This window comes from Cajanus cajan, chromosome 11 (assembly GCF_000230855.2).
Source record: "Cajanus cajan strain Asha chromosome 11, NIPB_CcT2T_4, whole genome shotgun sequence".
NCBI lineage: Eukaryota > Viridiplantae > Streptophyta > Magnoliopsida > Fabales > Fabaceae > Cajanus > Cajanus cajan.
In genome coordinates, this window is record NC_138527.1 from 13,027,973 (window position 1) to 13,100,061 (window position 72,089).

Consider the following 72,089-nt stretch of genomic DNA (forward strand, 5'->3'; position numbering starts at 1 on the left):
AAAGGTTAGACAAAGAGAGGTTTATGGTGGAGAAAGGAAGATAGGCGTGAAAAGGTGGTGTTTGGGCGGAAGTGTATGGTGTATGGTTTAGGGTTGCTCAAGGTTGGCTCACTCCAAGTGTAGGTGGAGGCCACTCTAGGGTTTCACTCTCCAAGGGTGGAGAATGAAGGGGGCTAGCCGAACTAACCTAGGGACTAAGGATAGGATTTGAGGCAAAGAAATGCTCTCTCAAATTCATATAATCCAAAGTATTTACAAGGTGTGGGGTGTTGAGTATTTATAGGAGGGGAGGCATCTAGGGTTGCATTTGGAGTAGGCAAATGCATTCCAAATGAAATGCAAATGAACCCTAGATGCAACTTGGTGGCCAAGGATGGAATCTTTGGGTTTAGATTGGCTATATCTAGGTGCATGATAAGACCATGCAACCTTTGCCCTCCACTTGGGCCTAAGTCTTTCTAACACCAAAAATAGACCCAAAAACACCAAAAACATGCGTCACCCTCTAATTAACACCCTAGCCCAAAATTAAAACCCTAATCATCTAAAGCACCCCATAATACAAGGGTAAAATGGGAAATACAAGAGAAAATAAATTTTAAGTCCTAAACACCCCAAAATACAAGGGTAAAATTGGAAAATAAAATAAACCCTATACTAATGAGGCTTAGGAGAGAACTAATACTCTATGATTATGAGGAGAATGTCTCTTGGTGTGTGAACACCCTCCTCCTCTTCAATTCTCCTAGCCATGGACCTAGTGATGGGGCCCACATGTGTCTTCAAGGATGGTCCTCCATCATCCCCTCCTTCTTGAGAAGCATCTGTCCTCAGATTAGAATCTTCATCCAAATCCTCAGCTCCTAAAAATGGTGTGAGATCACATACATTAAAAGATGAGCTAGTGCCATAATTAGAAGGAAGGTCTAGTTTATATGCATTGTCATTTATTTTATGAAGGACTTGGAATGGTCCATCTCCCCTAGGGCTTAGTTTTGATTTCCTTTGAGTGGGAAATCTATCCTTCCTCAAATGAAGCCAAACCCAATCCCCAACTTCAAAAGTGAGTTTCTTTCTTCCTTTGTTGTTGTATGTGGCATATTTTTGAGTTTGTTTTTCAATTTGACTCTTGATCTTTTCAGGGTATTTGATGGAGTTTTTCCTTCCATGGAAGAAGACAATGGTTGAAAGGAGACTCCTTTCCCTTGATCTAGGTTCACCAAGGGGTAGACAAAGGAAGGTTTTTGTGGGACAAAGGGAGATGGGCGTGAAAAGGAGGTGTTGGGCGGAAGTGTTTATGGAATGGTGTTTGATGCTCACAAGGTTGGCTCACTCCAAAAGTGAATGGAGGCCACTCTAGGGTTCTCACTCTCCAATGGGGGAGATAGGAGAAGGTTAGCCAAAGTAACCTAGTGACTAAGGAGAAGATGTTGAGGCATGAAATGCTCACTCAAAATCTATATATTCCAAAGTATTTACAAGTGGTAGGGTGTTGGGTATTTATAGGAGGGGAGACATCTAGGGTTTCATTTGGGACATGCATGGCCGAAATTCATAAGGCAAATGCACTCCAAATGAAATGCCAAATAACCCTAGATGCAACTTGGTGACCAAGGATGGAATCTATGGGTCTAGATTGGCTACAACTAGGTGCATGATAAGACCATGCAACCTTTGCCCTCCACTTGGGCCTAAGCCTTTCTATCACCAAAAATAGATCCAAAGCTCACCAAAAAATAGGCGTCACCCCTCTAATGCACACCCTAGCCCAAAATTTAAACCTAATCATCTAAAGCACCCCATAATACAAGGGTAAAATGGGAAATACAAGGAAAATAAATCCTATGACTAAAATACCCAAAATACAAGGGTAAAATTGGCAAATAAAATAAACCCTATACTAATGAGACTTAGGAGAGTACTAATACCCTATGATCATGAGGAAAACATCTCTTGGTGTGTGAACACCCTCCTCTTCTTCAACTCTCCTAGCCATGGACCTAGTGATGGGGCCCACATGTGTCTTCAAGGATGGTCCTCCATCAGTATTTCTTAATAAAATCTGCCCTAGATACTCCTTCTTTGTGAAACAAGGAGGGGGTATTAGGAAGGGGTAATAGATCAAGAGGATTTATTGGGTTAAAGCCATAGACAACTTCAAAGGGTGAAAGATTAGTAGTCTTATGGACTACTCTATTGTATGCAAATTCTAAATGGGGGAGACAATCATCCCAAGTTTTCTTATTCCCTTTGAGGAGTACCCTTAACAAAGTGGATAGGGATCTATTTACTACTTCGGTTTGGCCATCGGTTTGAGGATGACAAGTAGTAGAATAGAGGAGCTTTGTTCCTAGTTTTTCCCATAGTACTTTCCAAAAATGACTAAGGAACTTAGCATCCCTATCGGACACAATTTTTTTGGGTAGACCATGCAAACGGACCACTTCCCTAAGGAAAAGTTTGGTTATATAGCTAGCATCATCCACTTTGTGGCATGGTATAAAATGAGCCATTTTGCTAAAACGGTCCACTACCACAAAGATGGAGTCAAATCCTCTTTGAGTCCTTGGAAGCCCAAGCACAAAGTCCATACTAATATCTATCCAAGGGAAGCTAGCTATAGGAAGGGGGGTATAGAGACCATAAGGCATTACTCTTGATTTAGCTTTCAAACAAGTAATGCATTTGGAGCAATGCCTTTGGACATCTATTCTCATGTGTGGCCAATAAAATTTAGCTTTTAAGAAACTTAGGGTTTTGTCAACCCCAAAATGGCCCATGAGACCTCCTTCATGACTTTCTTTGACCAAAAGCTTTCTAATGGATCCTTGGGGTATGCAAAGTTTGCCCATTCTAAAAAGATACCCCTCAAGAAGATAGAATCCATCAAAAGGCTTTTGGAGACATTTGGCATAAGTGGCTTGGAAGTCTAAGTCAAGCTCATACAATTCCTTTACATCATCAAAGCCAAGTATTTGAGTTCCTAAGGTGGAGAGCAAGGTGTGCCTCCTTGAAAGAGCATCGGCTACCACATTGGTCTTTCCCTTTTTATATTTGATGATGTAGGGAAATTGTTCAAGATATTCCACCCACTTTGCATGCCTTTTATTCAACTTCCCTTGCCCTCTAAGATACTTAAGTGACTCATGGTCGGTGTGTATAACAAATTCTTTAGTCACTAAGTAGTGCTCCCAAACTTGTAGAGCTCTTATGAGGGCATAGAGTTCCTTGTCATAGGTGGGATAATTCAAGGTGGCCCCATGGAGTTTTTCACTAAAGTAAGCAATGGGGTGACCTCCTTGAAGTAACACAGCACCTATTCCTAGACCGGATGCATCACATTCTAGCTCAAAGGTTTGGTCAAAATTTGGTAGAGCTAGAATGGGTGCATTGGTAAGTTTCTCTTTTAGGTTTTTGAAAGCTTTTTCTTGGGCTTCACCCCAAAGGAATGGTACATCCTTCTTAACAAGCTCATTAAGAGGGGATGCAAGTGTGGAGAAGTCTTTTACAAACCTTCTATAGAAGCTAGCTAAGCCATGAAAACTTCTAACTTCTCCAACACTTTTTGGGGTGGGCCATTCTTGGATAGCCTTTATTTTCTCGGAGTCAACTTGTACTCCCTCCTTGCCAACAATGAAGCCCAAAAATTTTACTTGTTATTGAAAAAAAGTACATTTTTCAAGGTTGGCATAGAGGTGGTTGACTCTAAGAATTATTAGGACTTGCCTTAGATGTCCAAGATGTTTATCTAAGGTCTTACTATACACAAGGATGTCATCAAAGTAGACAACCACAAATTTTCCTATGCAATCCCTAAGAATATGATTCATTAGGCGTATGAAAGTACTAGGGGCATTAGTGAGGCCAAAAGGCATCACTAACCACTCATATAAACCAAATTTGGTCTTAAAAGCGGTTTTCCACTCATCACCTTCTTTGATTCGAATTTGGTGATAACCACTTTTAAGGTCAATCTTGGAAAATATGATGGCCCCATGCAATTCATCTAACATATCATCTAGCCTAGGGATTGGGTGCCTATATTTTATTCTTATGTTATTGATGGCTCTACAATCAGTGCACAACTTCCATTTGCCATCTTTCTTAGGCACCAAGAGAACCGGGACGGCACAAGGGCTAAGGCTCTTTTGAACCCAACCCTTCTTCAACAAGTTATCAACTTGAGCTTCTATCTCTTTGGTTTCTTGAGGGTTAGTCCTATAGGCGGGCCTATTAGGAAGACTAGAACCCGGTATGAGGTCTATTTGATGTTCTATTCCTCTTAAGGGTGGAAGTCCACTTGGAACTTCTTGAGGAAATAGATCATCAAACTCCTTTAAGATTTTTTGAACCTCTTGAGGTAGAGTCTCAAGTTCATGACTAGTGGCAGCAAGTGTCTCTTTGAAATAAAGGTTGTTCAATCAAAAGTGTTTCTTTGATGTCATTTTTAAGAGATAGAACACTTTTGTGGACAACTTCTTTAGAGGGGACACTTGCCTCTAAACTTGGCACCTTCTCTTCCCCTTCTTTATTTTTAAGGGAAAGGTCTTTTTTTTCTTTCTTTTGTTTTCTACTTTTTTTTTCTTCTCCCTCTCTTTTGCCCTTCATTTTGAGTTGGTCCTCACACACTTGAGAAGGTGATAGAGGACACAACACAACCTTTTTACCTAAGTGATGAAAACTTATTTTGTTGGTTAGGCCATCATGAATAGTTTTTTTATCAAATTGCCAAGGCCTTCCAAGTAGAATATGACTAGCATCCAATGGCACTATATCACATAAAACTTCATCTTGGTATTTGCCAATGGAGATAGGTATATTCACTTGTTGATTAACTACAATACCTCCCTCCTCATTGATCCATTGTAATTTGTAAGGTTTTGGGTGAGGTATAGTAGTTAAGGCTAGCTTATCCACTAATCTAATGCTACAACAATTGCAACTAGATGCACTATCCACAATGAGAGAACAAGTATTTTTTAAAACTTTGCACCTTGTATGAAACAAGTTCTCTCTTTGGGATTGGTCTAGGTTACTAGATTGGTTTCCAAGAAGCCTTCTGACCATTAACAAGTCTTCTTCACAAGGGTAAATTTCTTCCTCGGATTCTAAGATTTCTTCTTCATCACTTGAAGAAGAAGAAGTAGCTTCATCAAGGCTACTATAGTGGACTTGGCCCTTTAAAATCATGGTTTTCTTTGTTGGGCATTGAGAGGCAATGTGCCCTCGACCAAGGCACTTGAAGCACTTGATGTCACTTGTCTAAGTTTCTTTGGAAGATGTCTTTTGAGAGGTTTCTTTTTCTTTTTCTTTAGGAAAAGGATTGGAAGAGGGGCCCTCCTTCTTGAAACTCTTGGAATAAGATGGAGTGGAATCTTTTCTAAAAGTCTTCCTTTTGAGTTGGTGCTCCACTCTAGAACAAAGTTGAACAAGTTCATTTAAATCTCTATATGGTAAGAGTTCAACTTTGTCTCTTATTTCAAGGTTAAGACCACTTTGGAATCATGAGATAGTGGTCCTCTCTTCTTCCCTTATCCCAGCCCTCATCATGAGTAACTCCATAGATTGCCTATATTCTTCCACACTAGATGACCCTTGTTTCAATCTTTGTAGCTTGTCCACAAGCTCACGGTCATAGTATGGAGGAATATGCCTCCTTCTCAAGGCACTACGGAGCTCATTCCAATATTGAATTGGAGGCTCATGGTTTATTCCTTTTTCTTTTTCTAAGGAGGTCCACCAATACATGGCATGCCCTTGGAAGCTAAGGGTTGCCAAAGAAACCTTTCTCTCTTCACTCACTCCATGGCAAGAAAATAGTTGTTCTACTTTCATTTCCCAATCCAAATAAGTTTCAACATTGTCTTTGCCATGAAATGGGGGAAGAGGGATGTGGGGTTCCCTATTGGAGGACTCCCTGTGTCTATGGTGCCTTGGGGGTCTTTGATAGTAATCATCATTGTGATGACTACTAAAGAAGATATCACTTGGAGGTTGGGTATGATGCCCTTCCTCCTCATGAACACTTGAATACATATTCCCTTTTCCTCTTGAGGGTTGAGGAGAAGTGACTCTTGGTTTTGAACCACTAGCCTCTCCTCCCATAACTAGCCTAGCAAGCAATCTTTTTATTTCCTCATTATTTTTTTCAAACTCTTTTTCTTTTCTTCTCAATTCTTCCTCTCTTTTTATGTTTTCCTCTTCTTTTTTTCTTAGGTAATCTTTGAGTTGCCTAAGTTGATCCCTAACACTAGACCTAGTACTACAAGAATTTTGACCATGTACACTAGAATGATCACTCATCTTTGATCAAGAAAAGGTTTTAACAAAGTGTTTTCAAAAAGGTTTGAAAAAGTTTTCACAAAGAGTGAGTGATAAAAGGGTTTTCACAAAAAGGATTTTCAAAGTGCAAGATAGGTAGGAAAGGCCTAAGTGTACAAAGTGAACTTTCAAAGGGAGGTGGACTACAAAGAATCACTTAATAACCAAGCCTTATCAAGTAAAAATCACTAAGCCTTTTCCACTTTTCTCACAAAACAAGTTGGCACAACAATAAGGTGTGTGTGTGCACGTTACCCCTAGTAGGCAAAAACAAGCCTTCTAAACGTAATTGGAGCAAAGATAAAACCCTAGCAATTATACTACCAAAAACTATAAAACATGCAAAAGGAAAGCACTTAAAACATACTCTAGTCGAAGTCCTAGGTGAAGGTTTTCAAATCACCTTCAACTACACGAACTAAAACCAAAGTGAAGAGGTTTAGAAATGGCCAAATTACAAACCCAAAATGAATGAAACAAGGCCAAAAACACAAGAGGCCGAAAAGGAAAATCAAGCAAAATTATGAAAAAAATTCAAAAAAAAATTTAGGTCTTCAAGCTCCTCCACTTGGGTTCCTTCACAAAGAGCAAACTTGTTAGTCCTCTCCAAGTGTTTAATCACTCCTTTTGTGTGGTGGAAATCCCTCCAAAGGCTAGGTTTGGATTCGGTTCACTCCTCCACTCAAATCCACCAAAGGTGTGCTAGTTTGCTAGATAGGTTCTTCACCTACAAACAAAATGAAACCAACCCAAAGAGGAAGAGTCCAAGAAATAAAACTGAAAAGCACAATTAGGAAAGGCTAAACTCAGAGAGAATTAATTGATACAAAACAAAAGAGGTCAAAGAAAAGACAAACTAAAATTAAGACTCAATAAAAAAAAATGAAGCACACAAAGAGTATTCCTAGAAAGGCACTAGAATGGATTAGTGTTTAAGCCCACTTGATTTAAGTCTTTTATGAATTTGGTCCAGCCATCTTTAAGGTCTCAAAATAGGTCAATAATGGTCTTAAGTCCAACTCCAAAAAGCATAGGTATTGGTCCAAGTCCACAAGTCTAGCAACAAGTCCTTTTTGGTCCAAAATTTTTTTTTTGATACTTTTTTTTTTGTTCTATTTTCACGTCAATTTTTTTTTATGTTTCTTGGGTCCAATTTATTTTCTTTAATGTTCAGTCCATTGTTGCTTAGGTTTTGCACTTGTGGGTGGGAAAAATTAGGTCAAATTTAGGAGAAAGAGAAAGGAGACAAGTGGCAAGTTTTTAGAGGTGTTTTAGGGAATCTTTTGAGTGGAATTAGATTTGTACTATCTAGTACAAGTTGTTTGCACAAAAATTTTGAGCACACCTCTTAGATTCTTTTAGGGTTTCTTTAAGCATAGAAAGAAGACTAAATCAAGTGAGAATGCAAGGAAAGTGGGCAGTAATTTATATGCATGTGCAAGGAAGCATTTTACACATGGAAACTCAAAAAATTTCAAGGAACATGCTAGAACTAAGTAGCATGCATGAATGACTCCTAGAATGGTAGCTATATGTCACGCCCACTATATCATGCAATATGCTTTTTTTTTTGTTCATGTATTCATGCAAAGTGTTTGGCACATACATGGAATTTTTGTAGACAAAATATAGGAAACATAAAGTGACAAAACTTAGGTGGATTCAAAAAATCAAAAACATGTTCATATGAGACTCAACATAAAAAAATAGAAAAGCATGGCAACAACCTAACAATGGAAACCTAAAATGTTAAGGAAGGTTCACAAGGAACAAGAACATGAACCACAAGTATTCGGTCATACAAAGAAAGGCAAAAAGAGAGACAAAGACCGAATGGAAAGAAAGGCAAGAAGACAAGGAAGACAACGTTTTACCCTTGATGATGCTTGACTCTAGATACCACTTGATGGAGTCCCTCCTTCCATGGTTGATGATAGTGTTTTGAAGGGGGAGACCTTGCCCTTGATCTAGGGTCACCAAAGGTTAGACAAAGAGAGGTTTATGGTGGAGAAAGGAAGATAGGCGTGAAAAGGTGGTGTTTGGGCGGAAGTGTATGGTGTATGGTTTAGGGTTGCTCAAGGTTGGCTCACTCCAAGTGTAGGTGGAGGCCACTCTAGGGTTTCACTCTCCAAGGGTGGAGAATGAAGGGGGCTAGCCGAACTAACCTAGGGACTAAGGATAGGATTTGAGGCAAATAAATGCTCTCTCAAATTCATATAATCCAAAGTATTTACAAGGTGTGGGGTATTTATAGGAGGGGAGGCATCTAGGGTTGCATTTGGAGTAGGAAAATGCATTCCAAATGAAATGCAAATGAACCCTAGATGCAACTTGGTGGCCAAGGATGGAATCTTTGGGTTTAGATTGGCTATATCTAGGTGCATGATAAGACCATGCAACCTTTGCCCTCCACTTGGGCCTAAGCCTTTCTAACACCAAAAATAGACCCAAAAACACCAAAATCATGCGTCACCCTCTAATTAACACCCTAGCCCAAAATTAAAACCCTAATCATCTAAAGCACCCCATAATACAAGGGTAAAATTGGAAAATAAAATAAACCCTATACTAATGAGGCTTAGGAGAGAACTAATACTCTATGATTATGAGGAGAATGTCTCTTGGTGTGTGAACACCCTCCTCCTCTTCAATTCTCCTAGCCATGGACCTAGTGATGGGGCCCACATGTGTCTTCAAGGATGGTCCTCCATCACTTTTGTTTTGTCTCAATCAATTCTCTCTAAGTTTAGCCTTTCCCTAATTGTGCATTTTTAGTTTTTATTTTCTTGGACTCTTGCTCTTGGGTTGGTTTCATTTTGAATGTAGGTGAAGAACCTATCTAGCCAACTAGAAAAATTTTGGTGGATTTGAGTGGAGGAGTGAACCGAATCCAAACCTAGTCTTTAGAGGGATTTCCACTACACAAAAGGAGTGTTTAAACACTTGGAGAGGATTGTAGACACCCAATTTCGTCCGGGGGCACACAAACAAGGAAATGGACCTCTGTTATGAAAGGAAGGAGCTTCCAAAGCAGGCAAACAACAAGACAAGACATCAGAAAGCCTAAAGGCCAAATAAGGTGGTTTTAGTAGCCCGGAACAGGCTGTTCCAAAATCGGAACGGGCCGTTCCAATATCAGAACGGGTCATTCCGAACCCCGCAACGGGCTGTTCCAATATCATAACTGGCCATTCCAACATCACTAAAACACCTAAAGAGTGCAGACTGGAACGGGTCGTTCCAATACCAGAATGGGTCGTTCCAAAACAAGTCAAATTTGGAATGGGCCGTTCTGGAAAGGGAAACTTTGTGTTAATTTCCACTCTGGAACGGGCCGTTCTGTTTTCAGAACGGGCCGTTCCACGGTGCATAATTTGCACATAATGACTGACCCAGAACAGGCCATTCTGGCCCCCTTCTAATTCCTATAAATAGAAGACTCGGGCACAGTTCTCAGGGCGACCAGAGAAATTTCGAATAAGACTCCTTTGAGCACGAAAATTCTCTATATCTCTCTCCTCCATTGTATTTCTTGAGATTTGTGTCACATCTCTATCTTCTCTCTCCCTCCTATTGTATTTCTTGATATTTGTGAGGCATACTGTAGTGTGAAAGGTCGCCACAAAGCACTTTCTCCATATTTGAAGATTCAATAGAGCTCGTTCAAGAGGTATTTCAATCAATCTTCTTTTATATCTTTTATTTCTCATCTTTATCTCTATCTTTTATTTATAACAAACGCAATCACGTAGATATTTTAGGGTTAGTCGTATAATTTAAATTTTAAATATGTAAATAAATATCAATAAAGGGGATTCAATATTTAATTTATTAATTCCTATCATGTTAACTTCATCATAAGGTACCGATTGAAGGCGCTGTAGGGGTGCTTAATACCTTCCCTACACGTAAATGACCCCTGAATCCAATTCTGGTTATCAATGCCATTGTTGGATCTTTAAAAACCTTTTCTTTTTCCAATGTTTTGAGTAAAATATTGGTGGCGACTCCATGAACCTATTTTAAAAACCATTAATTAAGAATTAGTCTGGTGTCCGGGCATTCCTTAATTAATGAGACTTTTTAAAAGGATGTATAAACCATAGGTCACGAGATCGGAAATTTTCGGGTTGCGACAGATGGCAACTCTGCTGGGGAAGTTTTAAGAGGGTCAGGCCCATTTAATTGATGAAGTTAATAAAATAAAAATATTAATTTAAATATTTTTTCCCTTTACTTTGTTTGCTTTATTTGTTTGGCTTTAATATCTGTTTTCCTGTTTAAATTCCACATATGTTTGAAATAAATTGCACACAAACCTTTGCACACAACAGATCCCCCTACACCCGGGGGCATGAGGGTATTAAACATAGGGAGTGGTTGACGTACGACCGGCCCAAGTTTGGCCTTGGAGCCTGCGAGCCTTGTCGGAAATCACACTCAAGGTGATAACCGGTTACTCTAGCCCGAAATATTGCGACAGACCTTAGAGTTTGCCAGGTGATGGTGACAGAGATACTGGGTCCCTATAATGTGGGCACCTTGGGGGCCTTAAGACCAGTGAGATTAGAACTGTCCTATACAATGCACTTTTCTTGCAGGGACCACAAACCAAGGATTTAAACATGACTGTTCGCGGGTGTATGTTGATTGAGCATGTGTGTGTTCATTTGTTTGCATTATTTGTTCTAATAAGAGTGGATTATTTTTTTAAAACAAGCAAACTGATAATAAAAATATAAAAAAATAGAGAAATTTATACCCCTTTTGTACATCCTTAGGTCATCATATCATAGCATCATATAAGTAGTTTCCTTTCCAAAAAAAAATATATGTATAATACCTGTAAAAAAATATATGTATCATGCATCATATCTCATAGTTAACCAAAACATGATAAAGTTTAGGCAAAAACAAAAATGGCATGCATTCTAGGTTAAGATTAGGTATTAGCAACATATAGAGAAAGTTAAGAAAAGTGAATGTTCTAATATATGACAAAGTCCAAATCAAATTTATAAAACAAAAAAAAAATACTATGGTTGGGCCTTTGCTTTGATATGTTAATACTGTCAAAATCTATTTGAGCATTCACAAATAAACAAATCAATGAGACTGATATTTATTATTCTCAACTTTCTCTTCATTCTGCATTGCATTCATTTAGAACATATCATTCTTGAAAAAAAAGAATAAATGAGAATAAAAAGAGAAATCAACCTATGTGCGTTAGTCAGAAGTAATGGAAAGTGAGCCATGTATAAAGAGTTTAGGACAAAGAAATCCACAATCATCAAGATGCTAACTCTTGCCCTAAAAGGATAAAGCCGTGTCGTACAACCGTGAAATCCAAGCGGAATAGAACTTGAGGAGGACGAATCCCTCAAACACTGAGTCAAAATGAATAGAGCTTTCTTGAAAGATGATTTTAACAAGAGAGAAGCATTGCTTGTTAAGAAGCTGCTAGAATGAAAACTCGCAAAGGGCATTCTAGGCAAAAAAAAAATCGAGAAGCAATGTTTGTTCGAGCTGAAAATCGAGAGACCGCTTGAATGTTCCTCTTGAGAAGCAAGACTCCATGGAAACTCTATCATCACTTCTACCCATTCCTACTTATTAGGAAAGGCTCAGGATATGGGTTGAAAATACCTTTATGAGAGAAGAAGCCAAAGGACCTCCCTCTACACGAGATCTTCTGAAGCGCCCTCCCTCTACACGAGATCTTCTGAAGCGCCACATCCATGCAAGTGAAGGAATAGCTCTACGGTTAGATGACTTAGGCCTTTCTAAGGGGCAACCTCCTTCTTTTTCTTTGTGTACGAATCACGAACTTGGGGCATGTCCAGGCCCTCAAGCTACATTAAATGGGCACGTGTAGATTGAAAATTCTATTTTAATGCCATACACTTTTCTACTTCATTTATCTTCTCCCTTTTATCTACTCTAAGCCTCGTCAACAAACCTTAAATGAACAAGTACATTTGAAATAAGGACGTAATTAGAAACAATGGCTTAATACGCAATAAAAAACACATAATGATCAATCAAATTAGGCATGACTTGTGGATAAAAGTCTAAATGAAATCAGTGCAAGGGGCATCCCCCTTTAATGAAGGAATGAAAGATGATCACAAATGCTGCAAAGACAAAAGCCTGGAAGGAAACCCACTAAGGGGGCTGCGCAAAAATTAGGGCAAGGTCCGCTAGGAGACCCACAAACAAAAAAGGTAGCCTAGGAAAAAGTGAGGATCAAAGAAAAAAGAAAACGTCTATTAGGGAACACATCTCAAGTATCCTAGGAAAAAGTTAGGACAAAGCAGCATCCCGAGATGAAAACCGAAAGGCGGCTCGAGAAGATCATTTAATCAATATGCAATCCCAAGTCATCACTTAACTTTGAAGGAAATAATAAGCTAATGCGGAAAATGATTTCCTCACTTTGAATGTGCTTGTTCATCAGCCTAAACCACTAGCCTACCCCGGCCAACCATTCTTCTATAAACCATTTTTTAAAAAATCCTTTCTAACAAAACTTTTTCAAAAAAAAAATATATGTATATATCCCCTTCCTCTCATTCCTCTTGACCTACATGGCATTAAGATAAATTTGAGAGATACACGGAATATGCATAGTGAACACTCAGAAGGAAAAGATGGAGGTGTCCTAGAATAGAGTCTAGGTACACCTAATCTAAGGGCTAACATATCATATTCGGTACAAGCGAGAGGGTCGAACTACACAAGCCTCAGGTTCAAAAAAGCAACACTAAATTCGACACGGCTAAAAGGCTAATAATCCATGTCATTGATCAATGCGCATAGATTAATTTCTTGAAAGTAAAATCAATCTGCATTTAAGCATTAGCATAAAGGCATCATTGCATAGCATGCATAGGGCACAAGTGTGCACAAAAGGGTATAACTTCACTTTATAAAAAAAATTAATAAAAAAATATAATTAAAAAATCCAATTCATTCCTGTCTTGCATTTTCATGTGCATCGATGCATCCATACTCACCATGGGGCATCCACAACCATCCATCAACAATCAAACAATCAATCATCAATGAATCAAAAGGACTCCACAACAAGCGCCTAGAGAGGCATCACAATACTCACGTGGCAGGGGCAACATTGGAATCCCTGCTAGCCATCCACTTCTCTGCCCACCAACATAGGGGCACATCAAACATCTCCTGCCCATCCACTTAGGGACAGTCTTTCATCCCACAACACCAACAAGAAAAGCAAAAAAGGAAATTAAAGGCATCACGACACACCTCCTGCCCAACATCCTTGGGGCAATATCTATCATAAGTCAAGCAAACCAATGAGGGCACCGACAGTTTCCTCAAAATACAATAAAGGTCTGGAGAGACTATACTCACATCCCAATCCGGTATACGACAAAGTCGTGAGGGAAAGGTCTGGAGAGACTGTACTCGCATCCCAATCCGGTATACGACAAAGCCGTGAGGGAAAGGTATGGAGAGACTGTACTCACCTCCCAATCCGGTATATGACAAAGCTGTGAGGGAAAGTTCTGGAGAGACTGTACTCAAATCCCAAACCGGTATACGACAAAGCCGTGAGGGAAAGGTCTGGAGAGGCAGTACTCGCATCCCAATCCGGTATACGACATAGCCGTGAGGGAAAGGTATGGAGAGACTGTACTCACCTCCCAATCCGGTGTACGACAAAGCTGTGAGGAAAAGGTCTGGAGAGACTGTACTCACCTCTCAATCTGGTATATGACAAAGTCGTGAGGGAAAGGTCTGGAGAGATTGTACTCACCTCCCAATCCGGTATACGACAAAGTCGTGAGAGAAAGGTTTGGAGAGACTGTACTCATCTCCCAATCCAGTATACGACAAAGTCGTGAGGGAAGTTGAGCTACGAAAATACTCCCTCTTCAACAAGCTACAAATAAAAGAACACACTATCACAAGAGAAAAAATGGAGCATCTACTTGAAGATCGAAGATCAGGTATACAGTTCGTCAGCCTTGTTACCCAATAGAGTATGCAACCAACACTCAACTGCTCTAAATGGCAAGGACACGAGAAAATACACCTATCCAAGAGAAGGAACGTAGAAGCGCCAACACCAAAGAGACGAGGAGGAGACCCGGACGAAATGTCTACGTCTTTACTAGCCTTTAGAAAAGCAACATATAACTACTCCAAAGGACAAGTAAAGAGGGGCAGCTGTAGACACCCAATTTCGTCTGGGGGCACACAAACAAGGAAATGGACCTCTATTATGAAGGGAAGGAGCTTTTGAAGCAGGCAAACAACAAGACAGGACATCAGAAGGCCTAAAGGCCAAATAAGGTGGTTTTAGTAGCCCGAAACGGGATATTCCAAAATCGGAACGAGCCATTCTGAACCCCGAAACGGGCCCTTCCAATATCAAAACGAGCCGTTCCGAACCCCGGAACGGGCCGTTCCAATATTAGAACAGGTCGTTCCAACGTGACTAAAACACCTAAAGAGTGCAAGCTAGAACGGGTCGTTCCAATACCAGAATGGGCCGTTCCAAAACAAGTCAAATTTGGAACGGGCCATTCCAAAAAAAAAAATTTGGAACGGGCCGTTCTGTAATGGGTAACTTTGTGTTAATTTCCACTCTGGAACGAGCCATTCTGTTTTTAGAACGGCCCGTTCCAGGGTGTGTAATTTGCACATAACGACTGGCCCAGAATGGGCCGTTTTGAATCTGGAACGGGTCGTTCTGGCCCCCTTCTGATTCCTATAAATAGAAGACTCGGGCACAATTCTCAGGACGGGGAGAGAAATTTTGAATAAGACTCGTTTGAGCACGAAAATTCTCTATATCTCTCCCCTCTATTGTATTTCTTGAGATTTATGTCACATCTCTATCTTATCTCTCCCTCCTATTGTATTTCTTGAGATTTGTGAGGCATAGTGTAGTGTGAAAGGTCGCCACAAAGCACCTTCTCCATATTTGAAGATTCAATAGAGCTCGTTCAAGAGGTATTTCAATCAATCTTCTTCTATATCTTTTATTTCTCATCTTTATCTCTATCTTTTATTTATAACAAATGCAATCATGTAGATATTTTAGGGTTAGTCGTATAATTTAAATTTTAAATATGTAAATAAATATCAATAAAGGGGATTCAATATTTAATTTATTAAAATCATATTAACTTCATCATAAGGTACCGATTGAGGGCGCTGTAGGGGTGCTTAATACCTTCCCTACACGTAACCGACCCCCGAACCCAATTTTGGTTATCAAGGCCATTGTTGGATCTTTAAAAACCTTTTCTTTTTCCAATGTTTTGAGTAAAATATTGGTGGCGACTCTATGAACCTATTTTCAAAACCATTAATTAAGAATTAGTCTGGTGTCCGAGCATTCCTTAATTAATGAGACTTTTTAAAAGGATGTATAAACCATAGGTCGCGAGATCGGAAATTTTGGGATTGTGACAAGGACTAACCAAAGTTTGCTCATTTGGAAGGAACCCAATTGGAGAAGTTGAAGACCTAAAATTTTGTCTTTTCATTTTTGCTTGATTTCTTTTGGGCCACTTGTATTTGGGCCTTATTTCTTTATCTTGGTTTGTAATTGGCCATTTTTAAACCTCTTCATTTTGGTTTTAGTTCGTGTAGTTGAAGGTGATTTGAAAACCTTCACCTAGGACTTCGACTAGTATATGCTTTAAGTGCTTTCATTTTGCATGTTTTAAAGCGTTTGGTAGTATAATTTCTTAGGATTTTATCTTTTGTCTCGAATTCCATTTAGAAGGCTTACTTTTGCCTACTAGGGGGAACGTGCACACACACATTGAATCCTTGTGCCAATTTGTTTTGTGAGAAAAGTGGAAAAGGCTTAGTGATTTTTACTTGATAAGGCTTGGTTATTAAGTGATTCCTAGTAGTCCACCTTCCTTTGATAGTTCACTTTGTACACTTAGGCCTTTCATACCAATCTTGCACCTTGAAAACCTTTTATCACTCACTCTTTGTGAAAACCTTTTTCAACCTTTTTGAAAACAACTTTGTGAAAACCTTTTTGATCAAAGATGAGTGATCATTCTAGTGTTCATGGTCATAACTCATGTAGTTCTAAGTCTAGTGTTAGGGATGAACTTAGGCAATTAAAAGAGTACCTAAGAAAAAAAGAAGAGGAAAATATAAAAAGAGAGGAAGAATTAAGAAAAAGAGAAAAAGAATTTGAGAAAAATAATGAAGAGATAAAAAGGTTGCTTGTTAGGTTAGTTGTGGGGGGGAGGCTAATGGTTCAAGACCAAGAGTCACTTCCCCTAAATCGTCAAAAGGCAAGGGGCATATGGTACCCTCCATTGTTCATGAGGAGGAAGGGCATCATACCCAACCTCTAAGTGATATCTTCTATAGTAGTCATCACAATGATGATTACTCTCAAAGACCCCCAAGACCCCATAGACATAGGGAGTCCTCCAATAAGGAACCTAACATCACTCTTCCCTCATTTCATGGAAAGGATAATGTTGAAAATTATTTAGATTGGAAAATGAAAGTTGAACAACTTTTCTCTTGCCATGGAGTGAGTGAAGATAGGAAGGTTTCTTTAGCAACCCTTAGCTTCCAAGGGCATGCTATGTATTGGTGGACCTCCTTAGAAAAAGAAAGGAGAATAAATCATGAGCCCCCAATCCAATATTGGAATGAGCTCCGTAGTGCCTTAAGAAGGAGGCATATTCCTCCATACTATTACCGAGAGTTTATGGATAAGCTTCAAAGATTGAAACAAGGGTCCTCTAGTGTGGATGAATATAGGCTATCTATGGAGTTGCTAATGATGAGGGTTGGGATTAGGGAGGAAGAGAGGACCACAATCTCTAGATTTCAAAGTGGTCAAAACCTTGAGATAAGAGACAAAGTTGAACTTTTGCCTTATAGAGATTTGAATGAACTTGTTCAACTTTGCTCAAGAGTGGAACATCAACTTACAAGAAAATCTTTTCGAAAAGACTCCACGCCCTCTTATCCCAAGAGTTTTAAGAAGGAGGGTCATTCTTCCCAACCTTCTCCCAAGGAAGAAAAAGAAAAAGAAAAAGAAAAACTATCTTTTAAGGCATCTTCCAAAGACACTAAAACAAGTGACATCAAGTGTTTCAAGTGTCGTGGCCGTGGGCACATTGCTTCACAATGTCCCACCAAGAAAACCATGCTTTTAAAGGGCCAAGATCACTATAGTAGCCTTGATGAAGCTACTTCCTCATCTTCAAGTGATGAAGAAGAACTTTTAGAATCCGAGGAAGAAATCTTACCTTGTGAAGGAGACTTATTGTTGGTTAGAAGGCTCCTTAAAAATCAATCTAGTGAAATTGACCAATCACAAAGAGAGAACTTGTTTCAAACAAAATGCAAGGTCTTAGAAGCACTTGTTCTCTCATTGTCGATAGTGGGTCTACTTCTAATTGTTGTAGTACTAGATTGGTTGATAAGATGGCCTTAACTACAAAACCTCATCCTAAACCTTACAAAATGCAATGGATCAATGAGGAAAGAGGTGTTGTAGTTAACTAACAAGCAAGCATACCAATCTCTATTGTCAAGTATAAAGAAGAAGTTTTATGTGACATAATACCATTAGAGGTTAGTCATGTCTTGCTTGGGAGGCCATGGAAATTTAACAAGAAAAAAATCCATGATGGCCTCACAAATAAAATAAGTTTCCAACACTTAGGTAAGAAGTTTGTGTGGATTCCACTATCACCCTCTCAAGTGAATGAGGACCAACTCAAACTAAAAGCTAAGAAAGATGAAGAAGAGAAAAGCAAAAACAAAAACAAAAACAAAAAAAAAATTCCTTTGAAGAAAAAGGGCTAGGTTCAAGAGAACCTTAACCCTTGTGCCATCTTCATTCTTTTGGTACCAAAGAAAGATGGCAATAGAGGATGTGCACCAATTTAGAAAGCCATCAATAAAGTCTAGGCACCCAATCCCTAAGATAGATGATTTGATGAATGAATTACATGGGGTCACCAAAACTTTTGAAAATTTTTTTATATGGTTATGCCTTTTGGCTTACTCAATGACCCTAATATTTTCATTCAACAAATTATGTACTTAAGGATTGCATAGCTAAAGTTTTAAGTAATATCTTTCCCTAATTGTGGTCTCAAACCTCTTGAAGGTACCAATGGAATAATTGAGCTTGAAGATTTGTGGTCAAATCCTTCTCAAGAAGGAGGGGATGATGGAGGACCATCCATGGAGCTTCATGTGGGACCCATCACTAAGCCAATGGCTAGGAGATTGGAAGAGGATAGGGAAGTCAAAACCCTAGAAGACATGCTTCTCAAGATTAAATACACTAATCACTCTCCTAAGCTTTGGAAGCCTAGAATTTATTTTTATGCCTAATTTGCGCTTGTCTTTGATTTTCCATTTTTACCCTTGTATTTTGGGGTATCTTAGACATAGGATCTATTTTACTTGTATTTCCAATTTTACCCTTGTATTTTGGGGTATTTTAGTCATAGGATTTATTTTATTTTGTATTTCCCATTTTATCCTTGTATTATGGGGTGCTTTAGATCATAGGTTTTTAATTTTGGGCTAGGGTTTTAAATTAGGAGGTGACACATTTTTTCGTGTTCTTGGACCTATTTTTGGTGTTAGAAAGGCTTAGGCCCAAGTGGAGGGCAAAGGTTGCATGGTCTTATCATGCACCTAAATGTAGCCTAACTAAACCCAAAGATTTCATCCTTGGTCACCAAGTTGCATCTAGGTTTAATTTGCATTTCATTTGGAGTGCATTTGGCTTGTGAATTTCGGCCATGCATTCTCCAAATGCAACCCTAGATGCCTCCCACTCCTATAAATACCCTAGGCTATGCATCATGTAAATACTTTGGATTATATGAATTTGAGAGAGCATTTCTATGCCTCAAATCCTATCCTTAGTCCCTAGGTTAACTTCGGCTAACCACCTTCATTCTCCACCCTTGGAGAGTGAAACCCTAGAGTGGCCTCCACCTTTCACTTGGACTGAGCCAACCTACTTGAGCATCCATACACCTCACCTACACGCTTCATCATCTTTACGTCCAAAACCATTCTTCACCCTAACGTCCACATTTCTTTTCCCCTTTGGAGAGCCTAGATCATGGGCAAGGTGACCCTCTTCAACACACCATTATCAACCATGGAAGGGAGGTCTCCATCAACTATTGTTTTTATTTTGATAATTTCAATTTATTTGGGCCTGACCCTCTTTAAACTTCCCCACTGAAGTCGCCACCTATCATAACCCGAAAAATTTCAATCTCACGACCAATGGTTTAGACTACCTTTTTGAAAAATCTCATCAATTAGGGAATTCCCAGAGACCAAACTAATCCTTAATTAATGGTTTTAAAAATGAGTTCATGGAGTCGCCACCAATGTTTTACTCAAAACATTGGAAAAAGAAAACATTTTCAAAAAAATACAATAATAGCCTTAACAACCAAAATGGGGTTCAGGGATCGGTTACGCGTAGGCATTCGTTCTCGTCACTCAACTTATTCCTTATATAAACAAGAGATTCAAGACATTCCCCGCTTATCTTGTACCCGGATGCGATTTGAGCTAATTCATTCGCAATTTCATTCTCGTTATGAGAGATATGTTCTAATTGGACCTCATCGAATGAATTTAACAAAGCTGTAGCTCGAGACTTGCATTCGAGTAACTTTTCATTCATGCATTTATATTCTCGAGTTAACTGTTTAATTACAAGTTGCGAGTCACCTCGAATGATTATGTTCCTTGCCCCCAAATCCTTAAGCAATTTTAGCCCAGTAATCAATGCTTCATATTCAGTTTCATTATTCGAGCATTCGGATTTCGTTCTCAGTGAGAATTTGGTGGGGATCCCACCCGGGGAAATAATCAGTAATCCGATTCCTGCTCCTAACTCATGTTTCGATCCATAAAAATATAGTTCCCATGATTTCGTGGTTCAATAATTAACTTGTTCTGTTAAATTCGAGTGATCCACGAGAAAATTAGCGATTACTTGTCCTTTTGTGGCTTTGAGAGGCACAAACATTAACGAATACTCGGTCAGTGCAAGTGCCCATTTTCCAATTCGAGAATGAAGGATAGGTTTTGATAACATATATTTAATCACATTATTTCGAATGAATAAGAATACATCGTAAGGTTTAATATAATGTTTCAGCTTTATACAAGCATAATACAAACTCACACATAACTTCTCTAAAGGAGTGTATCTGATTTCTGCCTCGACTAACATTCTACTGATGTAATAAATGGCCCTTTCGATACCATTCTCATCATCTTACGACAGCATGCCCGCAATAGTCGAATCATTGGCCGAGACATACAATTTTAGCCTTCTTCCTTCATAGGGTGGCACCATCACCGGAGGATTGATCAAATAAATCTTGATCTCCTCGAATGTCGTTTGATGATCTTCGTCCCATTGAAATTCTTCCTCCTAACAAAGATTGTAACTCCTTCTTATTCGAAGGAGGCTTAGTTTCCATGATTTCCCGAGTCTTGTTCTTATCTACCTCAATGCCTTTTCGGTATACGACAAACCCTAGGAAATCCCCTGCTGAAACACCGAAAGCATATTTCAATGGATTCATTTTCAGCCCATGTTCCCTCATTCTCTCAAAAGAAATTTTAGGTGTTGTATGTGATCTACTTTTCGTTTCAATCTGATCACTATGTCATCAATATAAACCTGCATGAATTTTCTGATCAGGTCATGAAAAATTAAGTTCATTTCTCTTTGATATGTTTCCCCATCATTTTTCAAGCCAAAAGGCATTAATACCCATTCGTAAGTTCCCAGAGCACCTGGGCACCTAAAAGCAGTTTTTGACACATCATTTTTAGCAATATAAATCTGGTTGTACCCAAATATCCATCTAATAAACTCAAAATTTAATTACCTGCGACGGCATCAATCATTGTTTTCGCAATAGGCATGGGATATGCATCCTTAGGCGTGGCTGCATTCAAATCTCGAAAATCGATGCATACCCTCATTTTTCCATTCTTTTTATAACAGGCACAATGTTTGATACCCAATCGGTGTATCTCGAGGTACAAATGAATTTGGCCTTCAGTAGCCTCTCGATCTCTTCTTTGATTTTTTCGATCACTTGCGGAGCAAACCTTCGTGGGTTCTGTTTCACTGGTTTCTTCCCCAAGATCATGGGTAGCCTATGTTCTACTAAATTTTGATCCAAACCAGGCATTTCTTTGTAATCCCAAGTGAAGAAATCTTTCTATCGTGCAAGACTTGCACGATTTGCTCTTTAAAACTCTCCTTCGCTAGTTTGCTAATATAGGTGATCCTCCTCTTTTCAATTGTACCCAGATTAACTTCCTCCAGAGGATCCTGAGATTCCACTTTAAGCCCATCATTTTCCATTTTCTCGAATCCTAGAGGAGCATCGTCAAAGACACAATCGATTCTTTCTTCGAATCTTTTAGAGTCCCTACTATGTTCATCCTCGATTCTTACTCTGAGAGACTCTTTCTTAGCTGTTTCGGTTAACACTTTTTGGTTTTCCTCTTTTTCTTCGGCCTTCTTGGTCGTTGTCTTTTCAACCTTCATCGAATGTATGCCCCCTTGGGCTATTTCGACCTTATTATTTTCATCGGCCTCGTTGGCCGTTCTTTCGGCCATGTAAGCCGAAATTCGAGCTAAAAAGCTCGAACAAGGATCTTGTCTTATCATTCTCGCACTTGAGCCAATTCAGTTTCAGCTCTGTGGATAACAAATCCCCTTCGAACATCCCAACAAAAAGTCTTCTTAACACCCTCTTGTGCCTCCAAGACATGGGTCTATGGCATCGAAAGGCTTAGTTTTCGCGAATGCAATAATTTGTTGATTCGCGAAATACATTCCCGTCTCATACTCTTTTTGATCTGCATCCAACACTTCTAAGTGTTCGTCATCATTCTAGAAAAAGACATTCTGGTGCACTGTCGACGGTACTGCTCCCATTCCGTGGATCCATTATCTCCCTAGAAGCACATTAAAGTTAGCTTTTGAGGGAGTAACAATAAACATGGTGGTCCTTTTCACACTACCAATTTGGACATCCAGCAATATCATCCCTTCAGGTTGCGAATATTTCCCCGCATAGTCGGATATAAGGATATTGTGAGGTTTCAGATCTGCCAAAGTCTTCCCAAAACGTTTCAGCATTGTTTGTGGGAGTATATTTATACCAGCACCTCCATCCACTAGGACTTTGTTGACTTCAACTCCTTCCATCATAAAGGTCAACAATAATGGTTTTAGATGGTCCTTCATCTCTTGGGTAGGTGAATCGAACACAGATGAATTAAACTTTGGAATAACTCAAGAGATTTGATTCACCCATATTATCTTTGATTCGTAGTTGGCGCCACCGAAAAAATCTTCCCTGTGTATATCCTCCTGTTCATTCACAGATTCCATTGCTTCAGCGTATTCAGAAGGTAGGATTGACACCACTCCACAAATATCTTCGAGGGAGTCCTCGAAGCCACTTTCGAAACAATTCGTAATCAAATCCTCCTCATCCTTTGCGAATTTCTTTGATGCCTCTCCTTCGTAAGGTACAGGAATCGAAAATTGATTACCTTTGTGTCCCTCGAAAGTTGCCTTTCTCATTCTCTGTTGCCTTCTCCACTGAGTCTTGGTAAGGCCATTAAAAGGACATTTAATTCCCCTTCCATAACCTCCCTGCAAGTTCTCCATGGATCTGGGTCCTCCAGAAAATGGGATTTTCGAGTAGTTCACAATTTGCTTTCCTCGACCCACTCCAACATTAGGCCTTTGTGGAGTAGTCCACTTCCCAATGGGAACATGTGCATTTGGCAGATATGTATTACCAACTCAGGAGGAGTTGTACATCTCCATCTTTCCGATGGGGGCCATAGGAGCTGATGTGAATCTGATGGGAGCACTCAAAAGACTTGGAGGACCAATGACTAGGGTTTTCTTAGTGGGTGTTTTTAGTACTTGTAATTAGTAAATAAAGGCCTAAAACTCTTGTTAAAGTGGCTGCCAACTCTTGTTTGGGCTGCACCACTTATTGGGCTAATTATTAGGCAAGTTGTTTTTAGTTAAATAAGGTCCAAAACCTTTGGGATGAATCAGCCATGAGGCATACCAAAGGGTGCACGAATTTAGCATGTGTTTTTAATGTTTTGTCATTAGTGGTCATAATTGTTAGGCTTAGTGGAGTTCAACAATTGCCCACTAAAGTGATTTTTTTTAATGTTTTGTCATTAGTGGTCATAATTGATAGGCTTAGTGGAGTCCATTAATTGCCCACTAATGTAAGTGAAAGGTGTTGGTTGTAAGCTATATAAGCTGCCCATTGGGATGAATAAAAAATAGACAAGAATTTGAGTTTTAATAATAAAAAAACTAAGTGAGAGTGATTCTCCAATTGTTCTTGAGTGATTCAAGAATTTGGGCATATCAAAGGATCATCCACAATTCTTTGTGTGAAGCCTTCCTTGGAAGAGTGATTCTTCCTCCATTCCTTTACCGTTTCCTTCCCTCCATTTCTAGCATCTAATTTCAATCCATATTTTTTTATTTTAATTTATTAATTATGAGGTTTCAAACCTAGATAGATCCGTAAAACGAATCCATCCCTCTGGGTTCATATCATTTGGTATCAGAGCTTCGGCTCTGGGTTTGAATGGAAATGGAAATTTACTATACAAGATGTTTGGTTGACGACTCTCTGTTTTTGGTCGCAGTAGATGAATTCAATTTCAAAAATGTTGTGAGCAGCAGGGCGGTTGAGAAATTATGTCTGCCCACTACAAATGGACAAGCAATGATTAAATTCTCTATTGGAAAATATGAAGATGAAGTTCTTTGTGATATTGCCCCCATGGAGACATGCCATATGTTATTAGGGAGGCCATGGTTGTACAATAAAATTATAAATCCTGAACGACCTTCTATTTCTTTTGTGCATGGTGGACGAAGGATTAAGTTGATATGTCTATCATCCGACGCTGTACATGAGGATCAACTGAAATTGAAAATAAAGATAGCAAAAGAAAGAGAAGAGAAAATGAGAGAAGAAGATGAGATACATAGAGAGGAATATGACAACTCTAACGTTACATTTTCTTCTTTTGATGTGTCAAATATACAGGAACAGGAACACAAGTTTTCTTGTTTGAAGAAGCATGTCAACATCATTCCTAATGCACCTTTATACATTCTGCCCACCTCTCAAAATAAAATTCAAGAGACCTTGGACCTGGAAGATGAAGTTGATTTATTGTTTGAAGTTACTATTTTCCAAAGCTGCCACTTGAATGGGATTCAATTCCTATTCATTGAGTATGTTTGTGGTTATGAGTTTGAAGAGGTTTTATTTGTTTCGTTGATGATTAATAACTTACCAACAGGTGAAGCTAGAGATGGATACAAGCGAGATGTCTTCGACCCAGGAGGAAGCATTTGTGTTTCGGCAGTAGTTACTGAATTAAATAAATTAGGAAATAAATAAAGTTTTAAGATTCGGGACGAATCTCCTCAAAGAATGAGGGTATGATGTGAATCTGATGGGAGCACTCAAAGGACTTGGAGGACCAATGACTAGGGTTTTCTTAGTGGGTGTTTTTAGTACTTGTAATTAGTAAATAACGGCCTAAAACTCTTGTTAAAGTGGCTGCCAACTCTTGTTTGGGCTGCACCACTTATTGGGCTAGTTATTAGGCAAGTTGTTTTTAGTTAAATAAGGTCCAAAACCTTTGGGATGAATCAGCCATGAGGCATACCAAAGGGTGCACGAATTTAGCATGTGTTTTTAATGTTTTGTCATTAGTGGTCATAATTGTTAGGCTTAGTGGAGTTCAACAATTGCCCACTAAAGTGATTTTTTTTAATGTTTTGTCATTAGTGGTCATAATTGATAGGCTTAGTGGAGTCCATTAATTGCCCACTAATGTAAGTGAAAGGTGTTGGTTGTAAGCTATATAAGCTGCCCATTGGGATGAATAAAAAATAGACAAGAATTTGAGTTTTAATAATAAAAAAACTAAGTGAGAGTGATTCTCCAATTGTTCTTGAGTGATTCAAGAATTTGGGCATATCAAAGGATCATCCACAATTCTTTGTGTGAAGCCTTCCTTGGAAGAGTGATTCTTCCTCCATTCCTTTACCGTTTCCTTCCCTCCATTTCTAGCATCTAATTTCAATCCATATTTTTTTTATTTTAATTTATTAATTATGAGGTTTCAAACCTAGATAGATCCGTAAAACGAATCCATCCCTCTGGGTTCATATCAGGAGCATTGCCTTGTGGCATATGAACTTGACACATTACTATGCTAGTGCTCACTTTCGAATTTCCTCGAGCCTTCTCAGCTTTATACCCTTTCATAATCTCTGACTCCTCGAAAGCCTTAGCCACAGATCTATCAAACACAGTGCTACATCTCGAACGAAGCATAACTTCCTGATCATCATCTTTCTTCCTCCAAAGGAAATCAAGCAAACTGTCACCTTCTTTCGGATAAATGGGTTCTTCCTCTTTCGCGAACTCGTCTAAGAGCTCTTCCTGTTTTTCATCTGAAATAGGTTCGACAACCTCCTCCTCGTTCACAACCAAGTCAACCATTATAACTTCTAGCACATTAATCCCCATCGGGAGAGGTTCCACATATCCTGCTTGTGCAGCGAATGGATCAGTATCGATTTTCATCTCCTTCTCCTCGAAAGCCAAGCGACCATCAGTAATCGCTTTCTCAATCATGTCCCTGAAACTTACACAATCACTACAAGAAAATTCGGTATTTCAGACGGCAAAAATCCGTGGGAAATGCCCAAAATCCGTGGGTAATGAGGCATTTCCGACGGATTACCGACAGACACTAATCCGTCGATAAATTGGTCGTCTGAAATTTACCCACGGATTTTAATCCGTGGGTAACTTTCCCACGGATTTATCCGTGGGTAATTTCCCACGGATAAATCCGTGACCGTGAGAAATTACCCGAAAATTATAATTTTTTTTAACTTTAATAAATTTATTAATGTAACAACCCTCATATTTGGCCTCTCAAGGGTTCTATTTCACGATATTTCATTGTTTAGTGTGTTTTATCCTTACTTGTGCAATTTCTGGGAAACTTCCCAAAAGGTCACCCATCCCTGTACTACTCCAGGTCAAGCACGCTTAACTGTGAAGTTCTTATGAGTAAGCTACCAAAATGTATATGTATGTTGTCAGTATAACTTGTACAAATTAATTCATTTAAGTCATTCTCAAATATACAATCTCATATTTGTACTATAATAATAATATATAATATTTTTATATTACAAATAATAATAATAATAATATATTTAATTATTATTTATTTATATGTACTTACTTTTATAATTAACGTCTACTTATTTTTATTTAAAATTATAATTTAAATTATTTAATTTTATAATTTATAATGATAATATAATTTAAAAAATTATAAATATTTATTTAATACATACTTATAAATTAAATTTTAATATTTTAAATAAATTATTAATTAATTTAATATATTTATTTACCTTAAATCAAACATATAAAATTCAAAAAATGTATTTATCCTTGTTTTTTTTTTTCTAATTATCAACTATTAATAAAATACTAACTTAAAATCTTATCTAATTATATATAATATTCTCATATCAAATTTAAAATCAGATATTAGTTATACAAAAATATTAAGATCATATAGTAAAACCAGATATTAATTATACAAAAATATTAAGATCATATAGTAAATTGTCAATAAGATTTTAGTTAATTAATTTAAAATAATTAATGTTTCAATTATATTGTTAATTCACAAATAATTTATTCCAAAACTAATTAATTTTTTATATTAATTATTAGTAAAATTTAGTAACTTTTAATTTAACAATTAATTAGATCGATAAAATTCAACACACGCCATGAGTTACTGAGCGGAATAACTTTACCAAAGAGTTATTTTATAAGTTATCTTAAATCAAACATATAAAATTCAAAAAATGTATTTATCCTTGTTTTATTTTTTAATTATCAACTATTAATAAAATACTAACTTAAAATCTTATCTAATAATATCATAATATTTTCATATCAAATTTAAAACCAGTTCTTACATTTTCGACAAATATAAATTTGTCTGAAATATTTCATCAATAATATAGCTTTTCCTACAAAAAATTTTCTCATCGAAAATATAAATTTTTCAACATATTTAATTTTGTTTTATAGGAAATCATCTTCGATTAATATAACATTTTGTATATATGATTTAAGAGTAAAATATTTTTAATTTAAGGGTTGAATTTACAAAATTCACATTTAATATAAAGTTATACGTCATCTTGTAACTGATTTTGTCTAAAAAATAATAGATAATCATACCCTTAAATGATTTTTATTTTATATATTCTAATTTTATTTGTAATAATATGATTATATATTTAAATAATTTAATTTTAATAATTTTTTAAGTATATTTTTGTCTTTTCACTTAAAATATTTGAATTTCCATATTTTAATTTGAATTATTTTTTAAGTATATTTTTGTCTTTTTGTCTTAAATTTTTGAATTTCTATATTGTAATTTAAATAAATTTTTATTTCTATTATTTATTAATTCTTTTCTTTTTTAATGTTTTATAACATTATTAAAATTTTATAATTTTAATCTCTCTAATTTTATCTTACTTTTTATTTTATAAATATAATTTAGATTATTCATTTTATAATTAAATTAATTTTTTTAAATTTTTTATGAGTTTACATTCTAAGAATGTATTGAAACTCCTCAATTTTGAATTTAAAAAAAAATAATAATTTTTCACAGAATTTCCCACGGATTTCCCACGGATTTATCCGTGGGTAATTTCCCACGGACTAATCCGTGGGTAATTTCCCACGGACTTGTCCGTGGGTAATTTTCCACGGACTAATCCGTGGGTAATTTCCCACGGATTAGTCCGTGGGAAATTCTGTGAAAAATTATTTTTTTTAAATTCAAAATTTTATTAAATAATTATCCTATTTAAAGATATTAAATCAATCATAATTATGTAAATCAAAACAAATTCATTCATACAAAATAAAATGTCATACATAACAAATAAAGTTTAGGAGTTCAAATTTAAAAATAACATATAGTACGATCAGTAGTAGAATTATAACATAATGTCTAATAATCAGAATATCCATGTTGTTGCTATCTAATAATCAAATATTGAGGAATTTCAATACATTCTTAGAATGTAAACTCATAAAAAAAATTTAATAAATTTAATTTAATTATAAAATGAATAATCCAAATTATATTTATAAAATAAAAAGTAAGATAAAATTAGAGAGATTAAAATTATAAAATTTTATTAATGTTATAAAATATTTAAAATGAAAAGAATTAATAAATAATAGAAATAAAAATTATTAAAATTAAAATATAGAAATTCAAAAATTTAAGACAAAAAGACAAAAATATACTTAAAAAATAATTCAAATTAAAATATAGAAATTCAAATATTTTAAGTGAAAAGACAAAAAATATACTTAAAAAATTATTAAAATTAAACTATTTAAATATATAATCATATTATTACAAATAAAATTAGACAAAATCAGTTACAAGATGACGTATATTTCCCTTTATCTATTACTATAGATAATCAAACAACTATATATTTAACTATTTTTCTTCTATTCATTTTCTCTGTCTTTATCTCTACTTTCTATATATAGATTCATTGAAGTTTTAAATACTCATATTTATACTCGTTACTTTGTATTTTACTGATTTACTTAAATATAAAATTCAGAAATCAATAAAATGTAAATTTAAGAAATTACTACAACTTAAAGAGATTTTTAAATCAATCAGTTATTAGGAACAAAAATAATTATTTAGTGTAATTATTTTAACTTTAATCTTTTAAGTTTTAAATAAAGAAGTTTTAATCTAGAAAAAATTTCATTAACCCCTACTTGAATATTTTTCTCAATAACGTCATACATATATCTCTTCTCAAATTTTTAAGTGAGTATTAATTTTCTTATTTATTTATTTAAGAGGCACATACAACTACTTATATAAGATAATACTGTTTATATACTATTAAGAGAAAATAATTTATTAATACAAATATCAATAATTAAATGAGATTTGATCTCTTATTTCATTATTTCAACTTTTTTGAAATTTATTTTAAATATCATGCACACTGTGATTTAAAAAAATATATTAAATTTAAGTAATAATTTTAAAAATGAATTGAAAAAAATCTTATTTTCAAAATTGAAGATCAATGAAAGTTTTCATCAAAATGACATATTGGATGTAATTTAGAAATAAATGATAGATACATATATATGATTTGCAGAACATAATTTAACTTTTTCCCCCTTATTTAATTAATAACGTTATTTTCAAAGAGATGAGTGATTTTTAAAAATTAAAGAAAAGATGTGTTATTCTTAAATTTGAACGTCATGTGTTGGTATTTTTCAAGATAAGTAACAAAAAACACATTTACGCTAATTAGTTTATAATTTATAATAACCTAAACATATAATTATATATAAGTAATATAAGTCATACCTCACACACTTTGATTTATATTTATCTTATTTATATTTTGAAAACACCCATATAATAATGAAAACATTATATAGTGCATTGTTGTGTGTATTGATGCGATTAGAATTGGTTGCATTTGAAAAATAATTGGCTTAAATTTTATTTAATAATTTTATAGGTGGGAAACTCCGTCAGAAATTTCAGACGGATTTTAATCCGTGGGAAACTTCGTCAAAAATTTTAGAAGGATTTAAATCCGTGGGAAATTTCGTCAGAAATTTCAGACGGATATAAATCCGTGGGAAATTCCGTCGGAAATTTCCCACGGATTTAAATCCGTCGGAAATTCCGTCGGAAATTCCTTCATGTAAAAATCCGTGGGAAATTCCGTCGGAAATTTCCCACGGATCTAAATCCGTGGGAAATTTCCAACGGATTTTGGTCCGTGGGAAATAATCCGTGGGAAATTTGACTTTTTCTTGTAGTGAATTGTTAGTCCAGTGACCATACATGTTGTGATACTTATAAAAAATTTTCCCTTTTATTTGTTCAAAAGGAGGAATTTTATGATGTTCCAGAAGTGTAATTTGCTTATCTTTCAATAAAATATCGAATATTTTATCAGCTTTTGTTACATCGAAACTATACTTCCCATTCGAACCAGCCTCTATATTATTTTCCCCAGGTTTTAATAATTGGCATTGATAAGTTGGCCCGAGTTGTAATTCAGCTAAGTTCACTTCCATTTCTTCATTTAGACTCTCGAAATTATCATCTTTAACGTCCATATTGTCTAAATATGCCACTTTTTCTTTTCGAACGAACTTGTCAAATTTTCTCAACCTTTCTTTCTCTGCTCGAATTTGTTCAATTCATCTCACTTTCTCTGCTAGTTGAGCCATATCTCTCAATTGCTCATTCACAAGTTTCTTTCGAATCGAAAAATCTAACCCAGTGGCTGCAATTTTTACCAACTCATGCTCTGGAATATTTGTGTATGTAACACCCTATTATTTTAATATTATTATTGAGTCTTTTCGTAAATTTATTAAGTTTTAGGGGTATTTTTGTAAATATTAATGGCATTTTTGCAGTTTTATTAAAGTTTGAGGGGTAAATGGGTAACTTGGAACGGGCTGTTCCAAAGTTGGAACGGGCCGTTCCAAGCAATAAAAAGATACTGAAATTTTAAGTTGGGAACGGGCCCAGAACGGGCCGTTCCGGAAGGAGAACGGGCCGTTCCGGAGGGAGAACGGGCCGTTCTGCTGAGAGTGAGAACGGGCCGTTCTGGTTTTAGAACGGGCCGTTCTGGTTTTAGAACGGGCCGTTCTGCTTTTTGGAAACGGGCCGTTCCAATTTTAGAACGGGCCATTCCAGTTGAAAATTTTGCACAGATTCGAAGGTTCCAGAACGGGCCGTTCCGAAATTGGTACGGGCCGTTCCGGGTAACCCAGATTGCCTATAAATAGGAGGCATGGGGGGGTGAAAAATTATAACTGTGAAGGGTGACAAATTTTAGAGAGAGAGAGAGAGAGAGAGAAAGAGGAGGGAGAGAAAGAGGAATCTTGAGGAGGAGATTCTGTCCTAGTTCCGGTTATTGTTTAAGGAGAGAAGTGGAGGTTCTGCCCTAGTTCCAGTTACTGTCTAAGGAAAGAGAGGAGGAGGTTCTGCCCAAGTTCCTATCTATTCAGGTACGAGGGAAAAGGGGATTATTTATATGTATAGTACATGAGGGAATTGGGTAGAGGAAGAATTCCTTAGGATTATGATTGATTTTACAATTATTTGATTTGGAGAATTATTGGTTCTATTAAAATTATCTGTGTTGAGGTTTATAAATATGCCTAAGTGTAGGAATGATGATCTGTGAAGAAGAATGAATTGTAAGGAAAATGCGGTGAGCTAGATTTTGGAATAATGAGGGGTTTTACTGTTTATATTAATTATTCTATTGATTATTATATTAATGAAAGTTATTGCTATATTACTTGTTAAGAATTAATGATATTGATGTATGAATGTGATTTTGATTGTGATTGTGGTGTCTCACATCGATGACTAGGGATGGCACGGCCCCTGGGTATGTGGTGCTACAGGGAGGGCGTGACCCTAGCATGGTGTGGGATGAGTAAGACAATTAACACACACCACTTATGTCGTTTATGGCAGCCCTGACATGGGGTTAATTGCAAGAGATTGTATTGATTGTAATGTGATTGTGTTTCCTCACACCAAAAGACTAGGGATGGCATGGCTCCTGGGTAAGTGATGCTACAGGGAGGGCATGACCCTGGTCTGGTGTGGGTTGAGTGAGGCAATTAACCTGTATCACTTGTGTCAGATATGGCGAGGTCTTGGCATAGTGTTAATTGTGAAATTGGCATGAATTATAGATGTTGAGATAATTGTTATATTGATGTGAATGAGGAAAGGTAAAAATGATAGTGTTAATTATAAAATTTAAATGGATTGTGATGGATTGATAAATTATGATACATGCTTGTAAATATTTTATTAAATAAAGAAAATATGATGAGATTTTAACATGGTGTGTTTGGATGTACTTTGCATATAGATATCTTCTTTTCTCACCGTATAAATTGTGGATATTTTAGGTGGAGAAGATCCGGCTGCAAGTGGCATATAGGATGCCAACAGTTTTATTTTGGGAAATGCTCTGATATTGTGACATCGGGGCAAAGGATTTTTAGGAGCGAAATATTCGTGTGAATTTGGTACTGTAATATTATTTTAAAAACAATTTGTAAAAACTCTTGTGTGTTATATGTTATATTTCTGCTAACGTGGTTGTTCGAAGTTTCTCATGTGAACCCTTTTTACTGTAAAAGAAAGATTTATTACAATATATGTGTTGGGGTAGTAAGGGTGTCACAGTGTAACATCGAGACTTTAATTGCCTGAATCTATTCAAATATTTGTCCAATGTCTCATGATGTTGCCTCTTTATATTCATCAGATCAACTATGCTCACCTTGGTTTCTTCTCGAAAAAAGTGTTCGTGGAAACTATTTTCCAGTTGTGCCCAAGTAATAATCGAATTAGGTGGTAAAGTTGTAAACCACGTAAAGGCATGTTTGGTTAGTGAACTTGGAAAATATTTCATTTTCAGATATTCATTACTCACTAGGTCCCCACACTCGACTAAATATCTCCCTATATGTTCTACGGTGGATTCACCTAACTCTCCTGCAAATTTCAAGAATTTCGGGGCTTTCGTCCCCCTGGGTAGTTCAGATTAGGTTATATAGTCAGGAAAGGCAGATATAAAGTAAGGGTGCTCAAATTCGTGCCTATTCAGTACCCTCTCGACTATATGATCCAAATTTTCCTCGACGTTTCTCAGAGGTCCCCCTTGATTGAGGTGAATTCGAGGTCTAACAACCCCTGGAATATTTGTCTCATTAATGGTCGGATTTTTGAAACCGTTCAAATTCACACTCGTATCTCTTGAAGGTCGATTATCATTGATTTTATCTCCTATTTTGTTTATTAGCTCATATAGGGGTGTGAGTATGTTGTGCATTTGCGTAGACAACAAATTTACCATATCGTGGTTACTATGATACATTTGTTGTCGAAGGGCTATAATAGCTTTACTGCTTATACCCGTGGGTATATAATTACTTTGTCGAACCAACGACCCTTCTTGGCTTATGCCAACATGCTGGTGAGGATCGTGCATGATAAAGCCCATCCCATTTGGGGCTTCATTATACCCATATAAGGATATTTGCATTTGAGGATTCTGCCCAGAATATGGTATTGGCATTTCTACGCTCATGGGCTGGGTACTTCTCCAATTCGAAGGCATCCCCCATGGGTATTCGCGGGTAGCGTTCACCATTTCCTGTGACGCATTCAGAAATCCCGCGGAGTTCGGAATACTTACAGGAGGTGGAGACATTGCCCCTAGCCTTATTTGCCACATTTTCTTGATTTGTATTATGATTTTCTCCATTACCCTGTTCTTCATTATGCGCATCTCTTTTGCTGGATGTAGACATAGTTCTTCCACTTCTAAGTCTCATAAAAATATAAACACACACAAAACTAGTTCAATTAGTTCAATTAAGTTCACCAAACGAGTCCCACTGGGCGTGCCAATTTGTTTGTGGAGGATTTCATTCGTAGGTTCTTTTTATTTGAACTAGCACGATTACAATTTATGCGTGTTCGTGACATGACAGATTCGAAGACTTTTAGTGAAAAAATCGTACAAACAACAAATAGAGTCAATTGATTAGGGTGTTGTTTTAGCATAACAAAATATCTATGCTTGTTTTTGTTAGAAAATAAATTTAATAGAACTTACATTTATATTTTTCAATAAAACCAATATCAACAACACAATCACTACTAGAAAAATTAAAATTAGAGAGGGAAAAAATCCGTCACTAAACTTCATAAAATCCGTCACAAATAAGTTAGTGACGGAATTTGTGACGGAAATGATTCCGTCACAAAATTTGGCGTCAAAAAATATTTAGTGACGGATTATTTTCTCCGTCACAATTAGTGACGGAATTAAGGCGTCACAAACAATATAATTTCCGTCACTAATTTGTAACAATAAATGTTTAGAAATTAATAAATATCCGTCGCAATTTGTGAGGGATTAAATCCCTCGCAATTTGTGAAGGATTAAATCCCTCGCTATTTGAGAGGGATTGAGAGGTATGTGAGTCCCTCACAAATTGTGATGAACGAATCCGTCACAATTTGCGACGAAGAAAATCCGTCACAAACTGTGATGCCTATTATTGAGTAGAACCCGTCACAATTTGCGACGCCATAATTCCGTCACAATTTGCGACGGATAAAATCCGTCACTAACTGGGTTGAATCCCTCACAAACTGGGCGTCTTTAATGAGGAAACTATTGTTTGAAGAGTCTGGTAATCGATTACCTATACATGTAATCGATTACCAGACAATCAAAATCATATGTTCGCAATTTACTTATTAAAAGGTTCTCTGGTAATCAATTACCTATTTCTTGTAATCGATTACTAGTGTCACAATAAAAGAATACTCATAATGTGGAAGTAGAAATTATATTTCCAATAACAAAAATAACAGTGTATAGTTCAAAAATTTACAATTCAAATTTCTATTGTAAATCAAAGTATGACATAAAATCCATAACAAAGTAATATTAGTCTTGTACTAATTAAACTTTAAATCCAAAATACACTATAAGCAAACTAAGGGTTGTTAGCACCAGAAGATCCACTTGCTTCCAAAGGTGTATTAGGAACACTTGAAGCATCATTTGGCTGAAATAAGAAAAGAAAAAATAGTTAGTTATATATACTATATACAAGGGTGTATCACACATACTATATCATAATGACAATCAATAAATAAATAAAAATTCCAAACAATTATTTTAATATTCCAAACTTATGCATAGTTATTACTTTGATCATGTATGTTTACTTATAGACCTAACTTGAGATAAAAAGTATTAAGAACTAGCCAAAATGAAGAAAATCAGACAATGATGTTAATGAAGAACTAGCCAACATGTTCAAATAAAAATTAGAAGCATTTTTTTAGAGTTTTTCTACAGAAAATAAATAATATTTTTCTATAAGAAAACTCTTTTAAGAACTTCTAAATTTGTATACAAATAGATTCTATGTTCAAATCCCAAGAACACAAAGTACCTTTGAACTTCCAGTAAATGAAACTAGGGAAATGCAAGTGTCTTTTGCTATTGCCTGACCAATTTCAGCACCTCCACAGAAAGAGGTGAATATTGCACCAATAATGTTTTAGACCAACTCATCAATAACTGTATAAGAACAGAGGATTTGCAAAACCAATTAATTCACCTAGCGAGACATTACAAATGAAGCATTGATAATCATAAAACAAAAACTGAAATATCATCTCACAAAAACGTGGAATATCAAAAAAACAATTAAAAAGGTTGACAACACATGGTATCACCCATTAAAGCCCTGAGCATACGAATTAAAACATCGCCCATTTTGGAAAATTGCTTAACTAAGCAATTATTCTTATTCTTTGTTCACAAGTTTAAATACAGGGTTTCTAAAAATATGCAAAAAAGAGTTTTATTAGAGTTTAATTTCCATGCATATAAATATCAACTAATTAGAAATCTGACAACTAAAAATAGTTATAGTAGTAAAAATTAACAAGCTTATTGTACATAGCAACTATAATTGGATGAGAATAGTATTTATAGTTTTATGCTGTCCATCTATATACTATTTATTCATTTTTATTATTTGTATAAACCCGTTAAACTTAATGAAATAGGAGTATATAGTTAATATAGTTTAATGTTAGCAGGACCCATAGAGTTAAATGTTATAAGTCTAAGTTCAAATAAGCTTTTTCTTTTTCCGTTAACAAGAAGAGCACGATACAAAATCCGCAAACATTCAATGAATTTTATTAATACATCCATACGAACAATGCCTTGAAAACAAAGCCATTAACTAATTGAGAATTTTATTAATGACATCTATAATTATTATTATAAGATAGAAGGCATAAACCTTAAGAACAATGACTAACTTTCTGCTAGGACACTCTTAACTAGATTAAATCCCTTTTAATTTATTTTCTGTGCGCATGTTTGCAGAGCTTCAAAATGAAAAAGGACTTCAAGCAGCAAATAAAAATCATTCATATTTATCATATTTACACCTTACTAACTAAGGTTGATCTTTTCAAATATATGAACAATAAAAAATGCCAAATTTCCATTAAAGAGACTCCACTCACGTAGGGAAACAAAACTTCAGGTGTAGACAACAATAATTCAAGTACAAATTAAATTAGAATTAAGGTCTATTTGAATAAACTTCTTTATAAGAACTAGTAGAAGAAAACAAGAAAAAATGAAATAAGTTTCTGCACAAACTAAAACTAACTTATGCATAAGTTTAAAATAAGATTTTTGGAGAAGCTAATATAAGAGAAATTCTACAAGTTAACTAATGCATAAGTTAATTTTAACTTCTGGAAAAACTTATTTTATTTGTCCTTCCTATTTTTTTTTCTCCTAGAAATGCTTGTGGAGAAGTTTATTGAAACAGACCCTTGGGATATGATAAGCAAATTCTTTCACTTTGGTTAGATGATAGATACCTAAGCCCTTTTAACTAGACTTTACAAAGAATATGCGCTCAAAGATTAGCCAAACAACCAATTAGAATTTGGGGGCAAGGGAGAGATTGTAATTTATCAGTTTAGGCAAGCATATGCCTCTATCTAGAAGAAAAAAAAATTCCAAAGTCTGCATCACGTTTTACAAAAACATTCTCAGAATTATTCGTGACATAAACCAAAGTGTCTATAAACCAACAGAGCCTATGGGGCCTTAAAGTTAGTTCCATCAATATCTAACATAAGAATGTATATCCATTATAAATTGAAGAGAACATATTGAAGATCCACATAAGAAGCTGAATCAAGAAACAACCACTATGTAAATCAAATCCATAACAAATTAGAGTTAGATTGGTTCCTTTCCCATCACAGGACCATCCTTTTAGAGAGAGACAAATACCAAGCTCTCCACATTCCTTCTCAGTTCCCTAATTTGAAATCAAAGTTCAACACAGCATAAATACCAATATTTTCAACTTAGCTCCCAATTTCAAACATGTAACAGCAACCCAAGAACACTCGAAAAAACAGAAATACAGAAAAAATCCAAACCACAAGATTCACAAAAAAAACAGATCGTGCTAACAGACACATGAATAATAAGAAAAGATAGCGTTTAAAATAACATTCACAACGCATAAACCTTTAATAAATGAAACTCTAATTCTGATTGCAAACCAATACTATAAGTAGCCATGCAACCAAGTTGCAATTCCTTGGGTGATTTTGGCATTGTTGTTCATTCTTAATTGATGTTTCTTCTCATTTACCTATGTTGTTCTTGAATGCATAGAGTATATAACTAAAGTGAAACTCTGATTTTGAAAAGAGAACAAAAGAAAAAGCATTTTAAGTTTTGTCCCAAGTGAAAAGCAAGAAAGAATGAGATGGAATAGACCTCTTGGAGCAAGGAACCATCGAGGGTGTTGAAGAGCCTAACGAGGGTGCCCTTGGAGCTGGCGGTGGCGAGCAAGTGTCCATCGTGAGTGAGGGCGAAGGGTCCTCTTGGAGGCATAATGCTCAACCCTAACCTGGCCCTTCTGTAGGCCAGGGCACACCAACACCATGGTGGTGGAAACGTGAGAGAGGTCGCAGAGGCCCTTAGGGTTAGCAATAGTCTCAATCTTGTGGGCCAGGACCACCGCGATGCAGTCACCCCGGAGACGGACGCCCTTCACCTCCGACCTGAAGGAGAGCTCGCTGATGCACCGGGACTGGTGGTCGTCCCAGATCATCACCTTGTTTGGAGTCGCCGCCCACGAAGGCGAGGATGTTACATCGGAAGATCATGTGGACGAGGCCCACACCACCTTCGGGGCTGAAGTCGCAGCAGAAGATCTCGCGGAAGGCGTCGCAGTTGTAGATGTGGAATTCGTGGTCGGTGGCGGCGATGAAGTAGCCGGAGTCCTGGTTGAAGGAGAGGTGGAGGAGTGGGAATCGGGGGTTTGGGTGGCAGTGGCAGTGGCGGTGGCGGTGGGAGGAGCTACCTCGTTGGAATCTAGGGTTTGTAGCGGTGTAGGAGTGGAGGAGGGTTTGAAGATTTGAAGAGAGGGGGGGTTTCTGATTCTTTTAAGAGGGAAATGAAAAGATTTTTTTTATTTTTGAAAGGGAAGTACTTGTAGAGTCACATTATAATTTCCTTTTGTTTTAACTTTTAGAGAAAAAATATTTAAGTGGGAAAATGTTTTTTAATTAGAGAAGGTTATAAATCTCTATAAATTAAAATAATATTTTAATTAGAGGAGGTTATAAACCTCTACAAATTAAACAAAAAAATGGCAGATTTTAATAATTTAAGGAGGGTTTTAAAACCTCTGCAAAATAACCTCCACTATTTATCATTTTTTTTGTAGTGAGTGTTGTAGAGCCAAGAGGTGACTCACAGCAACTAGGGTTACAACAACAGCGGCAGCTTTGGCTAAGGGAGTTTTCCTTTTCATTGCAACAATACAAATGTAAGAGTAGGGTTTTTAGTTTTTACACTCCATTTCTTCCCCTTATTTATTTATTTATTTGTTTTACATTGTACATTACCCTTCTAGTACTGTAATAATTTTGATTGTTTAGGGCTAATACGTGGAAATAATTTTTCTTCCAGTAATATTAAATCAAAATATTATATAAATCATAACTAAAATTATAATAAATATTCTGATATTAAATTTATTATATATTAAAATTAATTACATATTTGTATAAAAAAATTGCTCTAGATTTTAGATTTTATTTATTATATTTTATAATAAATAAAATCCAATATTAAGCCAAAAGATTATAACAATCATAACTCAAATCCAGGTAAATATCTTTCATAACCAAAAGAAATCTAATATTAAATCAAAATATAATAAAAATTATAACTAAAATATTTATAAATTTTCTAATATTAAATTTAGTATATATTAAAATTAATTAATTAAATATTTGTATTTAAGAAATTGTTACAGATTTTAGACATATATTTTAAAGTTTTTATTTTATTAAATTAACTAAAATTAATTATATTTTATCACTTTTTAATCAAGCGAGTGAATGATAATGAATTAACTAAAATTCTAAAATATATTTTAATTAAAAATAATTTTTTGGTAAATACAGTAACTAAAAAGTATTATAATAAATAATTAAATTAAAAAAGAATAAATTTTATAATGATTATTTTTTTAATGATGTTAAATTAAATATTCTAATTATTTTATAATAAATTAAAATGAAAATATAATAAAATATGTTAACCAATATTTTAAATAAAATATATTAAAATATTATAATCAAAAGAAATTTAATATTAAATCAAAATATTATATAAATCATAACTAAAATTATAATAAATATTTTGATATTAAATTTATTATATATTAAAATTAATTACATATTTGTATCAAAGAAATTGCTCTAGATTCTAGATTTTATTTATTATATTTTATAATAAATAAAAATTAATTACATATTTGTATCAAAGAAATTGCTCTAGATTCTAGATTTTATTTATTATGTTTTATAATAAATAAAATCCAATATTAAATCAAAAGATTATAACAATCATAACTCAAATTCAGGTAAATATCTTTCATAACCAAAAGAAAACCAATATTAAATCAAAATATAATAAAAATTATAACTAAAATATTTATAAATTTTCTAATATTAAATTTAGTATATATTAAAATTAATTAATTAAATATTTGTATTTAAGAAATTGTTACAGATTTTAGACATATATTTTAAAGTTTTTATTTTATTAACTTAATTAAAAATTAATTATATTTTATCACTTTTTAATCAAGTGAGTGAATGATAATGAATTAACTAAAATTCTAAAATATATTTTAATTAAAAATAATTTTTTGGTAAATACACTAACTAAAAAGTATTATAATAAATAATTAAATTAAAAAATAATAAATTTTATAATTATTATTTTTTTAATGATGTTAAATTAAATATTCTAATTATTTTATAATAAATTAAAATGAAAATATAATAAAATATGTTAACCAATATTTTAAATAAAATATATTAAAATATTATAATCAAAAGAAATTTAATATTAAATCAAAATATTATATAAATCATAACTAAAACTATAATAAATATTTTGATATTAAATTTATTATATATTAAAATTAATTACATATTTGTATCAAAGAAATTGCTCTAGATTTTAGATTTTATTTATTATGTTTTATAATAAATAAAATCCAATATTAAATCAAAAGATTATAACAATTATAACCAGTGTTTTAAAACCCGGACCGACCCGGCCGGTCGTACCGGTTGGACCGGGAACCGGTGGTCCAGCCGGTCCGAATCTGAAGTTGGATCGGTTATGCAGTCGACCCGTTTCAAACCGGATTGAACCGGTCAATTTTCCGGTTCAACCGGTGAACCGGTGGGTCAAACCGGTTCAACCACTTTTTTTTTTTTTTTTAATTTTTTAAGGGATCATAAATCACAAAAATAATAATGAAAATTGAATCTCTTAATGAAAAAGCAATGAGTCTTATTAAATATAACAATCACTACTTGTTCTAATATATTTGTTTGCAATATATACAACTTAAATAACTTTTATAGTATACTATTAATTTTAAATTATATATTTAATAATGTAATATTTATGTAAATATTACATATATTATTTTCTGATATTAATTGCAAGCATATTATATATGTACATATTATTTATATTTTTAATTTGTATTAATATACCGTTTAACATGTAATTTTTTTATGTATTTTTTTACAAAATAAAAATAAAAATAATTTTAAATAAGATAGAAAAATTAAAATTTAAAATAAGATATGAATTTATTAAAATTTATAAGTATAAAATATATTTAATATGAATACTTTTTAATATAAATAAATAAAAATCGAGTCATGCGGTTCAACTAGTAACTCACCGGTTCAACCTTTGACCCACTGACCCAGTACCTTAACCGGTTCGATGACCGGTCCGGTTTTTAAAACTATGATTATAACTTAAATTCAGGTAAATATCTTTCATAATCAAAAGAAATCCAATATTAAATCAAAAGATAATAAAAATTATAACTAAAATATTTATAAATTTTCTAATATTAAATTTAGTATATATATTAAAATTAATTAATTAAATATTTGTATTTAAGAAATTGTTGCAGAGTCGGATCTGCGAGCGATGATTGAATTGGTGGATGGAGAAACACTGAAGAAGAAACACCAAACCCAACCACAATCCAAATGAACGCAGCGACACGCAGTGAAAATAAAAATAATTTAATTGGAAATAATGTTATAATTAAATTTATATTGACAATGAATGAAATAAATGAAAAATATAATAGATTGTGTGGCAAATTATAAAATTGTCTAAATCCTCAATTCTAGGAGATAAATTGACTAGGCAGATTTTCTACTAAAATAAATTATAATATGTAACCGCAAAATATTTAATCACTACATTAATTTATAAAGTTACTGTATTAGGCATTTTTTAACATCTAACTAAATCAAAAATCCCTAAGAATATTAATAAAAATATATTTTCATTAATTAAGGCTGAGTTTAGACATGTAGACTTCTAAAATTAAAATAGATATCTATAACCTATAAAGGTTAATATTTATAAAATAGATATCTAGAGCCTAATAATGGTTAATATTTATAAATCTTATTATGTATCTACAAGTCAATAGTTACACATTTCATACATAGTTAATTAGTCACATATTTTCACTTGATCTAAAAATTAAATAATCACATATTTAAATAGCCCAGAACGGGCCGTTCTCAAACTGGAACGGGCCGTTCTAGACTACTAAAATACCCTATTAAAATTAAATCGGAACGTCCCGTTCTAACACATAAATTTATGATCAATACGCAAATACAGAACGGCCCGTTCCCAAAGTGGAACGGGCCGTTCTAAAATACTAAAATAGCCTATTAAAACTAAAGCGAAACGGGTCGTTCCATACGTGGCTGTTGTACCTTAAAATTTAATTCCAGAACGCTCCGTTCTGGTGTAAGAACGGGCCTTTCTGGTTTCAGAACGGACCGTTCTGGTTTCAGAACGGGCCGTTCTGGATATATATGTTTTTTTGTTGTTTTTCTTATATTTAAATATAAATGTATAATTTTAATATCTCTATGGTTCCTATGAAAAACCTAAGAGTATGTTTGGATGAGGAATTTTAATGGGCTAATTCATTTATTTGAAGAATTTTAAATTTTTGAGGTGAAATACTTTGTTTCGATGGAGAATTTACAAAGAATTTGAATTCCAAGCATTTGTCAAATTCTTTGAAATAATAGAATTTTAAATTCTCCCAAAAATGTAAGAATTTGAAATTCCTCATATTTTTTCCCCTTATTTCACTTATATATTTTATCTTATATCTTCATATTTTTAATTATTGAATATTAAAAAATACTTTAAAAATTATTAAATATTATCTAAATTAATTTTTAAAATTATTAAATATTTAAAAATTGGTTAACATTTTTTTATAAAATTTTATTTAAAAATCTCAACATATAAATATATTTTTAAAAGCAATTTTATCATGATAGAATCAAATTATCATATCCAAATTAACATTTTAAAATTTAAAAAAAATTAAATTGACTTATCTAAACAAAATATTTTAACAATGATATAAATTGAAATCAAAGTAATTCAAATACCAAGAATTTCAAATTCCTTGAATTTGTAAAATTACTCATCCAAACACACCATAAGGGAATGTAATTGTAAGAGACAATTATATGAGTAAGATGTTTATTGTATGGATTAGAGTACTATGTGGGTTCTTAAGAGAACCCTGAGAGAAACAAATAAACTATGCAAAAGTATAAATATAACATTATATATTAATATACTTTTACAAAAATATAAATATACATATCTTATCTACTATATTTATATTTTTGTAAAAGTATATTAATATATACTAAGTTATATTTATCAAATTATTAATTTATCTATAAATATACTAAAAAATATTATTGATATTAATTTATTAGCAATATTAAATTATTAATAATATATAAACTTTATTTATTTAGTAATAATAAATATATATCATTTGTTACATTAATAAAAATTATAGTATATGTTAACTTAAATAAGCAAATAATTGTATAATTTTAAATTATTATATATATATATATATATATATTAAAATTTTAAAATTATTAAATTTTTAATGGGAGAGATTCAAATTGCACAATTATGATTTTTGAGGGACTAAAATTGTTCAATTAAAAATTAAAGGACTAAAATTGCACAATTACAATTCTTTTAGGGACTAAAATTATCCAATTAAAATCTTAGGGATCAAAATTGCACAATTACAATACTTGAGGGATAAAAAATGTAATTAAGCCAAAATTAAATTAATATTCTTTTTTTTTGTATTTCACAAGTTTTTTTAAAAATATTTTTAATGAATGTCTTAGTTTCTTATGTTCAAAATTGACAGTTTTTTATTTAATTAAATGAATTTCATAATTTTTTCAGTCCTTTAATGAAATAAAATATTTTTAATTTTATTATTTTTTAAAAAAAATTTAACATATTTTCTTTAATTATGCATAATTCTTAAATATAAAAGTTGCATAAATAAGATTTAATATTTTGAGAGGGAACAATTTGTCACAAATTTTTTCACAAAATATTTTAACCTATTTGTGACGGAATTTTGAGAGGGAAAAATCCGTCACTAAATTTTTTCATTTTATTGACGAAAGTTGTGACGGATTTTTTAGAGACGAAGTTCATTCCGTCACAAAATCCGTCACAAACATTTTTTTTTATTTAGTGATGAAATTTGTGACGGATTTTTAGAGACGAAAATTTTTCCGTCACAAAATCCGTCACAAATTTTTTTTTTGATTCAGTGACGAAATTTGTGACGGATTTTTAGAGACGGAATATATTCCGTCACAAAATCCGTCACAAAAATCAATAAATTCTTGTCCGTCACAAAACTTAAAATTCCCTCACAAAATGCGTCACTATTAGCAATGCTATTTTTTCCGTCACAAAATTCGTCACAAATATTAATTTTTCTAGTAGTGAATGAATATTATAAAATTAAAACAGAGCAATCAGTAACAACTAATTAAACACAAAGAGCAAATTAGAATATTAAATAATAGGTTTAGAGTAGCCTGAATTGAAGCACGCAGAGCGCTATCCTTAGAGAGAAAACGCCCCCACTGCACTGGTAATTTAAAGTCTTATAGTACGCTCCTCTCCCAAGATACGTCAACCCGTTAGACCGTTCGAGTGCAGCGAAAAATCCCTGAACCAAAGAACACCGCTCAAAAATTATAATTTTATAGTAAAAATAATATTGAGGGAGAGAGATCAAATAAACTTGTTGTGTGTGTTTTTTCTATTTTTCTCACGTATTAATATATGTATATAGGCACAATTGGATTCCCTTTTTTTCAGCTTCAACAGTATGTGCAAAAGTTTTAAAATTTGTTTTGCAAAACTTTCGAAAACAAGTGCATGTACTGTGCTAACTAATAGGAAAAAGAAAAAACCGTGAGTCTTGGTCAAGGTGCACGTACAATCCGAAACCTATTTTTGGTTTTTGGAACTTTATATAAAAAAAAGGATTAATCATATTAAATATTTAATTTAAATTTTAAATTATAATATAATTTCTCAACAGTTTTAGCATACCAAAAGATCTATGCTTGTTGTTTTTAGCATAACAGAATATCTATGTTAATCATACAATCAATTTCATGCATGTAAGTGTTAACGTGAACCGAGCAAATGACATGTATATTGACTGTAGAAATCATATCCTTCATTAGATGATAATAGAATTACAATTCGTAAGGATAACGAAACAGATTCAGATGACTACACTACACTAGACTACGCTATGCTATGCTACGCTAAAAAAGGAAAAAGAAAGGTGGTCGAGAAACCGTACCCAGCTGTTCTCGTATGCACGTGAGCCTTATGCACAGGTGAGGAATGCGTGTGAGGTGTTGTGGGTGTGTGATTTCTGACCCTTTGCTACGAGCATGGCTCGTTAATTTATAGAGATTTGGGAAAGATAACTGTATCTGACGTGCTCTGAAAATGCATAACCACTCTAAACTTCCATATCGTGGCTCATTTTCGAGCACGTCTTTTGATAACTCCTGGAACCGTTCATAACTTCCCCAAACCGTTCTGTAGTCTTTGACACTTATCCCATGATTTACTTCAACTGCTTTTAAATCGTGTCTCCTTTAAGTTCTTCATTTTGAGAGGTTGTGAAGTATGCTCGTGTATATCCGGATCCTTGCGATTTCGAGTAACCAACGAAAAACATACTTGAATGTTTCCTGATTTTTCTTGTACTTTGAGAGGTTGCAAGGCTGTGAGTCTTTTTCATGAGTCGAGAGTTCTACAAAAAACGTCTTCGCGTATCTCTTGATTCTCTTCAGGCTCTGTATGTCTCCTCTTCAAAAACTTATTTTCCATTTTCCGGTCACCTAAGATTTCGAGCATCCCTGTATTTCGAGTATCTCCGAATTCTTTTTGACACTAACAACGTCACTTTTATGATCGGTCACCTTATAACCGATCTTAAAACTCTGATTTTAAATCCAATTTTTGCATTAGTGCATGATTCTAATTGATTATTTTATGAGATGCATTTAAGATTTTTGATTAAAGAGAAAAGTTGGAATTGTACTTTATTATATCATTTACATGTGACTACTATAATTTGAAACGTGATTTCGAACCGCTACTAATTTCTCGACTTCCACGATATCACGAATAATAATACTAGGTGTACGCTCCTATATTATCTGCATTCCATGTATCTGACACAAATATTGATATCCAATGATATAAGAATATGAATATATGATTGATATATATATTTCAATTATATTATTTTACGCTCTAGAATGTTAAATTTATTATGTATTTATATAATTATTCATCAAAAGTAAAAATAAATAGAAGGGGAAGGCCTTTTAAACAGAATGATGCTTCTCTTTTCTCACAGAACTATACGGTTTCCGCATAAAAGAGGTCAAACTCGTGAACCATGAGTAAGGTGGAGAATTATACCTTGACCAATAAAGAACTCTTCATGCCTTTCTCCAACAATGACAACTTTTTGGATCAACAGCCACATCTCCAAACAGATCAAACTTTAACTCATTCGGAGAATTACCCAGATCCTATCCCACAGATTCCTTCATCAACCTCTGTCTACAGCACAAAATATGGTCATTCTTCTCCTCCATCTGCAACTGGTTGTGCTGAAAAGAATAAGGTTTAGAAAACATTGTGCACTCTACATATATAAACTTATGACTTTTAATGTTTGGTGTTACTTTAAAGAATAAGGTTTAGGTTTCTTATGCTTCACTGTTTACATTTTGCAGGAGTTGATTGGAAACAAAAGGAAGATAAACAATGACAGACTTAAAGAGAAAGGAAATGAAGTTATCCATGTAAGGGCAAAGAGAGGCCAAGCAACTGATAGCCACAGTTTAGCAGAAAGGGTAGTAAATTTTAGTCCCTTTATTTGTTTATTTATTTTTATGTTCATATTTTTGTTGGATTGTGTCAAAAAGCTACTATACACAACCAATTAATTTGAGGTTCAACAAACAAAGAAATTGAGAAATCAAGAGCTACATTGAGTAATGAACTGAAAAATTGCAGCGTTTTTTCTCTCTCTTGTCAGGTGAGAAGAGAAAAAATCAATGAAAAGATGAGATATTTACAGGAGTTGGTTCCAGGGTGCTATAAGGTTATGAATCCGAGTTATCCTTTCTAATCATAATATCTTTCTTCCGTATTCTGTGTCCTTGTGAGGTCATAATTTGGTTCCATGCCTATGATTTTGCAGTCAATGGGAATGGCTGTGATGTTAGATGTGATAATAGATTATGTTCAGTCACTACAGCAGCAAATTGAGGTTAGAGTGTTGTAATAATCTCGATTTCTCATTTTTGTACGGTTAAATTAAATTAATGCTGAATATAAGTTAAATTTTATTTTCTGTTCTAGTTTCTATCCATGAAGCTTTCAGCAGCAAGTATGTATTTTGATTTGAGCAGTACTGAGATGGATGCCACTGAAATCATGCAGGTATACCCTTTAATTAGTAACATGCCTTATTTGAGTTCTTTCTTTCTATAATATTACCTATTTAGGAAAACAATAATTATGTGCCATCCTATTCATAGTGTGATTCATGTAAAGTTAAGGCAACAAATAGGTTAATTATTATTAGCATGCTTATAAGTGCGGCTTGTGTGTTCCAGAGGAGTGCTAGCACACATGAAATACAAGAGATGGATGGGATAGGAGGAGAAGGTTATGGTGGGATCTGCTATTTCAACCCAACGTGGCCACTTTATTGACAACTCTTTATTTCTGTTGCTCATAATCATATCTTTGAAACTTATAAAATGAAAAATGAAACAGTGTATAACAAATAAGCATTGTAGGAGTAAGCAGATTACCTGATAATTTTTGTATTTATTTTTCTTCTACTCCCCTCTTGTTATAATAATTTTAAATCATAATTCTTGGAGAAAAAAAAAGAAGATATTTTCTGTTTCATATAATAACCTGACTTTTTTACTAAATATTGTAATAAGTGGATTCTAATAAATGATTATAAAAAAAAACCTCTTAATCCATAATCAAATACTAATCCTCTTAGAGTGTAATAAAAATATATCTTCTTATAGTTTTTTCAACCAATGCTCGTTGATATTAATTAATTTAAAAAGATATTTACAAATTATCGTTAAAATAATATCTCATTATTTAAATTATTTTTATAAACTTCAAAACTAAAATTTAAAATATGTTTACTTTTATATTTTAGTGTATATTGTATTCATTTTTAGTGAAATCATTTATAATTTTATAGTCTTTCATTACATTTTCTTCTTCAGAAGTGTAATTAGACTAACTAACTACAGAATATATTTCTGAATCAGTTGAGACAGTTTCATCTATAGGAATGAGATTCATCCTTCAACTTTTTATTAATTCTGCTTCTTTTGTAAAAAGATTAGCTTTGTTAGGGCAATCTCTAGAGTAATGTCCAGTTTAGTGGCAAGCAAAACATTCTAATTGTTTAGTGTATGTTTTGTTGTTTTTTATTTTTTTGACATGTTTGTCTTTGTTAAGGGTAAAATAATATCTCATTATTTAAATTATTTTTATAAACTTCAAAACTAAAATTTAAAATATGTTTACTTTTATATTTTAGTGTATATTTTAACATTGATGAGAAGAAGTTTTGAAATTTACATATTCACATTTTCCATATCATTATCTTTAAGTCTTGAAGTTTTCAATTAATGGCAAATGTGAAATTTACATATTCACATTTTTCATTGGGCAAATGTGACTACCTGCGTGGTGTGACAGTTACTGCTTTATGTGACGGAAAATTTAATGAAATTCTGTCCACAAAAGTGTTAAGGGCGTAAGGCTATGCAAATCAGGCACACACAAGAGTCCACCTTCCCCAAAATAATTATAAGATGAATCCCTTTCTTGTACATAATTAGTTCAGTGGCAAGATGCTTTAATAGTTTGTACGAAGTCATACGTTGATATCTCGTAACACCATTGTACCAAAAAATAATTCGAATGCCTACACGTCGATGAAAATGAAAGGCCCTAGGCAATTTGTTCATTGTCGGTGATGATCATTTGGGTCCAAAAATTTGAAAAGGATCCGTTTGCTTTAAATGAGGGTAGGGCAAGGAAAATTTTAGGCAAGGGGATAAAGTGGAAATAACGGTAAAAGTTAGAAATTTTGTTTAGTTGAAAGGAGAGGTAAGATGGAGTTAGAAATTTTATTTGATATAAAGAAAATGACAGAAGATAACAAATTGACTTATGAATAATTATAATCCTTAATTTAAAAACTTAATTAAGTAATGATATTTTAGATATTATATATTAAAAATGTTTTAAAATTTTTCATCTCTCCTTGACATTCCTATGATATTGGAGGGGTGTGAATCCTTTCTATTTCAAGCGTTTGTTATAAAAGATTATTGAGAAAAATATGTTTAATTAGAAAAGATAATATAAAAACTTCATTAATACTTATTGTAAAAGAGTTCACATGTCATCAATAAAATTCCTCAAAGTTAAAAAAAATAAACATAATAAGAGTTTATAATTGAAGACACAAATTGACCTTTTACATAACCCTAAACCCTAAACCTTAAACAATTCTAAATTAAAACATAACTAAAGAAAATGTTATAATGTTCTCTAGCCCCAATGTCACACTACTAGAACAAAATCTAGCTAAAAACCTCAAACTAAAGAATTAAGCTTCATCTCCCTCATGTTTGATCTCATATACCTGGCCTACTCCTACTTGACGATCATCCTAAACAAGAAACAACAAAACAAACATAAGATGAGTGAGGATACACATCCCTATTTAAAGACTCGTGTAACTTATGCTTTTAATTCTATATGCACGTGGTACTAATATTTAGCATCACCAAAAGACACTCCAATTCAAGGAAGCTAAGGAACACATGGTCTGGATCACCAAGACACTGAGTAACTCTCTCAATCCACTCTCAATTAGGAGAGATCTATCCGGATCTAATAGAAGCAATCGATAATAGTTGCTCCCTGAACTTGTTAAGGACTCCCTATTATAACACCATAAGGTCCAAGTAGAAGACCATAGAGACCCTCCTACATAGATTCACACCACCTCATAATGAAGTATCCACGAATGCATGGACTCCACACAACATTATCAACACAACAACAATGCAATGATACCCACATCACCAACTTGCTAGACCTTTTTGTCTAGACTTCTCCAGCAAAATGTCAAGCATCTACATGGATTTTATCACTTTTAAGCTTCTAACGAAACTTACTCATCTCATCTTGTATTTTTACTATCTCTTTTCATCACACTTATTTCTTCTTTTTTTATAAATATTTACTCAATTATAGTTATCGTGTTCTCCTATTTCTTTCTATCATTTATTTCCCTTATCATCACTCTTATTTCTTTCTTCCTTTTATTTAATTACTCACGATTATAAACTATTTTTATCTCCTTTAATTTCTAGCTAATAATATCACTCCTCATAGGCTCCTCTACTAATTGTTACTCTTAACTATCACTTTCCTTTTCATTAGCGACATGGCACTTGGTGAGACTAGACTTGCTCGTAGTGCAAAGTGGTCAAGGACCTTTTTATGGCGTTCGCACCCAACATGACTACTCCAACACCTAACGTGGAGGAGTCAAGAACCTTTCTGGTGTTCTTGTGCTCGGCGTAATCCTAGTCACGCCTGACATCAGCCTTTGAGAAAGACCTCTTTGTGGTTCCTACACCTAGTGTGCCTTCTACATACCAAGTGCGAAAAATTGAACTCACCATGCCCAACTTATTAAATGTGTGCCCAACATTTTCGAAGATCTTTCACATCATAGAATCACGAACCTCATAATTTAGGGTCTCCAAAATTTATCTAAATTCATTTATTCATCCACACACTCTGATCAATTGGTAAAATAGTCATATATCACTTAAAACAATTATTTAACATCAATTCACTCCAATCAAGTTAATTTAGCCAAAACTCATAAATGATACAACCTCAAAACCCTTATATAATTCAATTTAACACATTATTAATGCAACCATGAAAATTACAACCACATGCATCAAAAGAATTCCAATTCATAAACTTAAAAGACTTAAGGATCGTCCCACTATCATATCCGTCATATGTGCCATGAATGAGACATTCACATTTCGCTTATCTTAGGTGACAACTTTTGAGACACCTATAGACAACTAATTTCATCCGGGACATGCAAATAACAAAATGAGCCTTTAGTACAAGTCAAATGAGTTTCCGAAGGCCCAAATAGGGCATCACAACAAGCCAATGCAACACTGGAATGGCCCATTAACATTAGAATGGACTAGGAGGACATCAAAAGGCCTGAAAGCCCAAAGAAGTCGAATTAGGAGCGTGGAAGGAACCGTTCCTAACTTGGAACGGGCCGTTCCAAGTTTCTAAAATGGCCTAGAAACCCTAGGTCAAAACGGGCCATTCCCAATCCAGAACAGGCCATTTTGACCAGGGTATTACGAGTAAAATTGAAATCTAGAATGGGCCATTCCAATTTCAGAACGGGCCGTTCCAGATTCAAATTTTACTCGTAAGAAACTCACTCGAAGTGCCCCATTTCGATAATCAGAACAACCATTCTGGTTGGTTTTCGTGCCTATAAATAGACTCCTTTTACGCAGTGTTGAGGGAGCCATAATAGAACGAAATTAGTCTATTAAAGTCTTAGATAGTCCAGATATTCTATTTCTCCTCTATCCTTATATTTCTTGAGATTTGTAAGGCAAATTGTAATGTGCAAGGTAGCCAAAAAGCACCTCAAGGCTACCACATTGAAGCTCGTATTATAAAGTGCGTTCAAGAGGTATTTCATCAAAGTCTTTCTCTATCACCTATCATATCTGTCGTAATTATCGCCATAAATAAAAGTAACCATGTATACATCTTTAGGTTAATCACGTAATTTAAATTTAAGAATGTAAATAACCATTAATAAAGGGAATTAAATATTTAAGTTATTGTTCTATATTATGCTAAATTCGCCGTAGGGTATCGAATTAGGACGTTGTAGAGTGCCTAACATCTTCCTTGCATGTAACTAACCCCCAAACTCAATTCTGACTATGAAAGTCATTATTATAATTTTGAAAAATCTTTTTCTTTTTCCGTTGTTTTGAGTAAAACATTGATGGTGACTCCATGAACTCTTTTCAAAATCATTAGTCAGGGATTAGTCTAGTTTCCGAGCATTTCCTAATTGATGAGATTTTCAAAAAGGAAGTCTAAATCATTTGTGGGTAAGATGGTTATTTTTCGGGTTCTGACAACACAAGCATGTCCTTCTATTATCTCCATCGTTACTCCATGCACTCTTCAATGTTTCTATATAGGATTTCCTTTAAAAACACTCTTAGGGTTTTAATTAAGTAAATAAACAAATTAAATCTTTTTTATTTATATTATAAAACTCAATTGAATAAATTAATCAAATTCATAATATAAAATTTATATAAACAACTTTATTTTATTTTTATTTTGAAATTTTAGATATAAAAAAAGGTAGCTAAAATAACATGAGGATGGATTTTAGTCACCCCAAATTCCCTCGAACTCCCTCCATTTTCTTCAATCAAATACTATGCAATTGATGCCTAATATTTATCTTCATCTCGCTCTTGTTATATTGGATCACCAATCATATAATTACTTATCTCTCATTTTTATTTTATCTCATTCAAGGTGTTTACACATATGGATGTGTTTAAAAAAAAAATTCCAATTGAAAATTGACGAGAAACACCGGATGGGTTAGTTGTAGGAAGAATATTTAAAAAAAAAAGTAAAAAATAAAATAAATGAAAATAGATGAAAGAATAGAATAAATGAAAATACGTGAAAAATATAATATTAAGGTGTTTGATTTATAAAATTAAAAATCAGAAAAAATTAAAACAAAATCTATTTCTAAAATTATTTTTTAAAAGTTATTTTTTATTTAATCAATCAAATAAAAGAAAGACTAAATTATACTTTTGGTCTTGTATATTATTTTTTAGATTCATTTTGATCCTTTATCTATTAAAATGTTTATTTTACTTCTCTATCTTTTAAATTTAAATCAATTCGATTCTTTAAAAAAAATATATATATTTCCAATTTTTGACATGAGTTTGAATCAATTTTTGATTGATTCAAGGCTTAAAACTTATAACATTATATTTACCTATATGAAAACTATGAAATTCAGTTGGGGTTTGAATCCAAAAGAGCTATAGTCATAGGAAAAATCATGTGAAAAATATGTCCCATAAACAATTAGAAAATAATATAAAATTAGTTTTTTTTTTTAATTTTCAAATTCTTTTTGGACTTATGTTTATGCAATTTTCATCATGTTTATGAAACGTCTTTGTTTGAATTTTAGTCGCGTTCAATTGTTTTTGTTGTTACCCAAATTTAGTGGGTGTTTGCCAAAAGGGATTACTTCCTTCACACTCCAAGACTAGTAGTGGTGTCACTTGCAAAGACACTTTGATGCTCAAGTTAGAGGAGAGTTTAGGTTAATAATTTGATTAAGGTTAGAATGATACTTAGTGTCTATAACACCCCGATTTTCACAAATTATATGAAGGCTTATTAAAGCCCAATAAGGGTGATTTAGTAGCCTAGAACGGGTCATTCCCAAACTGGAATGGGCCATTCCAAACTACTAAAAAGACCTATAAACCCTAGATTGGAACTTGCCGTTCCAATATCCAGAACAGGTCGTTCCACTTTGGGAACGGGCCGTTCCACTTTGGGAACGGGCCGTTCCACTTTGGGAACGGACCGTCCCAAACATGGTCGTTATGAGTTAAACTCAATTCCAGAACGGGCAGTTCTGGTTTAAGAACGAGTCGTTCCATATCCAAAATGGGCCGTTCTGACCACTTTTGACATCTATAAATAGCAGACTCTAGCACTGCTCCTAGACACACTCTCTAAAGATCAAGGAGAACCAAGAGATGAATATCAACTAGATTCTGCTCTAGCTTCATCTTCTGTTTATCCAGGTAAGAGGGAGTGAGAAACCTTGTAACGACCCGCCTTAGGTCGTCACATCAACAACCAATATGAAAACTTAAATAAAATAATATATAATAAAGAAAATAGAGCAAAGGCCAGCTACACTAAAGTGTAAATACACAATAACGTATAAATTGTTTTCATAATATAAAACATAATTTTATAAAAGAGTCATCCTTAGCAAGGTTATGCAGTCATCCAAAAAGATAATATAATTACAACATCATGAAAGTATCAAAATAAGACACCCTAGGTGCTAGTCAAGCTCTAAGTCTAGCCACTTCTCAAAGCTACCCAAAAGACTCCTTGCCATCCCAAAGCCTCTCACTTGATCTGCTCTCCCACATAGTGAGATCATCACAGTCCACATCATGGAAATATAAGGGTTAGCAAGTATAAAACCAACCATAGTACAATAGAATGAAATATCATTAAACTAGATATTCATCAACAGTATGTATCCATTGTAGATCCCTAAAATTGTCCGGGTCGGAAATAAAGCTTGAAGACTCTCGAAGACTGAAGAAGGATCAACCAGAAGGACTTCCAGAAGGCCCAAGGAGGGTTCTCTATAGGTCTAAGAGGTCTTAGGATAGCTAAAAATAGAAAATAGGAGGAATTGGGACCAATACGGGCTGCTTGGGGACCAGTACGGCCTGTATTGAAGTTTTGAACTTCAATACGGCCGTACTGGACTCAATACGGCCGTATTGAAGATTTGTGAACTTCAATACGGCCGTATTGAGTTCAATACGGCCGTATTGAAGAACAAATTCTCAATACGGGCCGTATTGACCCCAGCGCCCGTATTGCTCCTATTTCCTATAAATATGGCGTCATTTGACGTCAATACACACTTTTTCACTCAGTTTTGACTCCCTCCTTGAGTATTCTGGGGTTTTTGAGCAGTGTTCTGCCCTAGAAATCTCTCTGGGAGTCGATCCGACGAAGTTCTGGAATTCCGAGCACTTAGCTTGGAGATTCGAACCTAGTCGAAGGGAAATCCTCCGGATTTCCGTAGTCAAAATTTTATAGGAGGGAGCGAGCGGGCTTGTAGAGCGAGGGAACGCCAAAAAGCTTCCCAGTTTTACGAAATATATAAAAGCACGCTTCAAAGGTTTTCTTCTTAAAATCCTTCCTTTTACTGCTTTCTGTTTGTATATTTAACTGTCATCATGTAGATAGTTAATTTATAATCGCTTATAATAAATAGGGGTAATTTAGTAATTTTACGCTGTTATTTTAGAAATAATCTGTCATAGGGAACCCGAAAGGGGCGCTGTGGGGTGCTAACACCTTCCCCACGCGTAACCGACTCCCTTACCCGACTCTGGTTGTAATGGCCGAAGTCGATTTTTGAATCGATTGCCTTATCCTTTTTTCCAATGTTTTGAGTAAAACATTGGTGGCGACTCCAAAGAACCCTCCTTTTGCGAAAACCACTAATCCATGGAGGGTCCCGCTTGGGATTAATATGGATTGGTGAATCATTTAATAAAATTGCTCGTTTGACAAGGTCTCAGTTTGAGAATACGTCATTCTAGCAATCCATATTTTTAAACAATTAAACGAGTCCAACCATCCTTCGCGAATGCCGAAAGCCCGTTTGGGCCGGTGGCGACAGATGGCGACTCCACTGGGGAAGCCTTGAGAGTCAGTCCCATTTAGTGATGGATTATTTTCAAAATAATAGTCTAAAATTACTTCACTACCCCTCACTTGTATGATAACATGATTTATTATATGGCTTTAATAACTGTTGTTTGTTTAATTTCCGCAATTGTTTGAAATACAAACTGTACACAAACCTTTGCACACAACAGTTCCCTCTATACCCGGGGGCATGAGTGATAATCCATAGGGAGTGGATGTTAGTACGGCCGGTTGATGGGTTTATAGGAGCCTATGAGACCGTTGTCGGAAAAACATCACTCAAGGTGATAACCATGAACTCAAGTCCGACAGTGCGTTGGAACTTTCCATCGGCTTACGACGAGAGGAATTGGGTCCCTATAATGGGGGCACCTTGGGGGCCTCAGACCGGTGAGAACAGTTAGAACCACCTTGAATATGCACTTTTCTGCAGGATACCCCTACCTCGTGATTCGCTCGTGACTGTTCGTGGATGAGTGAATTGTTTGTGCATTGACTATGTGACATTGTATGAGCATACATTTGCATTCTTTAAACAAACAACATTCCTATTCTATTAAAATAAGAATAAATAGAAATAAGGATCTTCTAGTACATGGTGTTAACATCTACCTTCATTGCATTCATATAGGTAGTTTCCCTTTTCACCCAAAAATACAAAAAAGATACAAAATATTCAAAAGAAAAATATGTATTTACCCAAACCAAGCAATATCATGCATCATCTTAGGAAAATCCTAAAAACATGATAATGCTTAGTTCAATAAACACAATGTATGCATATTCAACATCATCATCTCATGCATATAGATCATGGAGGGATCTAGGAATCATTCATTTCATACATCCCTCCTAGTAATTCAGTAATAAACATAAATAAAAAGAAAGAAATAATCGATGCGTATATTCAAAGAATGGATCACACGCCGTTCGTTATCAAGTGTAAGCCAACAACCGCGCCAAGCGAGCATACGTCAACTCCGTTGTTGGTAATCAAGACAAACAAAGGGGAAGGTCCAACACCATTAAGGATCACAGTTCCAAGGCCTTTCCCTTACAAATCAAATAAGGCTGTGCCGTGGATATACGACATCCACTCTTCTGCCGACAGCGATATCTCCAACATCGCTGGACTTGGGGGCATGACTAGGAGTGGCAGGATCTACACTCCCGAAGATCTTCATGATAAAGCCCCCAAGAATAAAGAAAAAGAAGAAAAGAAAACCGAGGAAAAAGAATCTGAGGAGGAGACAGACAAGCTGTTAAAATATATCCGACAGAGCGAGTATTCCATCATGGATCAACTTCATAAGACGCCAGCAAAGATTACTCTGTTGTCGTTGATCCTATGCTTCGAACCGCATCGGCAAGCTCTGTCGAAAGTCTTGAACGAGGCATATGTGTCACACACCATCTCCCAAGACGAGTTTGAGGGGATTGTTAGTCACATCAAGGCTAATGATCACCTCACCTTCATCGATGAAGAAATCCCCGCCGAGGGATCAAACCACAACAAGCCCTTGCACATCTCTATAAAGTGCAAGGAGTATCGCATCGCTAAAAGTCTTGGTAGATAATGGATCTTCCTTGAACGTAATGCCAAAAAGAACGCTCAAGCAATTGGCAATCAAGGGAGTCCAAATGCGCCCGAGCAACATGATCGTTCGAGCCTTCGATGGTTCTAAAAGAGAAGTGGTGGGAGAGATCAATTTTCCAATCCAAATTGGACCCACTATCTTCAACGTCGAATTCCAAGTGATGGATATTACTCCTGCATACAGCTGTCTCCTCGGCCGACCTTGGATTCATGATGCAAAAGCTGTACCCTCTACGCTCCACCAGAAAGTCAAATCCATTGTGGGTGACAAGTTGGTGACTGTACAAAATGAAGATGACATACTCATCAGCAAACCATCCACCATACCTTACGTGGATGCAGCGGAGGAAGCTTTAGAAACCGCCTTCCAAGCATTGGAAATCGCCAGTGTTGAAACGTTTCCCCGAGAAATGAAGAAGGTAGCTCATATGCTCACAAAGAACGGATACTTGCCAGGACAAGGATTAGGCAAGTACTCCCAAGGAATCCCGGAGCTACCCATTATCAAGGACAATCCGGGGAAACAAGGGTTAGGATACAACCCTATTAAAGATCAAAGAACGAAGAGGAATCAAGATCCTTCTCGACGTTCTTTAAGCCAGATCTTTAGGAAGGTTGGTTCACAAACGTCAAGGCCAGCTGTCGTCATCAAGTGTCCTTTTCCTTCTAATAGGGATGTGTAAATTCAGTGACTATTAGAGATCACTCCTCGGGGACAGCCCGACCCCCGAGCCTCGATAGGGCACATGTTTCCATTATGATTATAATAAAATCATTCTTCATTAATTCTTTATTGCTTCTTTTCTCGCTTGCAATAAAATTCTAGACCACATTATTTTAACCCTGTTTGAATAAACATGAATGAGGTTAAAATCATCTTAATAATAATAAACCCACATCATTTTTATGTGGAAGTGTGTGTGTCAACTTGGAGCACCTTTTCTTGGCATCAATAAGTGCCATCATGGATAAAAGAAATCCTAAAGATAATAAGCTCGGCAGGAAACCCAAAAAGGGGACTGCGCAAAAATAAGAGCAAAGGACCCGCTAGGAATCCCACAAAAGGGTGACCTAGGCAAAAGTTAGGGTTACAAAATGAAGACAAAAACCCGCTAGGAATCCCACGAAAAGGGTGACCTAGGCAAAAGTTAGGGTTACAAAATGAATACAAAAGCCCGCTAAGACATCACAAATGGGTGTTTTAGGCAAAAGTTAGGGCCGTCAAAAAAGAAAAACAAAATAAATCCATGATGGTACCATCAATTGAATTCAACAAGGGGCTCAAGAAAAGCTATCCAAGTTGTCAAAACACAATCATTAATAACAAAGATGTGCTTAACCTCATAAGTGTTTAATCGAACAAGCCTAAACACATAAGCCTACCATGGCCAGCCATTCTTACAAAAACCATTTTTCAAAAATAAAATAAACCCCTCTAAAACACAAACTTTCGAAAAATATATACCTTTCCTTTCTTTTCTCTCTTGTCCCAACGATTTTTGAATAATCTAGTGGAAACATGGAGATATAGTGATCAATAGGAGGGTTGACACATCTTCTAAAGAAAGGGAAGAATCATTTGGTTGATGACACCAAAATCAAATACGCATCATTCCTCGGTAACAGAAATCGGCAGCGCACAGTCCGTCTGGAGGAATGGCAAAATCCAAACACAAAAACGCATCGGTTAATTCTTTTGAAAAAAGAATCAAATAGAATTAGGTGCATCATACTGCATACATGCATACAGATGATAGGTGTACTGGAAGATCACTTATTCTCTGTTTATTGAAAAAAACAAAAAAAATAAAATATATAAACTTCAGAAAAAACAATGCGCCCGTACCATGTTCAGTACACCCGTACCAAAATTGGGGTTATGAACAAATTTTTAACTCAAACATGGGCGTACTGAAATGGATGCAGCCGTATTGGCCATAAAGAAATTTTCAAAGACCTCGTCATGAGGCAACTACATAAAATAGAAAAAATATAAAAATTGCTTGTGTATGACAGCAGCAAACAAAATGCAAAGATTCAGAAAATCAACAGCGTCATACAGAATAACTGAGCCTGGAGAGGCTTGCCGAAAGAATACTCTCAGAATAACTGAGCCTGGAGAGGCTTGCCGAAAGAATACTCTCAGAATAACTGAGCCTGGAGAGGCTTGCCGAAATAATACTCTCTCAAAATAACTGAGCCTGGAGAGGCTCGCCGAAATAATACTCTCTCAGAATAATTGAGCCTGGAGAGGCTCGCCGAAATAATACTCTCTCAGAATAACTGAGACATTTCTATACAGAAAAAGCCAAAACCGACAAAAAAGGCAAAAAATACAGAAATCAACAAAAATACAGAAAAAGCCGAACTCAACAAAAAAGGCAAAAACACAGAAAAAGCCAAAATCAACAAAAAAGGCAAAAACACAGAAAAAGCCAAAATCGAAAAAAGGGCAAAATACAGAAAATCCAACAAATCATACAGAATAACTGAGCCTGGAGAGGCTTGCCGAAAAAATACTCGTACAGAATAATTGAGCCTGGAGAGGCTCGCCGAAATAATACTCTCTCAGAATAATTGAGCCTGGAGAGGCTCGCAGAAATAATACTCCTTCAGAATAATCGAGCCTGGAGAGGCTCGCAGAAATAATACTCCCCAAAGGGAACCTCAGCTCATGAAGCCAATATCCAACAAGAGCTTTCAAAGCAAGATCGTCAAAATCTCCCAAAGGAAGTACGATCATCCAAGTAATATCTCCAAGTCAAAGGACTTCAGACTTCCTCAGTGGAAAGTAGCTCTCCGACTCAGGCATTGAGTGAGGCTACGCCTGTAGAGGCTTCCTAAATAATACTCTCCCGATCAGACAGAATAATTGAGCCTGGAGAGGCTCGCAGAAATAATACTCCTTTAGAATAATCGAGCCTGGAGAGGCTCGTAGAAAGAATACTCCCTTCAGAATAATTGAGCCTGGAGAGGCTCGCAGAAATAATACTCCTTCAGAATAATCGAGCCTGGAGAGGCTCGCAGAAAGAATACTCCCTTCAGAATAACTGAGCCTGGAGAGGCTCGCAGAAAGAATACTCCCTCAGAATAATTGAGCCTGGAGAGGCTCGCAGAAAGAATACTCCCTTCAGAATAATTGAGCCTGGAGAGGCTCGCAGAAATAATACTCCTTCAGAATAATTGAGCCTGGAGAGGCTCGCAGAAAGAATACTCCCTCAGAATAATTGAGCCTAGAAAGGCTCGATTCCCCAGAGATATCTCAAGCTTACACTCACGGGCCAAATTCCCCAGTGAAAGCTATCAGAATGCGATCAGCGAAATCCCCAAAGGAGGCCTGATCATCCAAGAAAAATGTCTAAGGACTTTAAACTTCCCCAATGGAGGATAGCTTTTCAACTCAAAAGCGATGAGTGAAGCTAAGCCTGAAGAGGCTTTCTAAATAATACTCTGGGATGAATAAAAACTTCAAATCCCCAATCGCCTACTAAAGAGGCATCTCTTCAAAAGGAAGACCAATAAACTATTCCCCAAGTGGAATTTGGCTCTCAGCCTAACAAATGAACGTCAAGATGATCTGCCTAACAAAAGAGGCCAATCAACATCAATCCCCAGTGGATGATCGCCTATCCAAGAGGCATCCCCACAAAAGGGGAAGAAAATCAAAAAGATTAATAAAATTCCCCAAGCGGAATTTGGCATCCCGCCAAAACATCGAACATCAAGACTATCTGCCTAACAGAAGAGGCCAGTAAAAAAATCAACATGTCAACATCCCTAGCGGATAACAGCCTACACAGAGGCTACAAAACCAGAAAAGTCAAAAAGAGTCACCCGAATAAGGATAACCGGGATACTCCACCAACGTCGACAGGACGTCAGCCAAACATAAGGCATCGCTCATTTCAAAAAGAGCATCTTTGTGTCTACACCCCAAGGAAACAGAAATTCCTCAATGGGCACCAACCATACAATGCAAAGTTGGGACACAAGAACCTATGAGTAACTGCACATCCCCGAGACGGATCCCTGCGTTATCCAGCCCTCAGCGGCATCAAAATCAAAATCAAACCGTCGAAACAGCATCGTGGACTGTGGAGACAAATCAATCACAGATCCCTGGAGAGGGCAAACTCGCCATGCCGAAGTGATCAGAAACACGGAGGCAGACCCTGGAGAGGGCAAACTCGCCATGCCGAAGTGAACAGAAACACGGAGGCAGACCCTGGAGAGGGCAAACTCACTTTGCCAAAGTGATCAGAAACACGGAGGCAGACCCTGGAGAGGGCAAACTCAGTACCGAAGTGTTCAGAAAGCACGGAGGTATGCAACTTTCGGCTCGGGCGGCGAGTAAAGTTGTATCTGGAGAGACAGTACTCACAGCTTCCGGCTAGGGCGTCTAGTGAAGCTACCCTGGAGAGGGCAAACTCAGTACCGAAGTGTTCAGAAAGCACGGAGGTATGCAACTTTCGGCTCGGGCGGCGAGTAAAGTTGTATCTGGAGAGACAGTACTCACAGCTTCCGGCTAGGGCGTCTAGTGAAGCTACCCTGGAGAGGGCAAACTCAGTACCGAAGTGTTCAGAAAGCACGGAGGTATGCAACTTTCGGCTCGGGCGGCGAGTAAAGTTGTATCTGGAGAGACGGTACTCACCCTGGAGAGGGCAAACTCAGTACCAAAGTGTTCAGAAAGCACGGAGGTATGCAACTTTCGGCTCGGGCGGCGAGTAAAGTTGTATCTGGAGAGACGGTACTCACCCTGGAGAGGGCAAACTCAGTACCAAAGTGTTCAGAAAGCACGGAGGTACGCAACTTCCGACTCGGGCAGCGAGTGAAGTTGTACTCACAGCTTCCAGCTAGGGCGTCTAGCGAGGCTAACCTGGAGAGGCTACTCAACCAATTTTCCACCGGAAGACGCTACAAGTCAGAAGGTTGGCACATCACCCGGACAATTGGGTCAACTCCTTTACTTGTCAACCGGTAAACTAAAAGGCCGTTTGACCAAGTAAAGGGGGGGGCAGCTGTAGACCCCTAAATTTGTCCGGGTCGGAAATAAAGCTTGAAGACTCTCGAAGACTGAAGAAGGATCAGCCAGAAGGACTTCCAGAAGGCCCAAGGAGGGTTCTCTATAGGTCTAAGAGGTCTTAGGATAGCTAAAAATAGAAAATAGGAGCAATTGGGACCAATACGGGCTGCTTGGGGACCAGTACGGCCTGTATTGAAGTTTTGAACTTCAATACGGCCGTACTGGACTCAATACGGCCGTATTGAAGATTTGTGAACTTCAATACGGCCGTATTGAGTTCAATACGGCCGTATTGAAGAACAAATTCTCAATACGGGCCGTATTGACCCCAGCGCCCGTATTGCTCCTATTTCCTATAAATATGGCGTCATTTGACGTCAATACACACTTTTTCACTCAGTTTTGACTCCCTCCTTGAGTATTCTGGGGTTTTTGAGCAGTGTTCTGCCCTAGAAATCTCTCTGGGAGTCGATCTGACGAAGTTCTGGAATTCCGAGCACTTAGCTTGGAGATTCGAACCTAGTCGAAGGGAAATCCTCCGGATTTCCGTAGTCAAAATTTTATAGGAGGGAGCGAGCGGGCTTGTAGAGCGAGGGAACGCCAAAAAGCTTCCCAGTTTTACGAAATATATAAAAGCACGCTTCAAAGGTTTTCTTCTTAAAATCCTTCCTTTTACTGCTTTCTGTTTGTATATTTAACTGTCATCATGTAGATAGTTAATTTATAATCGCTTATAATAAATAGGGGTAATTTAGTAATTTTACGCTGTTATTTTAGAAATAATCTGTCATAGGGAACCCGAAAGGGGCGCTGTGGGGTGCTAACACCTTCCCCACGCGTAACCGACTCCCTTACCCGACTCTGGTTGTAATGGCCGAAGTCGATTTTTGAATCGATTGCCTTATCCTTTTTTCCAATGTTTTGAGTAAAACATTGGTGGCGACTCCAAAGAACCCTCCTTTTGCGAAAACCACTAATCCATGGAGGGTCCCGCTTGGGATTAATATGGATTGGTGAATCATTTAATAAAATTGCTCGTTTGACAAGGTCTCAGTTTGAGAATACGTCATTCTAGCAATCCATATTTTTAAACAATTAAACGAGTCCAACCATCCTTCGCGAATGCCGAAAGCCCGTTTGGGCCGGTGGCGACATCCATACCAAGGGAATGACAACATTATAACAAGTCATTTCCATGCCAAATATAAACCAATCCAAAATTCAATGTATACACATCCATGCCAATGCATACATATTCTATGATAATAAAGAATCCATAACCAATGTATACAATCCATACCAAATGCATACATAATCCACATCCAAACCAAAGTCACACCACTGTATACTTCCATGAAGTAGCCAACACATCCAAACTAAATGTTGACCTCAACACATCCAAGCCAAGTGTTAAATGCGTGAACATTTCACCTGCCCATGTCACACACCTAACCTCTCATGGAAAATATATAGTTGGGTTATGTCGTCACGTAACCCTGGTGATCGCGGCCACTTCATCCATCGGTATGACTCGGCCTTGCCCCCATACCAGTAGCAAATAGAATACTTAGAGGAGTACTTCAGAATCCACCTAACATCTGAAGTGGTTTATTATATAATATTTGGAAAAGTTCCATATTGGAATCCTCACCCTGGGACTCCCAAATTCCATATTTTCCCAAAGATTATATCCTGATCTCACCAAGAGATCTCCCAATCCATACCATAACCTTACTCCTCTAAGTGCTATTAGCTTTCCAAACCAAACACACATAGCATATTCCATGATTACACACAAAATTTTCGATAACCATGCCAAATTACTCAATATAACAACATAAATAATTAAACACCCAAAACAACTATCAATTTAACCAAAACACTCTTTGTGAAATGGAAATCTTCACATAAAACAACATATCAAGATTTATACTACTCTTATCATGCTCATCTTTATCTCATATGAAAGATAAGAAGATTTCCTACAACTCTTATGAAGACATCAAGTCCTAATTCCATCATCTACTTTGTTAAAAATTCTAAAAACCACAACATCTATAACCAATGTTGGCAGAGTGAAGCCTGTTCACTAAAACAGTCATATATGGAGTTCTAGACCTCCTTTTTGGGTGATTCCAATTCCATTGGAAAGCTAACATTCAAGGATACAACTTTCATGAAGACTTAAAGACCAATATACTCACGCCCGATGCACTAATATCCTGCCCTACGCAAAACTCAAACAGAGACCTATAGAGGTCTCAGCGCCCGGCACAATTATCCTAGGCCCGGTGCAATTCTAGACAGAGACTCCCAATGAGTCTCCACGCCCGGCGTGCTTAGATCACACCCGATGCAATATCAGCAACCAAAACACAAGGATCACGTCTGATAGTACGCCCGACATGGTTCTCCCCACGCCCGGCGTGATTCACCCAGGGATTCCCATTTCAAATTGTGCCCAGCGTGACTAGCCTTGCGCCCAGTGTGATTTGACAATGGTGGTTCCTTATGAATTCATGCTTGGCGCCAAGAACTGCGCCCGACGCATTTACTACCAGAAACCCCCGAAAACCTCAAAAATTCCTTCCAATCATGAATCCAATCCAAATTGCATGAGTTCGAACCATTATAAAGCATAAACAATATCCAAAAATAAAATTTTAAGCAATAAAATCAAGTATTAACCATTAATCCATGGAAATCATGAAGAAACCCAACCAAACCCTTTCCACTCAATCCAACCTTAATCATGCATAAAGCATAGAATCAATGTGATATTTCAAACCCATACACACCAGATTAAGTCTTATAAGTACTACCCTTACCTTAGAAACTTCATAAATGCAAGATTTGGACAAAACCCTCAAATCCCAACTCAAACTTCAATCCCCCTTTTCAAGGCTTTAGAGGTCAAATCTCTTGAAATTCCAATTGTGAAGATTGATCCTAGCTTGATAAACTTCCCAAATGTGTCCTCAGCTTCCCTCCGGACCAAAGCCTCTCTCTCTACTTCCTCTCTCTAGAAATTGTCTTTGTTTGACAAATGAGACCCTCTGGTCCTAAGTCCCTATATATAGCCGTTTTCCAAAATTTCCAAATTTCACCCTTAGCACCTATTCACCTCAAATATTCTATTCCTTGAAGTATTTCAACTCCCTAAGCTCTAAAACAACCTCAAATTCACTCAGAAAGACCGGATTTATCTTATGTTCCTATCCTTCAATCTCCTACCCATCCTATTCCTTTCCATGCAATACTCACAACTCACCACCATATGAAATGCAACATGTATTAACATGCAAACAAACATCACATTCATATACATATTCTTGGAATAATCAGTTACATGCCATAATACTTCACTTAACTAAGATGAGAAGGAAGGTGACCAGTCTTCTTCCCTCTTAGTACCAATTCAATATAATGGTGTACAATGCATCATTCACCAAATTCATGCACACACATGCCTATATAAACCTCTCATCTCATACTACAAAATCACTACTATATCCAAGCAACCAATCAAAATTACATAAACATACAACATGCACAAGATAAGTACATTTCAAATCCACACCTCCAAATCCAATCCAAATCCAAATAAACAACATACACATATATACATACATATATAAACATAAAGTATATCTACTAAATAGCCCAATATTTCCATGGCGTTACAAACCTTGCTCGGGGGTGTGGTAATAATTGTTGAGTAGCAGGATTGGCCCTCAATCCCTTGCCTGATGCATGCTTCTAGGAATAGGCAAAATATGAATGTTCTTTGTTTTGCTTTCTGAATGTTCCGTTGTATTCCTTGTGTGATGTTGAGTGTAAAGATGTGTTTAATTTCAAAAATAGATAAGTTTTTATATGAATTAGAGTGCTCTGTGGGTTCTTGAGAAAACCTTATGAGAAACAGGCAAAATGTGAATGTTTTCTGTTTTGCTTTCTGATTCTTCTATTGTGTTCCTTATTGAATGAGATGTATGAATATGTGATTAATTTTGAAAATAGACAAGTTTTGATATGAATTAGAGTTCTCTATGGTCTCTTGGGGGAAACCCTATGAAGTAAAATTAGGAATATGATCTTTGGTTGATTTTGAGGCAATATATGTAAAATTGATGATGGCTTCATGTTTTGGATAATTTCATGGTATGATTTATGTACTATTTTGATGTGTATGACTACAAGAAGTTTCTTGTATGAGACAATGTGAATATGACGTGAGAATGTGAAAGGTGAACATATGATCTGTGATATGATATTGTGAAATAATGTGACATGAGATATGATGAGATGTGATAAGTGAAATATTGAGTCAATGAAATAGTGAATGTGTGACATTCATCATGTGCATATATGACTCCAGGTATGCCGCTTAGGCCGCATACCAGTGATGTAACAAGCTATTCCAAGTGTACCTTGGGTCACCAGTGATGAAATGATTTATTCCAGGTGTGCTGCTTAGGCCACATATCAGTGATGTAACAAGCTATTCCAGGTGTACCTTGGGTCACCAGTGATGAAATGATTTATTACAGGTGTGCTGCTTAGGCTACATACCAGTGATGAAACAAGCTATTCCAGGTGTAGCTTGGGTCACTAGTAATGAAATGATTTATTCCAGGTGTACCGCTTAGGCCGCATACCAGTGATGTAACAAGCTATTCCAGGTGTACCTTGGGTCACCAGTGATGAAATGATTTATTTCAAGTGTGCCGCTTAGACCGCACACCAGTGATGTAACAAGTTATTCCAAGTGTACCTTGGGTTACCAGTGATGAAATGATGAGAAATGTGAAACTTCCGTATGGCGCCACATGCATGCATTTATGAGTCGAGTCCATGACATTACTGCATGATAAGTTAATGTATATGCATTTTAATGTATCTATAACTTGAGAGTTATGCTTGGTTATGTGTAACTTGTGTGGTATTTGTTATGATTGTGTGAGCGTTGCCTAACATTTATTTCTACACCTGAACCTGAGTGAGATGTTTCTCACTCCCTTATTGTTCTATAATTATTTTATTGTGTTATGTAGTGTAGCAAGTTTCAGAAGGCCCAAAGCCTAGTGTGGGTAATTTAGTAGCCCAGAACAGGTCGTTCCCAAAATGGAATGGACTTTTCCAAACTGCTAAATAGGCCTATAAATCTTAAACTGGAACGTGTCGTTCCAAAATGGTCATTGTGAGTTAAATTCAACTCCAGAATGGGCCGTTCTGGTTTAAGAACGTGCCATTCTGGCCACTTCAGACTTCTATAAATAGGACTTGTGTGTAGTTGAGGAGAAATAAAGGTTTTAGAGAGAAGGACTCTGGACTAGGAAGCTTATTTTTGGAGCATTGAAGTTCAAGAGTCAAGCTTTGGAGGATATTTCTTCTTCTTCTTCTCCTTCTTCTTCTTCTTCTCAAATTCTTGGCTTTTAGAGCCAATCTTCAGGTAAGGGAAGCTAGATTGTATTGTATGTTGTTTGGTTATATGTGAGTTTAGGAACTCATATGGAGTAAGAATGTTGAGAATCATTGATTGATTTGAGGACTTTCTCATTTTTCAAGGTTTTGGGAAATATGGGGTTTTTGATGATTTTGATGCATGGTTGATTTCATGTTGAATTTGAGGTTATTTTTGAGTTGTATGGAGTTGTATAATTACATTGAGATGTATGATGAGTAGAAAGTGAAACGAAGAGATGTATGTTGAGTATAGTGTTGTAAACTAAATGAGTAGTTGTGCCAAATAGAAATGTGTTGAATATGTGATATGTTGTTAAAGTTGCTATATGTTATGTGTGGACATTTATATGTTGTGAAATATGATGAGATGATATAGTTGAAAGTTGTGAAGTGCAAGATGATAATATTGTGAGTTGTGAGAAGCATGATGTGAAGTGTGTAGATGTGTTTAGATTTATATAGATGTTATTAGTAGACTGTGTTGTTAAGTTGTTAGAGGAGAGTTGTATGTTGCTAAAAAGTTGTATGTTGTGCCATGTGTTGAAAAGATATTACTTTATGATGATTGAGTTGTAAATTATGAGTTGAACTAATAAGCTGTTGAGTTGATTGTGTTGTTTAAAGTTGAAATGAGTCGATCATTGAGATGATGAGATGATAACCATGTTGTTTAAGTTGAAAGTTGATTGAGATGATGAGTGTATGTTGTTTAAGTTGTTGAGCTGAGCTATGCTGTTGAGTTGTAAGCTGATTAAGCTGTGATGATGAGTTGTTGATCACTAGGACTAGGGGTCATGTTTTTTAAGTTTCTCATCCCATTGTGTGGATTGAGATAGTTGTGGTGCTCTGAGAGCCCAATTTGTTGAAAAACCCTCCTTGGGAAGTTGTCCCTTGGAGTGAACATTGTGTTGTTCTCCTCTAAGACTTAGTTGATCCCGTGTGTGGGCAAGGTCGAGGCACACGTGTACAAAGCGACCATGGTATAGGGGCCAGGCCGAGCTATACTGATTACAAGCAGCCAATTTGAGTAAAGTACGAAGTCGGAAACTTAGTTCCTAATCAAGTATCGGAGGGTTGTAGTATTTGGAGGATAGTCAGTAGGCTAATCCCATAGGTGGCTTAGTTGAGTTAGCTAATGTCGTGGTAGGCCTAAACCCAGTTTTTCTATCCTGACATAGTACTATACTTCCTTGTTTAAGTGGCGAAGTTTGAGAAACCGTTATCATGTTGTGGATTGGTATCCAAATTTGTTGTTTACCTAGCAAGCTCAAAAAGGTTCTGTGTTGTCGGTTTGGTAGGACCTAGCCACTTAGACTGCTCACTCATGTTGTAGGAGATCTCCGAATTAAAATGCGTGACGACGCGTAAGTTGTTGATGAGTTGATTTGTTGTTGATATGAGTTGTATATATGTTGTTGTGTTGTTAAGCTGTGACTGTGTTGTATGTTGACCGTGTTGAAGATGATGATAGTGTTGTTTGTCTTCTGTGTCGGATGTGAAGATGATTATATAGTTGTTGTGTTTCATATTTAATTATTATGAGTTGTTTATTGTCTCTAGCTTACCCTTGCATGTTTCCATGTGGTTTGGACTGCGATGATCATACGTTGTATGGGAGCAGGGCAGGGATAGGCTGGGAGATAACTGCTATAGAGGCCACAGGAGGTGCCTGGAGATGGATATTTTTTTGTTGGCTACCTTATAGTAGCATATTTTTTTGTATATAACTGGTTGTTGTTGGTTGCTTGATTAGCAACTTGTGTTGTAAATATTTTATTATACTATTTTAGTATATATATTCCAGTAGTGTGTAGTGTTGTTTTGTAGTGTGACGGTCATGACGGGTCGTTACATGTTGTAGGTGATCGTCAACATGACGATGTTGGTGATGAGGCTTAGGCTTCAGTTGGTCGTGCTCTGATAGGATATGTGACATCGGGGCATAGTTAGGACTAGTTTAGAATGTTGTTTCCATTGAACTGTTTTGAAAACCTCAAGTTCTTTCCTTTGTAATTTCCGCATTGAAGATATTGTTTATGAGTTTATGAATGTGAATCCTCTACGTAAGATATTTCAAAATTTGTTTTCATTTATGAAAGATTTTAATTATTCCTATTTATTGCGTAATCATGAATGTGGGGTATAGCGTGTCACAGTGTCCCTTAAATATATGTTTAATCTTATCATCAAGCATGGATATTTGGTTGCGTAATTTTTGGAGATATTCTTATCAATTAGGTGAAGATAATGTGCTTGATAATGTAATCTCAAATTTTGGGGAGATATTTATTTAAAGATATTTTGTCGGTCACTGGGAGTTAACAATTTAGGATTTCATCTTGTGGTGGGCTAGAGGCCTAGCATGGGTGAGTAATAGTTAGGCTCCACCAACCTAGCTGAGTCGGAGGTCAACTTGTTGAGCATGGTGGGTACCACACATACACACATGTCTCCACATTGGTGAGATATTATCCGTTTTGGGCCCAAGCCCTCACGGATTTGCTTTTGGACATCACCCAAAAGGCCTCTCAACCAATGGAGACAATTGTGTGTATATAAACCCATGTCCATTCTCTTGTTTGAACGATGTGAGACTTTGCTTGCATCCCAACAATCCTCCCCTCAAACAAAGGACCACGGTTTAACTAATCCCTACAGCGGAAACTATGAGTATTATCCGATGATGGCCCCACAGAGCTCACTCAAGCCCAGAGTGCTTGCACCGCCGCTCCATCATGATAGCGGGACACGCCTCCTAACCCTCCATGTTACTAGGAAGCCTCTCTTCCACATGGACCCAGCGTTAGGAAGACTTTCGACACAAGTGATCCCAAACTTGGATCCACCTGCCATCCATCATACTCATCGAGCTAGTCACTTGATCAGACCATCGGCTCTGATACCACTTGTTGGGGGCACCGGGGGGGGGGGGTTTACCCTCCCTTGCAGCGGAAACTACGAGTATTATCCAATGATGACCCCACAAAGCTCACTCACGCTCAGAGTGCTTGCACCGTCGCTCCATCATGACCTCCCTCATGACAGCGGGACATGCCTCCTAACCCTCCATGTTACTAGGAAGCCTCTCTTCCACATGGACCCACCGTTAGGAAGACTTTCGACACAAGGGATCCTAAACTTGGATCCACCTGCCAACCATCATACTCATCGAACCGGTCGTCACCTGATCAGACCATCAACTCTGATACCACTTGTTGAGCATGGTGGGTACCACACATACACACATGTCTCCACATTGGTGAGATATTGTCCGCTTTGGGTCCAAGCCCTCACAGATTTTCTTTTGGACATCACCCAAAAGGCCTCTCAACCAATGAAGACAACTGTGTATATATAAACCCATGTCCATCCTCTTGTTTGAACGATGTGGGACTTTGCTTGCATCCCAACATAGCTTGACCTGGCTGAGCTATACGATTAAGTTTTCATATAAGTGAATCTCTAATGAGATAAGTTTCATGTCTTGAATTAGTCAAAAAAGGATTTAAAATCATGTCTCAATTAAAAATACTCATTGCTTCTAAATAGACAAATCAATCCAAATTTAGGAGATAAAATGGATATTTTAAAAGATAAACAAACAAAATAAATCATAAAAATAAGATAAAAGACTAAAAATATAATCTAACCTTTAAAAACAACAATCAAACTTCGTATATACCAAATCAATTATAATATATAATCAACTAAATACTAGGCACGCCATTCATATGTTTACTCCTTTTTTCTTTTTCTATTAATCATTTTGATCAAATAATCTAATTTTTATTGATAAATCATAACTTCAAGTAAAATTAAATTTAAATCTTTTAAGGAAAGTAATAATTATATTGTTTATAAAAAATGACTTGAGAAAATTAACAACTATTTGGTAAGCATATCGTGATTATTAAAAAGGAAAAACCTTATCTATATCTTTTATCCTTTTTTCTTTTACAATGACAACGCTATTTAGAAACCTGATTGATATTGTGTCATCGAAGTTATGAAATTGAAATGATTGGATAAGGCTAAGTGTTAGGGGCAAATACATTGTATTCTTAATGAAATTAGGGTGGGCCACG

General features: G+C 35.6%; 1 protein-coding gene and 2 long non-coding RNA genes across 3 annotated transcripts; 2 read left to right on the forward strand and 1 right to left on the reverse strand.

Annotated features, from left to right (window-relative positions):
• The first annotated feature begins 30,572 nt into the window (after positions 1-30,572).
• Positions 30,573-32,684, forward strand: LOC145953055 (uncharacterized). The gene is made up of 2 exons (XR_014430599.1): positions 30,573-31,604; positions 32,529-32,684. It is a non-coding gene; the product is annotated as an uncharacterized LOC145953055 (long non-coding RNA).
• Positions 32,685-34,969: 2,285 nt separating this feature from the next.
• LOC109794327 (uncharacterized) lies at positions 34,970-38,679 on the reverse strand. The gene is made up of 3 exons (XR_014430598.1): positions 37,982-38,679; positions 35,604-35,731; positions 34,970-35,210 (listed from the first exon to the last, which is right to left on the reverse strand). It is a non-coding gene; the product is annotated as an uncharacterized LOC109794327 (long non-coding RNA).
• Positions 38,680-46,475: 7,796 nt separating this feature from the next.
• LOC109790524 (transcription factor bHLH75) lies at positions 46,476-49,022 on the forward strand. Its single transcript, XM_020349706.3, has 6 exons — positions 46,476-46,871; positions 46,984-47,103; positions 47,289-47,354; positions 47,454-47,522; positions 47,615-47,695; positions 47,872-49,022. The coding sequence occupies exons 1-6, from the start codon at positions 46,641-46,643 to the stop codon at positions 47,968-47,970; spliced, it is 666 nt and encodes a 221-aa protein (XP_020205295.1). The 5' UTR covers positions 46,476-46,640; the 3' UTR covers positions 47,971-49,022.
• Positions 49,023-72,089: the final 23,067 nt, after the last annotated feature.

Coding starts and splice junctions, on each gene's coding strand:
- LOC109790524 (XM_020349706.3), top strand. CDS start 46,641: ATGAGTAAGGTGGAGAATTATACCTTGACCAATAAAGAACTCTTCATG. Junction 47,104..47,288: donor GCCACAGTTTAGCAGAAAGG/GTAGTAAATTTT, acceptor CTCTCTTGTCAG/GTGAGAAGAGAAAAAATCAA. Junction 47,696..47,871: donor ATGCCACTGAAATCATGCAG/GTATACCCTTTA, acceptor TGTGTGTTCCAG/AGGAGTGCTAGCACACATGA.